Here is a 72089-nt window from a genome sequence, read left to right on the forward strand (position 1 = left end):
CTCAGCAAGCATTCTAACGCAATAATGGAACCCCTGTTGCCTTCTGCAATTGAAGAATGTGACCACATCTTGACCTCTAATGCACCCGTTTGAGAATCGACTCCTAAATTGTATGTGCCATCCTGGTCTCTGAGTTTCCTGAGTGATACAAAATACCCTCAATATAAATCATGAGCTAACTCTGCACTCTTTAATGGTCACATAAAACTTTGGAACCACATAGTGGATATGAGACCTCAAAACATTAGTAAGACAGCATCAATATTTTGAATTGCTGCTTATGATACCTTTCATGCTCCTTCTGCTGTTGAGGTTCCTTCTTCCATTCCTTCAACGTGGAGGCCTGTAAAGCATATGGCCCACCGGACCTAGATGTTATTTCTGCATAGTTTTCACTAACAAAAGTGCCATCAAAGAACGAAGCTGACACAAATATCACCACCACTGAAGAAAATTTGTTTTGATGTAATTTCTTCCCTGCCCAACCACCTGGAAGTGACCCCTTGAAATAATGATTGCAATTGGACACTCCTGGCACATTGTTCAACCAACCCCTTAAGTACATATTTCCTACAAAGCTACAAAATTAATACACCATTTCTATAAACTTGCTCATTCTTGAAGCAGAAACAATGTTGCAATATTTCCAGAGTCTCTGTATTAGTCTTTATCCTGTGTGAGCTAACTGTTCATTGTTCACATCAAAAACTAATATTTCTTGGATAAAATGAGGAGGGCAAGAACTTTATCAAATTTCAAGGGACATAACCAATGGCAGACTCTGTCATGTATGGTTGTCCACTGTATAGTAAATCAGGACCAATAAAAATCCTCTACAAGCTCCAAAGGAGATTATTGTTGATGACGAACATAGAATTCATCATTTAGAAACATCTTATTGATCTCTAATTTGGTTGCAGAAATTTGTAGTCTCAACTGCTCTCCTTCTATGGCTGAGATTTTCTATCAGAAAATAGCAATTAATACATCAACCTAGGACTTTAATCTACTTTAATGAATTTTTCTCTTTATGCTGGATATATGCTAGAGAAGTCAAGCTTTGGAAACATATTCTACATGTCTGAAGGTATGTGCAATCACAAAATTTCAAACTCTCCATCCCTTCAACTAAATTTACGAACATTTGGAATCCCTGGAAATAATCAATCATTCAGGGGCCCAAGGGCACTGCTTTATTTCATACTAAACACTTAGGTCAATACTAGAATAATCAAGTTCGATGAGAATTTGTTGCATAGTGAACACAGTGCCTTACATTCTCTGAGCCCTCAATGCTAGATGATGAGGGATACAAAGAGTTTGTTATACCCGTTATAGTGAGTTGCATTGCCTCTGGTGATCCAGTAGCAGATGAATGAGCACCAGCACACCGGACTGCTCGCACTGGAAGTAAAGAAAATATCATGGCTACTGTCATGATTGTTGCAGTAGAGCTCCAATCCACATCACACCTCAAAATATATAGATCACTTAAAGCTATACAATGCTCCATTTTCTTATGTAGCATCAAATTGATTGTAGGATACAAGGTTGGAGAGTCAAGGAAATACAATATTGTTGCATACAAACGCATGGATCACATATTGCAGTCTAGGTTAACCAATGTCCCACCGATGGTGGATGGCAGAATTATAGTGTCCTACCAGTGTCCTTAGTATTGCGAGGACCTCAAAATTCCGTTGTTAACAGACAAAAAGTTGATTTCATGAAATATTTCCATATGCCCTGACAGGGTGTTGGTAGATCAACCTCTAACCGATGCCTCTTTGTCGGCATCTGCTACACTCCAACAGTTGGTAGAAATGTCAGTAAGACTACTCATTACGGCCTTGTTTGGCAAACGAAGCAATCATTACAGTCCATAACATAATATTTCGTTCAGGTATTTGGTTAAACAATTCAAGTGCAATCTTTATCCTCCCACATTTTGTATACATTTCCAGGAGGGCATTCGCCACCACAACAAGAACTCACATCCACTCCTTGTTATTCGACCAAGGATTCCATGAACTTTGATTCATGTGGATGTGAATAAGTTTTCCCTCTGCTAATGCTCTCTTTTGAATGGAAGCCTGTCAGGAAGAAAAATACGTAGTGAAGACGTCACCAACACCACCATTACATTCTCCATCGTGTTCAATATTTATAACACCTACTTTAGATGGCCTTGTTTGCAGAGTGTTGCAACATGATAAGTAGAGGTACCTCATTCAGATGGTCCTCTTAGCAGAGTGTTACAATATGGTTCAAATCTTCGATGCAACCAGCCGGCCCTTTCTCTTATCTTAGATAGGTTACCCTCAGCATTGGATTTCCTGTGGATGGAAAGATAGGCACTGAATATACTCTCTTCCAGATTATGGTCCTTTCCCCGGGGGTTTTCTTCAAGGCTTATGTCAGAGTCATATTCATGTATGGGGATTTGTCGGTCAATGGTTGGTTGATTGTTTCGCCTGATTTTTTTTGTTAAAGAATTCGTAAACCATACCATTGGAGCTGTCATTCTAGTGGCTTCCGTGGACTTTAAATATTCAAGCATTCAATCTCTTTGTGGACAGTGCCCAAAATGGGCTTACATTGCTTATTGAATAGTTCTTTCATACCCTGCACCTATAAATACCTCTAAATTACTCTCTGTTTGCAGACCATGACATCGAAGCCCTTGATTCCATGGATTTTGAGCTTCCAAAACGGCAATTATAAATGAGCACATGGATGTTATTCATTCACCCTAGAGCCCAATAGCAATTTCACATTGAAATGAAAGAACAACATCACATACTAGAATCAGGTTGCCCGTAAAGGCTCCATAGCACGTCCAAGTGCCCTGTCATGCCTAGGCCTTCATCATTAGATTCCAAGATATTAGGTTTTGTTCATGCATATAGTCAAACACTTGTTGCGCTTTGCCAACTACCCAATATTCGTCATACATATCGACAAGAGCACTGCGTGCACAAATATTCTGCTCAAGTCCAACTCTGACAAGCTGAGCATGGAATTTCTTGCCTTGTTTAGGAGCTGTGATGCTAATGCAAGCCTTCAATACACTCTGCAAAAAGTGAACTGGTCTGGCATCATGCCTTCAACTTGTATTTTCATAGAAGAGCTCCAGAGCAGCCTCATCATAGCTATGCTGGGAATAACCTCCTATCATCAAAATCCAAGACACCATATTTCGCTCCGGCATTTTGTCAAACAATTCCTGACAAGATTTATGTTCCTGCACATAGCTTGAAATCATCACATACTGGCAACATTTTGTCAATGGCTTGGCCAGCTACACTATCTATGGGTATACACTTTGCATACAAGCACAATTAGCAATGGTTCTTAAGGTGCAAAGGTAATGAATAGAAGATTCGGGAAAATGATCATCTTATAAACAAAGCTCAAGGTTGAATGCATGTGCATAAGATCTGCGAAATTTTCCAGTAGGATTTTCACGAGCTCACGCGCGGAACAGCGTGGTTGAGATCTCATGTCCGTTAAAAAGCTTCTTGGCTTTTGTTGAGTACTTAAAGTCAGTTTAATGAAAAGAAGAACATACGAAGGTTGGAGGTGTAAGTTGTAAGATTTCCATAGGGTGGACAATGGAAGAGTTGGGTAAGATAAAGAAGTTGTGTTCGAAGCAAAGTTTTTGGTCCTACTTTTTGTAATTCAGGGCGATTAAGCGAAAGGAGGAGTAGACAAAGGTTAGAGTTGCAAGACCCTAAGATTTGCTTGAGCTTGGCATAGGAAGTGTTTTTGAAGAAAAGCATTGATTTCCAAGTCCTGCTTTTTGTAATCCAAATCTCGTAAACAAAAGTTTGAGATACAAGGCCATAAGATTTTCAAGAACTCGGTAGCAAAAGATCTTTTCAAAAAGAATTTGCATTTGAAGCAAAGTTCTTCATCTTAAGTTGTGTATTTTAAGTTGGTGAAGGGATAGCAACACAAACAAAGCTACAAGTCGCAAGGTTTCCACTCTTCAAAGTGCCATGGCGAGAACCCCAACATTAATGTCGATCTTAGTTTGCTGGCGCTTGAAGCCCCAGCGGAACCATGGGACTCCCACCAGCAGTGGAGCGATGATCCTTGTCCGAGGATTTGGGTTTAGTAATAGAAAGACGAGTTGTAGGGCATTGGAAGAAAACTAGGGCAAGTACTGTTTAGAGTGCCACATGTAAAAAAATGGTTGTGATGGAGGAACACGAAACTGGATGCATCTTATTATCTGAGATGATAGTGTCTATGCAACCCAACGCCACAGGAAAAAATCTTTGGTGCAATTACAATATAGAACAATCAAATATTGATCTATTAATTCCACTTTGATTTTTATTATTTGTCCAAATACATTCTTCATAGTTCAATCTAATTTTCATTCAATGATCCAGGTGGATATTGGTGGCCACCTGCCAAGTCCACTTGGACCCTCACTATTGTTTCTTTTAGCTTTTCAGTTTCCTTAATTGTAGCCCAGTTTACTATTTTTAGCAGTTTTTCGGGTCCTGAACTTTTGGAGTCGTTTTGAGGCCCTAAACGACGTTTTTTTGGGAAAACTGGGAGCAACATGGGTCCACGGACCAATGTTGCTCTTCCCAAAGTTGTAGTTCTCGGATAGATATTTCTAACGAGATACTGTGCGTGTCAAATGGAGATCGTATGCCAAAGTTACAACCCCGGGAAGTTGATGTACCAATTTACCCAAACGGGGCCCACAATTTGGCGTTTCATCTTCTAGGGTTAGGTTTTTGGATGTTTAAGGTTTCCCATTGTTTCTCAACAATAAATAGGCCTTCGAGCCTCATTGTAACACAGTTGAGAGGCATGTACCCCCCACATCTCTTCTCAAAGATGAGCTACCATCGCCCTAGCTGGTTTATTTCCATTGATGTTTGTAAGCATATTTCAGTATTTTACATTAATGAAATGAAGTATTATTTCCATTGCATCTCTGTGTTTATGGTTATCTCTGTAATTTGTTGTGTTCCTGTTTAAATCCGGATTAGTGGTATCAGAGCGGTCTGCTTTTTCTCTGTTTTTCTTTACATGTCCCCAATGAGGTCGGGATATAAGGAGTCAGGGCTTGAACTGGTCGAACTTTTGCAAGACTAGCCTCGCAAATCCCAATGGCCTCCCATGGCAGATGAAAAGAAAGACGAGGGGGCAGGAGATCCTATCAAAATCTTGCTCAAAGAAGCCCTCGAGCGACAAAGGAACGCGATGATGGACAACTTTTCCCAGATCCTTTAGCGGCTACCCAGGGGCGACGCATCGGCTTCCAACAGCTACTCTGGAAACGCCACACCGTTTAAGGTACAAGTTAATTTTGAAATCCCCATATTCGAGGGTCAGATAGACACAAATGCCATCGATAAATGGTTAAATCTGCTAGAGGGTTATTTTTCTGTTCATGATTTTTCCAGTTGGGAAAAGATTATTTTCGCTCTTCTCAAAGCAGCCCCCCACATCAAGGACTGGTGGGAAACCTACTGCGAATAGAAGGATGAAAGTACAGTCTCACTGTTTTTAGTCGCACCCACTTGGGATTCATTCCGAGATGCCATCAAGGAGCAGTACTACCCTGTCAGAAGCTATGAGGATCAATACATAAAGTGGACCACGCTACGGTAGGGAAGGGGCCAAGATGTGTTGGAGTTTACCAATACTTTCCATACCCTTCACACAAAGTTGGGTATCAAGGATTCGGAGCAGCATTTGGTACTCAAATACTGCGGCTGCTTGCACAAGTACATCCAGGAAGAAATAGAATTCCTGAACATCCCCTCGCTCAGCATGGCATACCGATATGCCGTCAAGGTCGAGCAAAAGTTTAAACAGAAGAAGTGAGACTTTGGATCTGCGAATCCGAGGCAAGGGAAAGGTGCCCCCAAACTGCAGAACAAAGGACAAAGGCAAGGCGAGGTGGCCCAAGACAACCCGCCAAAGCTAAAAGCAAAGAACATCTTCGTGAAGCTGAAAAGGGACACAGGAAAGTGGTGTGAGTTCCATAAGAGCTCCACTCACAACACAAGTGAGTGTTGGGCCAAGCAGTCATTGGTGGCTGAGCTAAAGGTTTCAGAATCAGATGCATGTTCTGACTCTGAGTTAGAACTCGATAAGGGGAATGACAAAGGGAAGCAGATTATCGATGTGGAGCCCAATGCCACCATTGCCACCACAAAGATCCAGAAGGAGAAACCTGAAGATCCAGAGGAGGAGGAGCGTCTCTTCCACTCCCGTATGTAGGTAAAGGGATCCCCGCTATAGTTCATTGTCGACAGCAGGAGCCAAAAGAACCTCATTTCGGTAGAGGTTGTGAAGCGGCTAGGCTTACTGACCACAGCATATCCACAACCGTACACCATCGGGTGGCTTCACCAAGGACGAGATCTTCGCTTGAGGCAGTAGTGTTGCTTTCCATACAACATCAAGCCCTTCACGGATGAGGTATTATGTGACATTGCTCCCCTTGAAGTTTTTGATGTATTATTAGGACAACCATACTTGTGGAAGCGACATGCTATGTATGAATCAAGGCCCCGTGCTGTTATTGTTACTTTTGGAAATAAGTTGTACAGGATACTGAAGGTAGCACCGCCTACCGCCATCTCTTTGATTACTGCAAAACAATGTAGTAAGCTTGTTTCCAAAACTGGGAAATTTGTTTTCCTGATGATACGCCCTCAAGGAAAGAAGAAGACGGTGGCCACGACCTCTAGACAGGGCTCCTCCGCACGACAACTACAAATGGACAAGGTCGTGGAGGAGTATGAGAACATCTTCACCTCCCCCGCAGGGGTTCCTCTACACTGTTAGGTCAAGCACTCCATCGATCTGACCCCAGGTGCGTTGCTGCCCAATGGACCAATCTATCGGCACTCTGTTCTAGAGAATGATGAAATCAAGAGGCAGATTCAGGAGCTGCTACAAAAAGGTCACATCCGTCCAAGTTCATCGCCCTGTGGGAGCCCGATCATGTTGGTACAAAAGAAGGATGGGACTTGGAGACTCTGTATTGACTATCGGGCACTGAACAAGATCATTGTCCGTAATAGGTACTTGATCCCACGGATTGATGACCTCTTGGACCAACTGAAGGGGGAAAAATATTTCAGCAAGATTGATTTGAAGTTAGGATGTCACCAGGTACCAATTGAACCCTCCGATGTGTGGAAGACTGCCTCCAAAGCCAAGGAGGGCCTTTCGAATGGTTGGTTATGCCTTTCGGATTGACGAATGCTCCTGCAACCTTCATGAGGCTAATGGATGACATCTTGCGGCCGTTCACCAACTCATTTGTAGTGGTATACTTGGATGACATCCTGATCTTCAGCCAGAGTTGGGAAGAGCACCTCCACCACATCCGACAGGTTCTCCAAACACTGTGGAAACACAAGTTATGTGCCAATTTGGAGAAATGCACTTTTGGCATGACCCAGGTTCAGTATCTGGGATACATTATTGATGAACAGGGGGTGCATGTGGATCCATCCAAGATCCAAGTCATTTGAGATTGGCCATCTTCAACCAATCTGACAAAGCTTCGCATCTTTCTAGGTCTTGCCAACTTCTACTGTAGGATCGTGTTGGGATTTTCTCATATCACTTGGCCCTTGAGTCAAGTCACCAAGGGAGGAGCGAAAGCAAACTTCTTTTGGTCTGAATCTCAACAGAAGGCATTCACAGAGTTGAAAGACCGCCTCTGCACGGTACCAATGCTCGCATTACCAGACTTGCAACAACCATTTGAGGTCGAGATAGATGCCTCTGACTATGCTATTGGGGCAGTCCTTACTCAACACAGGCATCTAGTGGCATATCACAGTGAGACACTTTTAGACACAGTCTGGAAGTATCCCACTTATGACAAAGAGATGTAGTCCATTATGCAGGCCTGCCGACAATGGAAGCATTACATTTTGGGGAAGGAAACGGTCATCCAGACAGACCACTGACCCCTGTAGTTCATACAAACCCAAGGGAAATTGTAGAATGATCGCCATCAGAAGTGGTCCACATACCTGCAAAAGTTCCATTTAAATATCAAGTATAAGAAGGGTAGCACCAATAATGTTGCAAATTTCCTCAGTCGACCACCAATCATGGCGTTAACCACTGTGCTCAACTCTTGTGGGCATGAGACTTCTGATTGGCCACTTCTCTATAAAAGCGACCCAGAATTCAACCACACATACCAGACACTCTTAGAGGGTCAGCATGTTCCAGATTTTCACCTCCAAGATGCCCTGTTATGCCACCTGGGTCACCTTTGTGTTCCTTCAAGCGAGCGTGCCAAGATGATTTGGGAATCACACTACAGTTGGGCTACGGGACATTTCGGGGTCGAGAAAACAGTGGCAATATTACAGAAGTATTTCTATTGGCCGAATCTTCGACAGGATGTCGGGAAGCACATCAGATCATGCACTGCCTGTGCCATTACCAAACCAACCATCAAGAAGCAAGGTCTCTATACCCCGCTGCCTACCCCTAGTTGACCTTGGGAATCCATCTCCATGGATTACATGTCAGGCCTTCCTTCCACTAAGCTTGGAAACGATTGTGTTTTTGTGGTTGTCGGCAGGTTCTCGAAGATGGCCATTATGGCTGCCTGCAAGAAGAATATCACAGCAGAAGCCACTGCTAAACTCTTCTTTGAACGAGTGTGGGTACACTTTTGGATCCCACAATCTATCATCTTAGATTGGGACAGTAGGTTCCTCAGCACATTTTGGTCCAGTCTTTGGTCGATGCTTGACACCAAACTCACTAAGTCCATAGCCTTCCATCCTCAAACTGATGGCCAGACGGAGGTTGTCAACAGGATGATCGTACACATTCTACGCATGTACAACTCAAAGCATCCACGCACATGGGACGAGAGCCTCCCATATGTTCAACACAGCTACAACCGGGCTCTCCACAGCTCGACTGGCCACACCCCTTTTCAGGTGGGCTTGGGATTCCAGCCACTATGTCCCATTGATGTGGCCATGTCATTCGCAGCTACTCATGCAAATTTGGCTCATGTCCAGTCCGAAACAGATAAGGAAAACAGCTTCATTGAGCACATCCAACATATTCGCCAGCAGGTCCATGACATTATGGAGAAATCAAATGCCAAGTACAAGTAGTGACATGATCAACATCGAGTGCCACACAAGTTTCAGGTGGGCAACAAAGTCTAGTTGCATTTGCAAAAGGAATGCCTTACCGGAGCCTATCGGAAACTCAAACCACTCCGATATGGTCCTTACACCATTACCAAGGCTGTGGGAGATAATGCATTTGAGCTCAGCATTCCCCCATTCCTTGGCCTGCACCCAGTGTTCAATGTGGACCACCTTCGGCCATACTTTCCACCATTACTAGACACATCCGACATTGCAGAACAACTCACACCCACAGAGTTAAATCCAGATTGCATGGAACAAGCTGCAACTGATCGGATCATGGACACACAGATCAAGCACACTTGCCAACAAAATATCCAATTGTATTGAGTTATCAAAGCAGGCCAACTCCTTCACCAGGGCAAGTGGCTCACCAGGGACCAAGTTCAGCAGAAGTTTCCTCATCTCATGGAGGAACTCAACGCAATGGGGACCATTGCTTCTTGAGGGGGGAGGAAGGATCCAGGTGGATATTGGTGGCCACTTGCCAAGTCCACTTGGACCCTCACCATTGTTTCTTTCAGCTTTTCAGTTTCCTTAATTGTAGCCTAGTTTACTATTTTTAGCAGTTTTTCAGGTCCTGAACTTCTGGAGCCATTTTGAGGCCCTAAACGATATTTTTTGGGAAAACTGGGAGCAACATGGGTCGATGGACTGATGTTTCTCTTCCCAAAGTTGTAGTTCTCGGATAGATATTTCTAATGAGATATTGTGCGCGTCAAACGGAGATCGTATGCCAAAGTTACGACCCCAGGAAGTTGATGTACCAATTTACCCAAACGGGGCCCACAATTTGACATTTCATCTTCTAGGGTTAGGTTTTTGGATGTTTAGGGTTTTCCATTGTTTCTCAACAATAAATAGGCCTTCGAGCCTCATTGTAACACAGTTGAGAGGCATGTAGCTGTCACATCTCTTCTCAGAGATAAGCTACCATCGCCCTAGCTGGTTTATTTCCATTGTTGTTTGTAAGCATATTTCAATATTTTACATTAATGAAATGATGTATTATTTCCGCTGCATCTCTATGTTTATGATTATCTTTGTAATTTGTTGCGTTCCTGTTTAAATCTGGATCATTCAATATACAAACACATTGTTTTTTCACACTACACTATACAATCTTTTTATTAAAAAGTATGACAAATAGTGATAATAATCACACTACAAGACATTCCTTTGATAGAAGTGGATGATTCCTAGTTCAAATTTTCCCACAATGATAAGATCCATTCAATTTCTATTATATTGTGTTGGTCATTCATTTTTTTCCAATAACATGTTGACACTTGTCCTTTTCTAATGCACTAAAAATGTCCATGACAAGTTGGCCAAGGCAAGATATATACATTAATTAAAAGAGGGTACAGAGGAGACATCAATGTCTAGTGTGATTTAGAGGAAGCTTGTGATGACTTGTATATGGACAATAGTCATTTTCACTTTCCCTTTGATGACTTTACTCCACACTATATATAGAATATCATTGAGGGATGTCAAAAGCAAGCTATGACTACCAATTTTCAACTTGAATAATTTCTAAAGGTAGTGCTCCTTCCAAATCCACAATCAACCTTTTGCAACTATGTGGATGATCTCTATGAGATGAATGGTTATATTTATTTGGATCCACATGATTGTGGTGTGCATTTGGAGCATACTACTCAACAATTTGTCACATTTAGGTGTCTTTAGTGGGGAGTCAACATGAGCACTTCAACATGGGACTTGGCTTTAAGGATGAGTTTCTTGCACTACTTAATTGTTGAGGTCAGGAATTGTACATGAGACCTTAGTTTTGTAGAATACTTCAATATTGTAGTTAGCACTCATAGATGGGGCCCTAGTTTGTTGTACATTCATAACACAAGCATTAAGGGAAAAGATTTTCAAATGGGGATGGAATGGTGAGATCCTCCCTAGAGATGTAATGTGGGGGTGAAGACCCACCAGAATAATAATAATTGTGGTCATTCAACGCAACATGGACTAGGTCCACTATGTTTTTTGTTGTTAAATAAGACTCACCAGGTAGTTCATGTAGAACAAATGTAATGCGGTCTCTTAAAAGAAAGCCCACAAAGTAGCTAATGTGTGGTTATAATTAGGATTTTCTAGCACTCTATAAGAAAAGATTGATTCTTCCCTATAGGACGTCATGTATTGGAGTTTAGTTCATTGGGAGGTTTCCACTCAAAAAGGCAAGTGGACATAAGTTGATCCTTCCATAAAAAAAAAACTTTGTATAGTGTTACCTATCTTAAAGCTTTTGGATTGAAAAAAGTGTTAAGTATTCCTAACATTTTGTTTCTGATTTGTTGTCACAATAGCATAGTTATATTATTTACATGATATCCATTCACATTTACATGCATTTAGGTAAAGCTTATTTTATTTTAATATTGATGAAAATCTACTCAAGGTATCAATTTTTATTTTTTATTTTTTTATTTATTAATTATGATGTAGTTTCATTTAGAATAAAACATTAACCTTTTCATTTAAATTTTTTGCATTTGATGGTGATCTGATGGTGCATCAATTGTAGATGCATTTTAACAATGTATATTTCCTTTTGTGATCAGGTGCTCAAAAAATAGCTCAAAATTCAAAGTTGTCAAATTGGTGTGGAACCTAGATGACCGCATAGTTCTCGTCATCTTGAATCCATCGCAACTCGTTTTGCATGAAACGGACTCCGTATGACTTCACAAACGAGTTTTGTTCACTTTCCCAAACATGCGAATTTTCAAAAAAATGGATAGTCCAGTTAGCGGTCCATACTGCTGACATGGCGCTGACTGGGCAGGGTATGTGATCGTTGACTTGGTCAATGGGCTCCTCGGCGAATCACAATGTGACAAGTGGCTTCTTTGTATTGGTTGAAATTCCACGTTTTTCATTGGTTGGAATGGTGGCCAACCACGGGCTGACACGTGGCCCAACCAGAGGCCGCCACGTGGTAGCCCAGGAGGCCACCAAAATTTTGATATAGTCTAGGCAAAGGCAAGGAGGGTCGAACCTGTGACCTCCCAACACACAACATATCCAATTACAAATACACCGTGATGATAGTTCTTAACATTTATGGATCGTGAGTTCTATTTGAAATTTAAGTCCGTGTTGTTTGGGGAAATGGGCCAGCCCATGGTTATACCACCTCACACGACCACCGGCGGAGGAGGAGTCGGGGGTCGGCCGGCGGCGGTGGGCCGTTGGCCTTAGCCCCGGGCACGTGGCCCCCAAATGTCTGTGATTTTCGGTACATAGGCATTAGCGGGCATTTAAACTGTCCGACAATTTCGCTTGGTTTTCAGAAAAATTGTCACTCTGTTAACGCATTTCTAGGGCGAAATTGTAGGATGATGCTGGATTTTGGGGAATTTGCGGTGCGATTATTAGAAGATTGGGAAAGGCCATAACTTCTTCAGTTTTTTACCAAATCGGGAGCAGAAAGAGGCTACACAAGCATTTTTGGGCATTCTGGAGCCATTGGAACAGGTTTCAGAGCATTCTAAGCATTGTAAACTGATGTATTCACACTTTTGAGCATAATAGAGAGGGCCAAGCCATTGGAAGTTGGACCAAGGAGACGTAGCCCAAGAGGGGTGAACTCCTTTATCATGTGTTGTTGTGATACTATTTATGGTGATGTTTATGTCTGTTATATGTTGTTGTTCAATCATTTGTTTATGTTAATTTGCACATAAAAATTACATAAAAACACTCAAAACTCATGTTTTATACTTGCAAAACAATATCATGAATCCTCAAGCATATTTAGTATAATCTGAAAAGGAATTTTAGCACAACAAAACTAATCTTCTTAATCAGATCAAGTTTGGTATGAGAGCTCTTGGTTTTATTTGTGCAAGAAGGATTTAACTGTTTTTCAAATTTATGGCATGCTTACAAAGTTAAAACTCAAAAGAGGAGAAGGGAAACTGGTTGAAAGCCCTAAAGTTGGTTCAAAGGGAAGAAGGGCAAGGTTGCCACAATCTCCACCACCAATTCTTCCTCAAGTTGCAGTTGAGGATCCAATGAGCATGTCTCAAGAAGGAGAGCCTACAAACATGACAGAGGATGAGAAGGTCTTCAGGAAGGCTTTCTTTGATATGACAGAGATGGTGAAGGTCCTCTATGAAGAGAGGAATACCATACTGCAGGGTGAAATCTCCAAACCTCCCAAAGGAGAAGGTTCTTCAAGAGGAGGAGGTAATGGAAATGGAGATAAACCTCCACCCTCTCCACCATATTCTTCATCTTCTTCTTCACAAACATCTTCACCCTCTTCCACTAACACAACCCTTACTCATACTCATCAACATACCTCAAAAGGAACTGGTAAATCACCCTTATTAAAACTTGATGTTAAATTTGAACTGCCCATGTATAATGGTGAAGTGAATGCAAAGAAGCTTGATAATTGGATTCGTCAGTTGGAGGTCTATTGCAGAATTCAAAACCTTCAAGAGGATGACATAAAGATTCAATTAGCTTCCTTGAGAATGGAGGGTGCAACACTAGTATGGTGGGAATCAAAGACACAAGAGGAGATAAAAAAACACAGTAAGATCTCAATTTCTTGGTCTGATTTCATTGTTGCAATTAAAAGACAATTCTACCCTCTAGATTATATGCAGAAAGTCATCATGAATTAGCAAAACTTTAGACAACTTAAAGGTCAAAATGTGCAAGATTACACCCAAGAATTTAGAAAAATATCTCTAATGTTAGGTGTAGATTTGCAATCACAAGACACATTGCTGAAGTACATAGGGGGTTTACACAGTTACCTTAGGCATATTATCCTTATGTTTAATCCCAATAATCTAGATGAGGTGTGTGTGCAAGCCACTCATCTTGAGGCAAGAGGGAAAAACACTCCAGAAGAGGGTAGTAAAAACCTATTTAAGGGTAAAGGAAAAGAAAAGGGTTTCAAAGGGAAGGGAAAGAAAAATGCATCTACTAAGAAGGAAGGAGAGAAATTAACATGCAAACATTGTTCCAAAGAGGTTCACGATGAAGCTCATTGTTAGAAGCTTCATCTCGAAATGAAACCAAAGAAATTCAACAACAAGGGAAAACAAAAGACAACTGCAACCACTCAACAGGATTTGGTATCCGATTCAGGCGATGAAACTAAAATTACATCCATGGGTATGAAGGGAAAAGAATCCATTGCTAGCACTAGTACATCAAATTCACACAATGAAACTCCAAATGGAAAGAAGAGGATAAAAAATTTTCACGTAAGGGTGATTTCAAAACATAGCAAAATTGATGCACTTTTCGATAGTGGCTCTCAAGCAAATCTTATCTCTGAAAATATTGTCAAAAGTTTAAAATTGGAAATCATTCCACATCATAAACCATATCCACTTTGATGGGTGTGTGACAATGCACAATTGCAGGTAACTAGAAAGTGTAAACTGAAATTTGGCATTACTGCAAATTTCACAGATGAAGTGGAGCTTGATGTTGTGACATTAGATATATGTGGTATAGTTTTAGGCAGCCCGTATCTCTATGACAGAAAAGCTATCTTCCATAGACATGAAAACAAATACCATTTGTTCAAAGATGGAGTAAAATATATTGTGAGAGCTCATAGCAAGAAACTAAATCTTTCACTTGTTAATGCGGGGCAGATGAAAAGAATAGTGAATTCAAGCAAGATTTCTGTTCTTCTAATGATTAAACCCAAGAATGATGTTGATAATGAAGCTTTTAAAGGTTGTGATTCAAGATTGAAATCTGAATTGGTTGATGTAGTTAACCAATATGATGAGATGTTTCAGGAACCAAAAGGATTGCCTACCAAGAGAGGAATCCAACATGAGATACAGTTGTAGCAAGATAGTCCTCTTCCTAGCATTGGCATGTACAGGATGTCAGTGATGGAAAGTGTAGAAATTAAAAAGAAAATTCAAGAGTTGTTGGATAAAGGGATCATCAGGCCATCTTCTTCGCCATGTGGTTTACCTATCTTTTTGGTGCCAAAGAAGGATGGAACATGGCGCATGTGTGTGGACTTCCATGCATGAAACAAGATTACGGTAAATAACAGTTAACCACTACCTAGAATAGGTGATTTACTTGATCAGTTGAAAGATGCCAAGTATTTTACTAAGTTGGCCTTAAGGAGTGGCTACCATCAAATTAGAATTGTTGAAGGAGACATTTGGAAGACAACATTCAAACCAAAACAAGGTTTGTTTGAATGGCTAGTTATGCCTTTTGGTTTATGTAATGCTCTTATTGCCTTCATGCATGTGATGAATGATGTGTTGAGGCCATTTCTTGATGAGTTTGTTATAGTCTACTTAGATGAAATCTTAATTTTCAGTAAATTTTGTGATGAACATGCCATGCATGTTAGAAATGTACTTGATGTCTTAAAGAAAGAACAATTGTATTTAAAGATGTCAAAGTGTGAGTTTGGAAAAACTTCTTTAGTTTACTTGGGTCATATTGTTGGAGGAGGTGAGTTAAAAATAGATCCCTCCAAGGTTGATGTCATTTTGAATTGGCCAAGGCCCAAGACAGTTACTGAGGTAAGAAGTTTTTGGGAGCAACCCAATATTGGAGGAAATTCATTGCTAATGTTTCTTCTATAGCAGCTCCTTTGCATGCATTGACAAGTGTGAAAAAGGTTTTTCAATGGGGAGGCAAATAGCAAAAGGTCTTTGATGCATTGAAGGAAAAGATCAGTTCAGCTCTAGTACTTTCACTTCCAGTCTTGAAACATTCATTTGAGATTCAAATTGATGCTAGTGACTACGCCATGGGTGCAACCCTCATGTAACATGGTAAGCCTATATGTTTTCATTCGGAAACTTTCAGTGGTGCAGTGATTAATTATCCTACATATGACAAGGAATTGTATGCATTGGTGCAAAGTGTGAAAAAGTGGAAACATTACTTGATGGGTAAGGAAACAATCATTCACATTGATCATCAACCATTGCAATACTTTCAATCTCAATCAAAGTTGCAGCAATCAAGGCACTTCTGATGGATGGGTTTTCTTCAACAATTCCACTTGGTAATAAGGTATAAGAAAGGTATCTACAATAAAGTTGTTGATATGCTTTCTAGGCCTATTATTAGTGCAACTACTTTACTCAAGCATAATTATGTTTTGCATGAAAGTTATATTGAGCAATATGCATTAGACAATGACTTTCAGGATGTTTATGCAAGCTTGAGTCAAGGTAACCAAGTAGAGGAATTGGATTATCATTTGCATGATAACTTGTTGTACCATCTTGGCAAGCTTTGTATTCCACGGGGAGAAAGAGTCAACATCATAAGAGAGGCACATACTTCTCTTATTGTTGGTCATTTCGGTGTAAGTAAGATGGTGGCACATCTACAAAGGTATTTTTATTGGCCTCATATGCTTGAAAGTGTGTCACGTTTTATTAAAGGATGTTCATTATGTGCAGTCAGTAAGCCTAGCAATAGGAAGTTAGGATTGTACACACCACTTCCGGTTCCTTCACGACTGTGGGAGAGTGTTTCTATGGATTTTGTAGGAGGTCTTCCATTATCAAAAAGAGGTCACGATTATTTGTATGTAGTTGTGGATATGTTCAAGAAAATGTGTATTTTGATGCCATGTAAAAATCAAGTTACAGTTGAACAAATTTCTCAATTATTCTTTCAGAATGTATGGGTGCATTTTGGATTATCCACATCCATTGTTAGTGATCGAGATTCTCGCTTTGTTGGGGATTTTTGGTCAAGCTTGTGGGGATTCATGGACATCAAATTGAAAAAGAGTACAACATTTCATCCGCAAACAGATGGTCAAACAGAGGTGGGTGAACAGGACAGTGATACATCTTCTTCTTGGGTATTGCAACAAGCATCCCAAGTTGTGTTATGAACATTTTCACTATATTCATCATGCTTACAATTGAGCCAAACACTCTTCAACTCAAACATCGCCATTTGAAGCATGTTTGGGATACTTGCTTAAATCTCCTTTGGATTTCATTTTTGGAAAAGATGTTGCTATTGATGGTCATAGTGATATAGACAAAGCAAGAAGGTTCATTGAACAAATCCAATTAGTACACCAAATAGTTCAAGAACAACTTCAAAAGAGCCAAGGAAAGTACAAAGCAAGGAATGACAAGAATCTTGTAGATCACAAGTTCCAAGTCGATGATGAAGTTTGGCTTCACATTAACAAAGAAAGGCTCCAAGGAGAAGGTAAAAGCTAAAACCAATTAGATATGGTCCATTCATAATTTTGGAAAAGATTGGTAACAATGCCTTTAGGTTGGATTTGCCTTCATATATGCAAATTTATGTTGTTGTTAATGTTGAGAACTTAAGGTTGTATGAGCCTCCGTTGATTGAAGATCAAGGAGAAAATGTCCAAATTCCTTCCATAGAGGATTTTTCTCCTGAATACCTTGATGAACTACAACAAGACACCATTCTTGATAGAAGAACAAGGTCTTCAAAACGAGGGAATGTGGATTACCTTCGAGTGGGGCTCAAGGGAACAAATCCTTCAAAGGCCAAATGGATCGAGATTGGAAAGGTGAGGGAATTGTACCCTCACCTGTTGGACAACTGAAAGTGATATTTTGGGGTCAAAAAGGCTTCCAATGGGGAGGAATGATTAGGTGCTCAAAAATAGCTCAAAATTCAAAATTGTCGGATTGGTGTGTAACCTAGATGACCGTGTAGTTCTCGTCATCCTGAATCCATCACAACTCGTTTTGCACAAAATGGACTCTATATGAATTCATAAACGAGTTTTATTCACTTTCCCAAACAGGCAAATTTTCAAAAAAATGGACAGCCCAGTCAGTAGTCCGTACTGCTGACATAGCGCTGACTGGGCAGGGTATGTGGTCGTTGACTTCGTCAATGAGATCCTTGGTGAATCACAATGTGACAAGTGGCTTCTTTGTATTGGTTGAAATTTCTTGTTTTTCATTGGTTGAAATGGTAGCCAACCACGAGCTGACACGTGGCCTTGCCGGAGGCCGCCATGTGGTAACCCGGGAGGCCACCAAAATTTTGGTCATAGTCCGGGCAGAGGCAGCTGGGGTCGAACACGCAACCTCCTAACACACAACATTGCCAATTACCAATACATCACGGTGGTAGTTCTTAACATGTATGGACCACGAGTTCTATTTGAAATTTAAGTTTGTGTTGTTTGGGGAAACGAACCAGCGCGCATGGGGCTAGCTCATAGTTATACCACCTCACACGATCATCGGTGGAGGAGGAGTGGGGGCCCGACCGACAGGGGTGGGTCGTTGGCCTTAGCCCCAAGCACATGGCCCCCCACGTGTCCATGATTTTTGGTACATAGGCGTTAGCAGGCATTTAAACTGTCTGACAATTTCGCCTAGTTTTTGGAGAAATCGTCACTCCGTTAGTGCATTTCTAGGGCGAAATTGTAGGATGAAGCCGAATTTTGGAGCATTTGTAGTGCAATTAGCAGAATATTGGGGAAGGCCATAACTTCTTCAATTTTTGACCAAATCAAGAGCAGAAAGAGGCTACATAGGCATTTTTCGGCATTCTAGATCCATTGGGATAGGTTTTAGAGCATTTTGAGCATTGTTAACTGATGTATTCACACTTTTGAGCATAATAGAGAGTGTCAAGCCATTGGAAGCTAGACCAAGGAGACGTCACCCAAGAGGGGTGAACTCCTTTATCATGTGTTGTTGTGATATTGTTTATGGTGATGTTTATGTCTGTTATATGTTATTGTTCAGTCATTTGTTTATCTTAATTTACAGATAAAAATTACATAAAAACACTCAAAATTCATGTTTTATACTTGCAAACAATCTCATGAATCCTAAAATATATTTAATATATTTTGAAAAGGAATTTTAGCACAACAAAACTAATATTCTTAATCAAATCATTTTGAAGGGAGAAGTAATCATTAGTTAGCATGGTTATCGAACTTTCAAAGATCTAATGGTGCTCATTTGGTGAGATTCATTGGGTGTAATTCATTTCGAAAAATAAATTGAATAGGTATTGCAGAGATCTTATGCTCCAATGGCGATTCATTAAAGAGAAAAAAAAAACATTCAACCTATATAAGATCATTTATGCTTACAAAATATCCAATAGTGGATATGTGCGACAATTGGACAATCAAAATGTTTTTAAAAAGGAAAAGAGCACAGTGAATAAGGAAAAGGATTTCCTCCATAATCATCCATAGGTTGACATGTGTACATAAAAAACCTTTTAGAGTATTTGAAAACAGTTTTGGATACTACTTTGTGAACTCTGAAATCACTTTAGATTAAACTCTCCACTTGATTTTGGCATTTATTCCTTAATGATTTTTACATTAAAGTTTGACAGATTTCATTGTAATTACTGATTAATGCAGTATTTACTATGTGGTAAATGGAAAATGGTGATGTTTACATAAGAAAAATCGTTGAAAAAGGTGATTTCACCATCTTTCGGCCCCCATTTTTGTTGGAACTTTAAAATTTCTCATATCTTCTCCCCGATTCCAATGATTTTAAATTTTGACACCCAAAACTATCCCTTATCCCATGTCGATGACATCAAATTCCAGTGGAAAAATTGTATGGTGCAAAAGCCAATGGATGGAAGCCAAGGACACAAGTGACGCACCAATTGTTGTCATTACCCATTTAAAACAAAGACATGTCAAGCGTGCATATATCATGACAGACTGCACAATGGAAAATGTCATGGGGATGCAATGACACGATCAACATGTGTCATTACCGAGTGGACAAGTGTATTAAGTAGTCTAGCTTTGCATGTTAAATGAGTCGTTGGGATTTGTATATTTTAGACTAAATAATTTAGTGGCCCAAAGTAACAGAGAATGGAGGACTTGAAGCATTGCGTTGTGAATCACCCTCTTTTATGCCCAATTAGCTTCATTGAGAGAGATGTTATTGTCAGTGAATTCTCAGGAAGCAACAAAGGGAAAGGGTTTGAGCTTGGTCGGGTGATTTTCCTCCACAAAAATTTCTTGTTTGTGGAACTTGAGAGCATTTATATATAGATTTTTGTAATAGAAAACGAAATTTGAAGCTTGTAATCTACAATTTTTTTCCACCTTTTTTTTGCACAATAGCAGGAGATTTTTACTGTGGCAAGTCTATTTTCACTCTAGTTCCTTCAACGTTGATCTCCTCCCAATCGACATCAAATTTAAGGTTATTCTTGTTGATAAAAGTTGTGGCGCAAATTTTCTTATGAGGTTTTCACCTTCAGTAGGCTTGAATGGATGAGCACGGAGATTCGACACACAGGAGATCTACCAGCTTGTCAAGACAAATGGAAAGCGAGCAACAGACTTCGTAATAGTATTTGTCTCCTCGGAAGTACTAGTGAAGTACGTGTTGGAGAAGCAGGAGACCGTGTTGCTTCTCAGCGTCGCAGACAACGGGAAAGACGACGAACATATATTGTGGATCATTTGGTTCGCAATTGTGCAAGGAGAGGAGATCATAGGCTCATGTTGGATAGCTTGGGCACTAATTGAAGAAATCGTGGGTTCTATACTGTGTGATCATGCAAAGGTTTGATTAGATTGGACGAGCAACATCTTAGGTGATACCAGATCAATTTTCAAAGTTAGTATTTTAGATTTGTTTGCAATCGTGTAATATTACCAGAGGAGGAGATTTATATTTGAGTTGGCTTGAGTTTCTTTTGCAATGGTTGGAAAAGCTATGATTTCCTCCTAATTCTGCAATCATTGCTATGATTGTTGATGAGGATATTGTGACAAGGTTTTTGCTTGCTTGGAAATGTAGATCTCCGTAGGAAGATTAATTACATCATTGTAGATTCAAAGACCACATTAAAAGTTATTGAAGATGTTGTTGGGTGCAGGTTTTGTGCATATTTTGGACACCTTTTCCCCCCCATCCTTGGCCATTTCACCTCTAAACCCGTGGACTTTATATCATAATTACCTTTTTCCTGGTTATAAGAATCCATTTTTGTTCTGACATATTATTTTGGCATTTTTGTTAAATATGAATGAGGTGATATATTTTTTATGACTAACCGAGGCAATTATGGAAAAAGTTATCTGGCTCTATTTCTTTCAGGTGATGCTCTAAAGTCTACAACCAAAGGATGAACATCGATGTGATAATTTACAAAGGGGTTTTTGAGTACTTGTTGTTTCAAACCATTGTTGTTACACCCTGAGTTGTTGTTACACCTCAAGCATTGTTGTTACACCTCAAGCATTGTTGTTACACCTCGAATTGTTGTTACACCATGGGACGTTGACTACACCGCAACTATCTAGGACCATGGGTACTATTCCACAAGATAGATGTCGTAAAGATTGTATTATCTATGTGCGTCTAAGGATTCAAGGCAGTTGTGATTTTGAGAAATGATGTAACAATAATAGGCCTTGTATTTAGAACCTGCTGTAATGATTTCTATTTCCTCTCGATATTGATTAGCATGAGAATTGTGAGATTCTCATGACTGATCTGTTTCTTATTTTTTACATTTAATCTTATAAAGAGGACTCAATTCCATGTAAACGGGACAGAAAGTATCATTATTTTTCTCCTGTAACTCATAATCATTTTAATACAAAGAACAACGTTGCTGATGTTTTTACAGACGCGGTGTTGATACTTTACTAATTCGCATCTCACCCCTGCACCCTGCTAAGAAGGAAGGGCCCTCCTCTTTAGCAGGGACTGTAGTAGCAACAATAGCATAGTGGTAGATTAATTATTGTTCCTTTCAGTAAGTGTGAAATTATTTTTGTCGCCATGTAATTTGATGAATGGGTTTACTTCTGTTTCCAAATTTCTGATATGTTGTCACATAGGATTGATTTGAACATAAAGTTCGGCTAGTCGGCTTAGTTAGTGGTGTGGTGTGTGGCGTGCCTTTTCCTTGGTAACATGAATTGTGGTTTCATTTATGTAGAATGTTTTTTCTTTCTGCATGATTGTTACTTTCTGCAATTAAATTCAGCGACATTTATTTTGTCTTTTAATTTTACTCTTGGTTAAAGTGTATCGGCACATATAGTGCATACTCCTTTGAAATAAACATGCCTACCCTAGGTTTACAATTAATGTTTGTGATTCAGTCATATTAACAGTGATTAAATCAACTCAACATTTTGGCGTCGTTTCCAGGGAAGGTAGTCGACGATGCAATCAACCAAGTGTGTTTTGTTAATAGAGTGTTTCTAGTGCACAGGTGTTGGGCGGTAAGATGAGAGGTAAGAACCTGCACATCGCTCTAATATACCTGGGCGGGCTCACCCCTATGGTCACTAGGACACTTAGGTTGTGTGAATTCCTTGATTCTTTAAATGTGTTCTTAGCTTTACAAGTGTTGGGTGGTAAGATGAGAGGTAAGAACATGCACATCGCTCTAATATACTTGAGTGGGCTCACCACTGTATAAGATGAGACACTTAGGGCTTGAATAAATATGCATAGGGTCCATGTGTAAAATGTAGGAATAATAGAAATCTCAAAATACAACCACTCTAATAAATCACAGGAAAAATGGGTCATAAAAGAAATAAGAAGAGCACAGATTTGGGGAGGAAAACATTTATTCATGAGTTGATCTCAAAAGCAGAAAAAGAACAATCAAATTCTTATAGGGACGCAAGGAAAATAGGGCCACAAAAAATTGTTACTCCCATAATAAGAACATAAGCATCCGGTTCCTCTGTCTTTGGACCGTATCATCATAAAACTAATGTAACCACTCCCAAAAATAAGCATCCAAATCAAAAGCAACAGTGGAAGGCTAGTGATCAGGACCTTATGACTGAGGGTCAAGGGGAAATCGGTGGGAAACACTAGGAGCCTAAGAGGGAAAATCATTCATTGACTTATCAATATCTTGATTTAGGTAGCATAGTGAAACAGCTAGCCCCGAAGCAGCCTGAGCTATCGATTAACAAATCTTCACCCACAAGACAGTAACCAAAATGGTCTGAAGAATACCTATCACAACAAGGATTAGGAGGATTAACAATGGGGGACAACAATGACAATAACACTAAAACAAATGCCACCATTACCACCTTTGAGTTTCCAATAGGGGATATCAGAGGCGAGGCTCCCATGTAAAATATTCATTTGCCATCTCTCCCATCTTTTCAAGGGATGACTGTAGAAGACCCTTACACCTTCTTGTTTGAAATTGATGTCTTGTGTAGGAGCTATGAATATGTTTCAGATGCTCAGAAGTTGAAATTAGTCCCTACTACTCTAAAAGGAGCAGCATTGAGATGGTTCATGGGATTAGACTCTGCCACCATTCGGATGTTGAGCGACATGAAAGAGACATTTCTATCTAAGTATCAGGATTATTTCATAACCAGGGATTTGAGGGAAGAAATATTTAGGATGGCACAAAAGGAGGAAGAAAGCTTGGAGGAATATGTGGAGCGATCCCATTACAATTTACAGAGGTTTAAACATAGTGACTTAAATCAAGAAATCTTGAAGACCATATTCATAAGGGGAATGAGAGATGATTTCCTGGATACCCTGAATCTACTAGGGAAGGGCGACATATCTCAGGAACCATTTCCCGAGATAGTAAAGCTTTGTTTGAGATGCTCTAGAGGATCATCGAAGGGGAGAAGCATGGTACGAGATGCCTCTGCTTGGATACAGAAATCTGTAAATGGTGGTGTGACTAGGGCAGAAATTAGAAACTTGTTAGAGAATCTTAAAACCGATATTCTCAATACCATGTCTGCCCAAATAACGACAACACAAGTAAAGAACGCATAGGACGAGGTTGATGCAGCTTTAGCTGTGTTCTGCCCGATATGTAAAGATAAGCATTCCCGAAAGGAATGTAGGGTAAAGAACATTGGCCTATGCAAATTTTTTTATCTAGAGCACTCCACAGGTCATTGCCCGGAGCTTCCCAGATTGAAATTCATGGTTAAGGAATCAAGCGAGGAGGTTCAGTCTTCCTACTTCATTGGATCTAGGAAACCATGGAAATCATGACCCCCGGGTATGCCTCAAGACTTCTCTTCTTTCAATTTATGGAATAATACACATAATGTTCGACAATTTCCATGGCAGTACTCTTCCCCTCCTCAAGCACAATATCCTTCACCTTGGAATCAGTGGTCTCCCTCATCACCTTTCCAATGCCCTCCATCGCAACCATATCCTTGGACTCAAAATTGGAGAGGAAATTCCCTAGGACCAGTTCCTCTTGTAATACTAGTACAACAACAGTTGCAGCTACCACCTCTTCAAACACCTGTTGCTACACCTTCTATACGACCCTAATTACCTGTGCAACCTAACCCTAACCCAAACAATAAGGCAACCTAGAACATTGAACCCTCGACTACCTTTCAGACTTATTGTATCACTCCTGTTGGGTATAATGAAATCCATCTTCGTTCAGGGAATGTTGTTAACTCAAAACTCTATAATGTTATAACCGAAGAAGAATGTGAGTCACCCAGGGGGGGTTCTACAGATTTTGAAGTTGTTGTCACACCTGTAACAGTTGATTCGAAAGGGACTATTGTACCTGTAACAACCAGTTCAAGTAAATTTGATACACCTGTAACAACCGATTTGACTATAACAACTAAATACCCTCCATATCCTCGAAGGCTAGCAGAACTGGTATGACTTCACACCTGGAATCAGATTTTCTCAAGGAGTTGAAAAACTTACACATACGGATTCCTCTACTACAGGCTATCAGAGATGTGTCTGTTTATGCAAAAACAATAAGGGATCTGTGTGTTAAAAAACCTGGAAGGAAGCCTAAGGACCCTGCTACTATTCATGTGATGGGAAAGTTGTCCGAGTTGATGATTGATTAGCCCCTTTTAACCAAATACAATGATCCAGGGAATCCTATTGTCACTGTTTACATCGATGGAAAGCCCATTACCAATACATTGATTGATTTAGGGGCAACCATTAATGTAATGACGAAAGAACTCTTCATCACCTTAGGATTACATGGACTAAGACACACACCTACAATGTTGGAATTAGCAGATAGGTCTCGTGTCAAACCCAAGGGGATGATAGAAGACATAGTGATTACAGTAGATTCTTGGTGATATCCTGCTGACTTCCTTATTTTACAAACTAAATCAAACCTGGGGGGGCATCCTTTAATCTTAGGAAGGTCGTGGCTAGCCATTGCAGATGCATTCATAGGATGCAGGTCTAGGTCTATGATGATTTATGATGGCCAAGCCACCAAGAATCTTAGCCTTTATCCCCCAAAAAAACCAGATATGGATTCAGGAAATCCCTTGTGGGATGAATTTGAACCCGAGTCAGATCACTCACAACCACTTCTCACCCTCGGGAAGGCACAGTACTTTAAGAATGAAACAGAAGATGATATCATAAGTGGTTTTATTAGTAATTCACTTTTTGTTACTTCCATTGAAGACTCGGGGAGGAGGATGTTGTAGAAGATTTGAGCCTTGAGCAGATGAAGACCACTCCAAGTATTAACAACAGTCCTCTTGAAATAGAACCAGGAAAATATCTTAATGTCAATCCAAACTTGACTGCTGAGCAAAACAGATTGTTGTTACAACTGTTACAGAAATACAAAAAGGCGTTTGCATGGGATTATACATATATTAAGAATATCCATCCCAGCCTATGCACTCATGCATCTATTTGAAGGACAGTTGCAATCCAGTGAGACAACCGTAGTGATGCATGAACCCTACATTAAAGGAGGTAGTAAAAGAAAAATTGCAGAAACTCTTGAATGCCAATTTCATTTATCCCATTTTTGATAGTGAGTGGGTGTCTCCGCTTGTCATTGTCCCCAAAAAGAATGGAAAGTGGAGGGTCTGTGTGGATTATAGAGAACTTAACAAAGCCACTCAAAAGGACCATTTCCCCTTGCCATTTATAGACCAAGTCCTTGATACCCTGTCCAGAAAGAATTTTTTCTCATTTTTAGACAGGTTTAGTGGGTACAACCAAATACAGATTGCCCTAGAAGACCAAGATAAGACGACCTTTACCTACCCTTGGGGAACTTTCGCATACAAGATTCTTCCTTTTGGACTTTGTAACGCACCAGCAACTTTCCAAAGGGAAATACTGGGAATTTTCTCGGATCTGTTGAATGATTGTCTAGAAATTTTCATGGATGACTTCACACCCTACGGGGACACCTTCGAAACAACATTAGTTAATTTGGAAAAAGTATTAGAACGATGTGTACAGACTAATGTTGCTTTGAGTACAAAGAAATGTCACATGATGATGAATGAAGGGATCGTGTTGGGACATCTTATTTCAGCTGACGAGATTAAAGTGGACCCTGCTAAGATAGAGGTAATCTTGAAAATCCCAATCCCCAAGACACAAAAAGAGGTATGTAGTTTCTTGGGTCATGTAGGGTACTATAGGAGGTTTATAGAAAAAATTTCAAAGATTGCATCTCCTTTATTTTCTTTACTTATGAAAGATGCAAAGTTTGTATGGACAGGAAAATGCGAGTAGGCCTTTGCGAAATTAAAAGACTGTGTATCAGCAGCTCCTATTTTGCGGGGTCCAAACTGGAATCTGTCGTTCCATATAGCTACGGACGCATCTGATACTGTTGTGGGAGATGTTTTGGGCCAGTTGGAGGACAAGAAACCATATGCCATTTATTATATAAGTAAAAAATTGACTCCAGCTGAACTCAATTACACAGTGACCGAGAAGGAATTCCTTGCAGTAGTGCATGCCATCAATAAATTTTGGCACTACATCACAGGATATCAAGTGTTTGTACACACTGACCACTCTACAATTCATTTTTTTATAAGCAAACCAGTCACTAATGGTAGGATTACATGATGGTTATTGTTGTTACAGGAATTTCATATAACTATCCTAAATAAACTTGGGAAATATAATGTGGTAGCTGATTTTCTTTCTAGGCTTAATGCTGGTAGTGAAAGCATGCCTATTGAAGATTCTTTTTCGGATGAATATATTTTTGCTATTTCGCTTCACTCACCATGGTATGCAGACATAGCTAATTATCTTTCTGCAGGAAAAATCCCCAGACATCTATCCTATAGGGGAAAAGAAAAGGATTGTTCAACAAAGTGCTAGATACTCATGGATAGAAGGAAATCTCTATCACACTGGGCCAAACCATTAGATTCGACGATGTGTAAGGGAGGATGAAATTTTTGATATCCTTCGAGCTTTTCATGAGGAACTTTGCGGAGGACGCTTTGCAGATAAGATAACACGATACATGGTGCTCTCAACAGGATACTATTGGCCCACAATATTCCAAGATGCTAAGAAATTCGTGAAGGGATGTGATAGCTTCTAGAGAATGGGTCAACCACTCCAATCAAACAAGATGTCATTGTAACCTCAAATAGTTTTATAACCATTTGAGAAATGGGCCCTAGATTTTGTAGGACCAATTAACCTGTCATCTCAACAAAAATCCTACATTCTGGTCTGCACAGACTATGTCACAAAATGGGTTGAGGCGAAAGCATTAATCAGAGCTACAAAGCAGGTTGTTTTAGACTTCTTGTTTGAAGATATTTTTGTCCGCTTTGGAGTACCCAGAGAAATAGTGACAGATGGAGGACCCCAGTTTACATCTCATTTGATTCAGAACCTGGTTGAAAAATACAAAATCTACCATAGAATCACTTCGCCTTATCATCTGCAAGCAAATGGCCAAGTGGAAAGCACCAACAAGGTTATTGAGGGAATTCTTACCAAGATCGTAGCTAGCCATCGAAGAAATTGGGTTGATAAACTTCCAAAAGCGTTGTGGGCATACCAGACTACATGGAGGAATACTACAGGGTTCTCACCATACGAATTAGTGTATGGTAAAAATCCTTTGTTTCCTATAGAATTTGAAATTAAGACATTAAGAAAAATGCTACAAGTAAATTTGGATCTGGCAACAACACAGAAACAATGGTTGAATCAACTTAATGAACTAGATGAGAAATAGTTAGTTTCCATTCAGCAAATAGACATTGTCCAACAACAAAGAGCTAGGTGGCATGATAAATTCATTAAAAAGAAGAAATTTCAAAAAGGAGATTGGGCTCTATTATATGATTCAAGATTTAAGGATTTTAAAGGGAAGCTCTGCACCAGGTGGCTAGGTCCTTATGAAGTTGACACAGTCTTCGACAATGGGACTATAAATTTAGTAACCATTGATAATGCTAGGACACCATTGTTCACTAATGGGCACTGTCTTCGGCTATATCACAAACCTACTTCAAGGGAATCATTCATCAACATTGTCAAGGATTTTGAACTTCAGATTATGAAGGAAGGGGATAATTCCCCTGTGCTTCCAATTTCGTAATTCTCTAATAAGTGTAACAGTCGAAAACCAGGTTTTGTTGGCAGTTGTTACACCCAACAATAAATAAATAAATAAATAAATCCATGAAAACATATAAATAAAAATATGACTGTGAAAACATCTTCTGGGGTGCAGAAAGACCGATTGTGACAGCTGAAAACCACCATGTGGCATTTGTTACACATTTCTTTTTCCTCTATAACAACATTATGTAACTCATGCATATTCTATTTTTATGTTGTTACAAGTTCTATTAGAATATGTTTTTAAATTCTTTTTGTGAGTATTTTAAAGAATCATGTAAATAAAAAACGGTTGTAGAAAGAACGTGGAAATTGGGTCTATTATTACATGTGTAACAATTGTCAACCTGTAAGTAGTCACATCAACAAAATTGTCAGTCACAATATATAAAAGAGATAGTATTCATCAACACTATGTCACGAGAGCCATTCATACAACTAGCACATCATCGTTGGAATTAATTATATCACTAATCTCTGTCACCAATCCTTTATTGCCACATCACATCAGGTACGTCATAAAAAGGTATATCACTTCTGCCCTCTATTTAACAATCATGGAAATTAATATGGTATCTCTTTGATGATCGAGGATGAAAGTCACATTAAACTCGAGGGAGAGGACGAGTCATTTCGTAATCTATGATCTCAAATTTAAGAAGTCGGTAATCATTATGAAAACTTTGTCATCATTATCCCTTTATTTTGATAATGCCAAGAATTAAAACACATTTAACACCAGATCTCCATGATCTAGACCAATAATGAAACCATACCGTGTGCAATACGATCCTCCCTAACCCAAAATCCTCATTTTATTGCCTATTTCACTGCCCTAACATCAACCTCAATGAAGCATTGCACCTTCATTCCAAATTTCTTAGAGCACAAAGTGTTGGGGTAGAGATGGGAGGAGCAACAGTCCGACAAGAGCCCAACTCGACTGAAGCATTGGAGAATTTCCCTAAGGCATGCCAGGTCTTTAAGGAAGCAGGCTGGTTCAAATTTTTCGAACGGCTCAAGGGATCAGAGGAGTCGGTGGCCATGGAATTTTCTCGGAACATGCATAGAAACCAGATGATAGTTCAGGGGTTAAATCTAGAAGTGACAGAAGAAGTGATTTCTCGTGTGACATCACTATAGACTGTGGGGAAATGGTGGTTCGGTAGAAAAATCAATGACCCCTCTCTTAAGGCAGAATTCCTTCAAGGAGAGGAACAATTGGAGAAGAAGGGTAGGGGAATTGACAGATCGTCACTCCCTCAGCCATGGGGAGATGTTTCCTTGTACATTATCAAGTACATTACCTGCAAAGGAAGGGCAACGATTGTGTTTAACTACCATTTTGCACTGCTAAACCACCTGCAGCACATGCAGCTGATTAACCTTCCGTATTTCTTATTAGAAAACATCAGGCACATGTCAGCGACTGTAAAAATTGTTGCACACCTAGAAACTTGTGTCACCAATCACGGTCTTATTAAATTGATCGTACTGGACGCACTGGAATGATAAGGCAGAAGCTGGGAAGAATTCATGAGTAGAAAGACAAGGACCTCCCGCAAGAGGCGAACTAAAATCCCTGATGCCCCAAAGGAAGCAAGGGAGACTAGAGAACGAGGCAAATCTTCGGAGGGTAGGATCGAGAAAAGATCATTAAAGAAGCCAACAAGCAGCAGGATACTGAAGAAAAGGGTAAAAATCATTTCAAAACCAGAACCTTCACCTTCATCCACCAAAGAACCGAGAAAGGACATGGGGAAGTAGAAAGAAGGGGAACAACCCCATCTGGAAGAAGACCCTCTGCCAGGTAATGATGAGACTTAGTTTTCACTGCTTAAAGTAAAAAAATTAGAAGAAGAAAATGAAAAATTAAGGTAGCAATTAGAAAGAAGTGGAGCAGAAACCGGATACAAAGTCTGTGTTGTGAGCACCATCTCAATGGAAACTCAGACCAAACCCTAGGAAGCTGTTACAGAAGAACCCGTTTATTGTTACTAGAACTAATACACAAGAACCTGCTGACGATATTGTTACTACACAAGAACCAGCAGTAGAGGCAGAAGCTACCCAGGGACAAAAAGAAGAGCTTGCTACACAAGAACCCATTAATGACGTTGTTTTTACACAAGAACCAGCAGCCGAAACAGAGAAGCTCAATCCTCGGGATGTTGTTACACCCCCAAGTGATATTGCATGTGAAGGAACATAAGGTCCTGAATCAAGATGGTGTTCAGAGAAAATTTTATTGATATCAGAGTTGCAGAAGTGGAAACAACATGCACTCTTGTTGTAGGAAGGAGTGATCTCGCTGGTGGCACACCAGAAAGTAGTAAACTCACTCAAGGAGAAATGGGCTGAGAAGGAATTAGCAGAAAAATGGGAAAGATGGGAAAAATAAATAGCTATGAAGAAGAACGAAGAGAAGTTGCAGTTGTTGCAGCAACAGGTTCGAGATTTAACGAATGATAAACACAAGCTGCATGAACTCACCCTAAATTTGTTAGGGTGTAGAAGACCCTCTCCATCCTACCCAGTTTTTCTGTGGGAACGATTTTTCTTATTTCAATTAAAGGTGGTCTATGAAAATAAACCATATTTGGGTAATTCTACCCAAACCTTTTTGGACATTTTTCGTGCGATTTCCATGATCAAAGCTTTCTTTGTGAGATTTTCCTTCATAATATAATTTGTGAGCATGTTAGTACGCACATGGTTGCATGTGTTCTTTCTTACATGGGCGATTTGCAGTTGCGCACCTTTATTTCTTTTATGAAAAATTAGATAGAATGACACATGGCCATGAAGACAGTGGACACGAATGAAGAGAAGGCAACATTAATGATCCGGGCTGAACCAAGTATGGACACAGAATTAAGATGACTTTTCAGGAAATTTTTGAGTGTTCTGGATGTCAAGGAATAGGCAGGCATCTATAGGTGAAGAATTGTGAAGCTCTGCCTTAACCTTTTTTTTGCAGATGAAGAGTTGTGCACTAACAAGGTGCCATAAGCACACAGAGGTTAGTAGTGCAAGACTACAGGAAAGTGACTCGTTTGGTTTTCAAAATTTTGTAGTTGTTGTTGTACGGGTCCCAGAGTATGCCCAAACTATGGATCGATTCAGTGCCTTTTGGATAGGACTTAGGTTTAAGTATCCTTTGATTTGGCTTCCAGTGGAAGAGTACCTGCCTCAATATCAACTGTGTGATTATGAGGAGGAATCTTGGCCACATCAGCTGATGGCCACTCAAGGCTACAGGTCTGCTGAGGAGGACACCGCTAACGCCTATAATTTTACAGAATTGCATATGAATTATAGTAGCAGGCTTTGAATTATTTTTGCATGAGGACATGCAATTGCTTCAGCTTGGGGGAGATGTTGGGTACAGGTTTTGTGCATATTTTGGACACCTTTTCCCCCCATCCTTGGCCATTTCACCTATGAACCTGTGGACTTTATATCATAATTACCTTTTTCTCGGTTATAAGAATCCATTTTTGTTCTGACATATTATTTTTCCATTTTTGTTAAATATGAATGAGGTGATATCTTTTTGATGACTAACCGAGGCAATTATGGAAAAATTTCTCTGGCTCTATTTCTTTCAGGTGATGTAGAAAATTTGTGATAGGTTAACCCGATAATGCAATATAAATCAAAGCAGAATACTGTAGACTACTTCTACTATCAATTTGCAGAAGCTTAAAGATCGAGCTAAACAATATAACCAGAAGAAGAAGAATCAATGACACAATACACATGAAAATACTTTGGGGAAAGTCTCAGATAAAAACCCCACACTATTGTATTATCATACATGGTGGAAATACATAGGAATTATACAAAGCCTTAGCTCTCATAGCTAGCCAACGCTCAGTACAATCCTCATAGATGCTCATAGGCAATCTTGGCTTCTCTCCAGCCTTCCTCTCTGCCCTCCAAGCTCCTATTTCCTTGTGTTGTTCCTTGTGGATTATTAGCCTATTACCAAGTGGAAAAACAAGTCTTCAAAATTGTGCAATCCTCAAGGATGAATCCTTGACTACATGCATGAGTTTTCCCCATGAGAAAACACATGCAACTAATAGTACACTGTCCTTGAACATTAATCTCAACTGGGTCTTTCTTAGAATAGACATGCATGAGTTTCTGATGAGGGAATCTTCAGTTAACTGGAGTAGCACTAGTTGAGTGCATTAATGCATCAACTAATTGTTAACTCACTATTAGTTCCTCAAACAGTTTGGAACTAATTTAGCTGGACTTAACTCAGTAAACTGAGTTAATTAATTATAACTCAAATATAACTCAATCTTATCTCCTTAATTTAAGGGATAACTCTTGCATGACTTCAGAAAGACTTCTAACTTGAATTTCTCCAACTAATTAATTTAAAATAAATAAATTAATTATTTCCAAGTAGCTGTTAAGACTAAATTCAATTTAAATTCACAATTTAATTCAAGGACAAATTAAATTGGAATATTCTTGTTGCCATATTTCAACACTCCCTCTCAACAAGAAAGAGATTATCTGCCACCCCGATCCCGTCTCTATGGAACTCGAATTTACATTTTGACAATGCCTTTGTCAAAATGTTAGCATCTTGCTACTCTGTCGAAATATGCGGTAGCAACATGATCCTCCTCGCTACATAGTCTTTGAGATGATGATACCAGATGTCGATGTGCTTGGACCTATCATGAAATACTGGATTCTCAGAGAGTTTGATACAACTCTAATTATCACAATAGATCACAGTTGGATCCATCCTCTGATCAAACAAACCAACTAGGATTTTCTACATCCAGATGGCCTCACATGCTGCCTGACTTGCAGCCATGTATTCTGCCTCTACCGAGCTGAGTGTAACCAACCTCTGTTTCCTGCTGTACCAAGAAATTGTCGCTGACCCAAGGTTGAAAATCCCTCCTGATGTGCTCTTCTGATCTGATGGAATCCCTGCCCAATCTGCATCAGTGAAGCCCTGTAGCTTCACTCCCTCTTTCCGTCTGTACCATAATCCATACTGAGTTGTGCCTCTGAGGTATCTCAATGCATGCGTTTCTGCCTTCCAAAACATCTTGATAGGTTGAACCATCGCTTGACTCAGCTGGTTCACCGCATAGCACAAATCTGGTTGTGTGTTCATTAAGTACATCAGTGAACCCACAAGTTGCCTGTACACAGTATCCTCTACCACTTCTCTTGAAGTAACAACCTCCTTCCTCCAGTTACCTGCAAAAGGAGTCTGCATGGGCTTGCACTTCTCCATGTGGAATCTCCTGAGTATCTCGTTGGCATACTTGCCCTAAGACACAAACAACTCCCCATCCTTCTGCCAGACTTCCATGCCAAGGAAGTAATGCATGAGACCCATGTATTTCATCTCGAATTGTCTTGTAAGGTCCTCCTTGCAAGACACAATCAACTGATCATCACTAGTCAAAATGAGATCATCAACATAAAGTATGATGATCAACAGCTTACCTTTCACCATGATGTGGTACAGGTTCGCATCCGCTTCACTCTTTGTGAAGCTCAACCTGGTGAAGTAGTTGTCTATCTTGGTGTACCAAGCACGAGGTGCTTGCTTTAGCCCGTAGAACGCTCTCTTGAGTTGGCACACATGTGACTCACGATCGAAGGTCTCAAAACCTTCTGGCTGCTCTATGTACACCTCTTCCTCAATCTAGCCATTGAGGAATGCAGTCTTCACATCCATTTGATGGATCTTCCAACCCATCTGTGTTGATAGTGCCAACATAGATATGATAGATGAGTACCTTGCGACAGGAGAAAAAGTCTCATCATAGTCAATCCCCTCAACCTATGAAAAGCCATGGGCAACAAATCTTGCCTTATGCTTCTCCACACTACCATCAGCAGCTTTCTTTACCTTGTAAAGCCAACGGGAACTCACAATTGACTTGTTCTCTGGTCTCGGAACCACGTCCCAAACACTGTTACAAAATATGGAGTCATACTGCTCCACCATAGCATCAATCCAAATCGGTTGTTGCACTGCTTCCTCAAAGGAGGATGGCTCAGTCTCAACACATTCCTTAGCAAGGGCCATGTATCCATTGTACCTCTCAGGTGACCTCCTCTGTCTGCACTAAGAAGATGGTTCTCCCACATTCTCTCTCGCATCCTCCAACCATCTGTTAGCTTCTCTTGTGCGCTTCTGTCCATCTCTGGAAGACTATGTAAGTGGATGTCTCCACTCCTGGAACCTCTGCATGCAGCTGCTCCGCATAAGTCTCAGGCTCCTCCTCCTTAGAAACCAACAGTTCTTCCATAGCCTATAGTTGGAGCTCCCTCTCAAGGGAAACTTGCATGGCCTTCTGCTCATCAAACTTGAGATCTCTGCGAACCACTGTCCTCCGACTGGTAAGCAAGTACACCTGATAGTTGTGAGGTGTATCAGTGTACCCCACAAATATCCCCAACTCTTTTGTCGGCTCAAGCTTCTTCCGTGCATCCTTTGTCACATGGCAATATACTGATGAGCCAAAGATTTTGAAGTGACCCACATCTGGTCTCATATCGGAGAAAGCTTCCTCTGGTGTCTTCATCCCAAGTATGCGATGCGGGCTTCTATTCTGCAAATAGACCATTGTGTTGCATGCCTCAACCCACAAGTGAAGTGGTAGGCCTTGGTCATGCAACATTTCCCGTGCTGCCCCTACAATAGTTTTATTCTTCCTCTCGGCCACCTCATTTTGTTGTGGGTTATGAGGTGTCGTCATCTCTCATTTAATTCCTTCCACTACATAGAAGTGCTTAAACTCTTGAGAGACATATTCTCCACCATTGTCACTTCTCAAGGTTTTGATCTTCTTCCCTAACTCTTTCTCGACCAAATCTTTGAACTCACAAAACTTTGTGAAAGTGTGGTCCTTCTCCTGCATGAAATAAATCCAACATTTACGAGAATAGTCATCAATGAAAATCACATAATACCTTTGCTTCGCTATGGATGCTGTCAAGAATGGTCCACACGAATCAGTATGAACTCTCTCTAAGATAGCCTCTGATCAATTGTCTCGATCATGAAAGGAAGACTTGGTGTACTTTCCCAAGGTACAACCTTTGCATGTGTAAACTTGCTCAAGTTTACCCTTGGGAAGTCCTGTAGATATCTGTTGCATTATCTTCAAAGCCCCATGATGCAAATGGCCCAATTACTTGTGCCAGAACTCACCAATGTATTGGCTTTGCACCAATTCTGATTTTGTACTCAATGTTGCACAATCATCTACCTCTAGTTTATAAAGATTCTTCACCCGAATCCCTATCCTCTTGGTCTGACCCATGCCTATGTGTCTTAGGAACTCCTTTCCTTTACTGAAGACAACATCGTAGCCTTTGTCCTCCAACATTGCGACCGATACCAAGTTCTTCTTCAGTCTAGGCACATACATCACATCTGTCAAGGTGAGAGGAGCTCCATGCTCCCTCTGAAAAGTAACCGTTCCCACTCCTGAAACACTAAACCTTCCATCATCACCCATCTCTATGTACATCTTGAAGTCTTTCTCCTCCAAGGCACTGAATAAATTTTTATCACCGGTCATGTGTGTTGAGGGAAATGTTCCCCTAAGGCTTTTGGGTTGAAACCCTAGCAGACTGAAAGTTGTCTATACAGAGAAACACACATTCACACAGCCATTATGCTATCATAAGAAAATTCTATGATAATGGAACGTACCTTAGATCCTACGTTTGAGAAGGTCCTCAAGGGTCCAAACCCTTCTTCAAGTTCCTCTTGCTCCTTTGTCCTGCAAAACCACAAATTCCAAAGAACACAACAGTATATCGACAAAACCTTATAAAGAAACCATCTTCATGTTATAAAGAAAGGTAGTTAGTTATGAAATATAAACAACCATTCACATATGTATTCTAACATGAATATCATAAACATAAAGAAGATTCATATCAGGAACCAAGACATGTGTTTCTTTTATTATAGACAAATAAAGTACATAAAAGGAATAATTTCACCTGAGTCACCTTTAGTAGGCTCCAAGCAAAGCTTCCTTCCGGATCCGTTCTAGCCTCAAGCCTTTAACAAACTCCTTCCATGACTTACTCCATGATGTCATAAGTAGTGGATGAACATCAACACACAAGGAAACAAGGGTTTCCTGTACAAATGGGGGAAGTGCAGAAGGCACAAGGGACTTCAGACCTGGTCAGGGGAAAAATCTCAGCATAATAACCTTTCTCTCTCTTCTCTCCTCCCTTAGGCCTTCCCATTGAGGTCTTTTTATACCTCTCCCAAAGTAGTTTTTTAGTTGGGAGTTGGTTGGGAATAGTTGGGCCACAGGCACTAACAGGTGATCAGCAGATAAAACCCGCAATCTCCGCCCAAAATTAAGGAGTTTTATATTTTTTTAAGTGTTTTAATACATATACGCGGGTTGGATATACACAGACCCGTGTATACACGCGTTTAACTCAGGGCAATGTCACGTATAAGGGATAAACACTGTTTTTTAAATTTTAGGACCAGGTTTGGAAGGAGGGGTTGCCCTAGGCCATGAGTGCAGCATCACAAACCATAAGAGTGAGATTTGGAGCTATAACATATGCCCCCTAATATATGAGGTCAGAAGGGGTACATGATGGCCGAAATGTATTATGCAAGTACATGGAAAGGAAGTCTGTCAAAAACCGAGGAGGACTTCACCAGAATTCATCCTTTAACAAACTCCTTCCATGACTTACTCCATGATGTCATAAGTAGTGGATGAACATCAACACACAAGGAAACAAGGGTTTCCTGTACAAATGGGGGAAGTGCAGAAGGCACAAGGGACTTCAGACCTGGTCAGGGGAAAAATCTCAGCATAATAACCTTTCTCTCTCTTCTCTCCTCCCTTAGGCCTTCCCATTGAGGTCTTTTTATACCTCTCCCAAAGTAGTTTTTTAGTTGGGAGTTGGTTGGGAACAGTTGGGCCACGGGCACTAACAGGTGATCAGCAGGTAAAACTCGCGATCTCTGCCCGAAATTAAGGAGTTTTATATTTTTTTAAGTGTTTTAATACATATACGCGGGTTGGGTATACACAGACCCGCGTATACACGTGTTTAACTCAGGGCAATGTCGCGTATAAGGGATAAAACACTGTTTTTTAAATTTTAGGACCAGGTCTGGAAGGAGGGGTTGCCCTAGGCAATGAGTACAGCATCACAAACCATAAGAGTGAGATTTGGAGCTATAACAATGTGGAATGAGGCTCCACTGTCAAGATACCAGACACAACCCATCATCGATGACACCATGCATGCGATGAGGGTAAAGCCCATTTCGAACTGAGAGGCTAATGCCTCACCTTCTGATCCTTCCAAGGATCCCTTCTTGGACTTCTTCGATGGGCAATTAGTTGCATAATGTCCCATCTTATGATAATTAAAGCATCTTACTTTAGACATGTCACCATTCTTCCCTCCTTGAGAAGAATTTGATTTGAAATGGGAAGCCTTCCCCTTCCCTTTCCTTGCCTTACTTGCTAAGGCCAAATTTTCTTCATCATCATTCTTGGATGAAGAACCATCTCATGTGCTCCTCCTGATATCCTCCTACATAAGATCCGACCACAATCGTTCCCGATCCAGCAGTTTCTCCCTTCCATTCACAGAGTCCTGGTAGCTATTCCAACTCTTTGGAAGGCCAAGGAGAGCGAGGCTCACCATATCATCATTGGCAGTGGTTATTCCCACACTACCAAGCTCACCTCTGCAGGTGGTGAGCTTGTTCAGATATGTGGAAATAGTATCACCCTTCTCCATCTTGATTCTTCGAAGCTTATCCTTGAGCGCCAATTTCCTCTAGTCGCTATTGTTCTGGTAGAGGTCCTTCAATGTTTTCCACATTTAAAATGGAGTATCCTTCCCATGGAGACTAGAGACAATATGGTCTTGAATTCCCTCAAGGATGATCTGTCTCGCCTTCGCCACACACTTCTTCCACTCAGTGAACTCTTGTGCATTAGTTGAAGCTGGCTTTGGGATTTCTTGATCAATGAATTCCTTCAAGCCATTGTCTTCTAATACAACCTCCATTCTATCTTTCCATGCTATGTAATTCGAGCTACCTCCAAGACATACTCAAGTCTCAAGCCATAGAATGCCATTGGCCAACCTTGAAGTATGATATGAATTCGATTTGCACCTGCAACCCCGAACTTCAAACTTCAAATTCTCTTCTCAGTATACTGTTCACAGCTTCGATACCATGTAGAAAATCTGTGATAGGTTAACCCGATAATGCAATTTAAATCAAAGTAGATTACTATAAAGTACTTCTACTATCAATTTGTGGAAGCTTAAAGATCGAGCTGAACAATATAACCAGAAGAAGAAGAATCAATGGCACAATATACATGAAAATACTTTGGGAAAAGTCTCAAATAAAAACCCCACACTATTGTATTATCATACATGGTGGAAACACATAGGAATTATACAAAGCCTTAGCTCTCATAGCTAGCCAGCTCTCAGTACAATCCTCATAGAGTCTCACAGGAAATCTTGGCTTCTCTCCAGCCTTCCTCTCTACCCTCCAAGCTCCTATTTCCTTGTGTTGTTCCTTGTGGATGATTAGCCTATTACCAAGTGGAATATAAAGCCTTCAAAACTGCGCAATCCTCAAGGATGAATCCTTGACTGCATGCATGATTTTTCTCCATGAGAAAACACATGAAACTAATAGTACACTGTCCTTGAACATTAATCTCAACTGGGTCTTTCTCAAAATAGATATGCATGTGTTTCTGATGAGGGAATCTTCAGTTAACTGGAGTAGCACTAGTTGAGTGCATTAATGCATCAATTGACTGTTAACTCACTATTAGTTCCTCAAACAGTTTGGAACTAATTTAACTGGACTTAACTCAGTAAATTGAGTTAACTAATTACAACTCAAATATAACTCAATCTTATCTCAATTAAGGGATAACTCTTGCATGACTTCAGAAAGACTTCTAACTTGAATTTCTCCAACTAATTAATTTAAAATAAATTAATTAATTATTTCCAAGTAGCTGTTAAGACTAAATTCGATTTTAATTCACAATTTAATTCAAGGACAAGTTAAGTTGGAATATTCTTGTTGCCATATTTCAACAGGTGATGCTCCAAAGTCTACGGCCAAAGGATGAACAACAGTGTGATAATTTACAAAGGGGTTTTTGAGTAATTGATGTTTGAGACCATTGTTGTTACACTTCGAATTGTTGTTACACCATGGGACGTTGACTACGTCGCAACTGTCTAGGACCGTGGGTACTATTCCAAAGGACAACTATCATAAAGATTGTATTATATATGTGTGGCTAAGGAGTCAAGGCAGTTGTGATTTTGGGAAATGATGTAACAACAATAGTCCTTGTATTTAGAACTTGTTGTTAGGATTTCTATTTTCTCTCGATATTGATCAGCATGAGAATCATGAGATTCTCATGACTGATCTGTTTCTTACTTTGGACATGTAAATATTATGAAAGGGACTCAGTTCCATGTAAACAGGATGAACATTATCATTATTTTTCTCATGTAACTCATAATCATTTTAATTTAAAGAACAATGTTATGATGTTTTTATAAGCGTGGTGTTGAGACTTTACTAGTTTGCATCTCATCCCTGCGCCCTGCTAGGGAGGAAGGGCCCTCCTCTTTAGCAGGGATTGTAGTAGCAATAGTAACATAGAGGTAGATTAATATTGTTCCTTTCAGTAAGTGTGAAATTATTTTTTTCGCCATGTAATTTGCAGAATGGGTTTATTTATGTTTCCAAATTTCTGATATGTTATCACACAGGATTGATTTGAACATAAAATTTGGCTAGCCGGCTTAGTTAGTGGTGTGGTGTGTGGCGCGCCTTTTCCTTGGTAACATGAAGTGTGGTTTCATTTCTGTAGAATGTTTTTTATTTCTGCATGAGTGTTACTTTCTGCAATTAAATTCAGCGACATTTGTTTTGTCTTTTAATTTTACTCTTGGTTGAAGTGTATCGACACAGACAGTGCATACTCCTTTGAAATAAATAGACCTACCCAGGATTGACAAATAATGGTTGTGATTCAGTGATATTAATAGTGATTAAATCGAATCAATAGATGCCTTTAAGGAATTTACGGCATTGTCGATGTGGAGAAGGGACGAATGCGGCTTCGAATTAAGGTAGCGCTTGGTGGGTGTGTACGGGCATGGTGCGACGTGTGTTGGCTGATAAAAGGTGTCTTTTAAAACTCCTAATTACCCCACATTAATCATCAACCTGGGCAAGTCCTTTTATTCCAAGAGCGCACACAATATGTGCATGCTATAAATCCAGAGAGTAATGTTTCTTAAAATGAAGTATATACCTTTGATACAAGAGTAAACGAATGCATCTAATAAACTCAAATTGCAATCATTAAAGGAAATATGACATCTAAGCTTCAAGACTCAATCCTCTACTAAAATCGTAATCAAATCTCACACAAGCAATTTAATTAACAATAGAATCAGCCGAGAGCACAGTAGTAATAACTCATCTCTTCTTAGCTAATTCAATCTAAATCATACTCAATCTCTACGAAGCAATCCAAATGGAAATGATATCAATATGAGAGTTCAATAGCAATAACCAAACTCTTGCAGTTGATTAAATCAATACGATTCACTATCTAAATAATTTAATCTGAAATAAGCATAAATTGAATCAAATGACAGTGCTGTAAAACATGTAAAGAAAATGCACTACCTCAATACAGGAAAGCAGTAAATATTGAATAAGATAAACTCATAGAAAACAGGAAAATTATCAAACCAATCAAACTTGCGAGAATCAGAAATATATAACACAAGGAAGCAATTTAATCCACCAGAGGTCGGGCCCTTAGCCACCAGCGAACACTACTGAGCTACTTCAGAGAATATGAATGAACAACAACTTCAATTATATATTAATCATCGAACTTAAGTAGCATTACAATATGGTCGCGTTCTCCAATAGCACGAGTCTGTAACTTAAAATTACAATTTGAAATAATAGAGATCGATCCCCTTTCTTCCTACAATCGTTTGCTTTTATAGTCAGAAAGAGGTAAAAGATAAATGCGATCCCTCAGGATCTCCCGATCCTGAGGGATTTGCAATTGATTGCTATCTTTAGACACCTTTCCTATTTTGCGCTGATCCTCCTGATTTGTCCTCTGCCCTGTCCGCAACCAACGTGTTCCATCCTTCATTTGTTGGTTTATGTTGTTCCATTGTTAGGGAACAACAACTGTTCCTTTCGTCGTTTTTCTACATAAAGAGGAGTAAAAGTTAGTTATGATAGCTAAATCTTAACTGCAAATAGTTCATTCGTTTCTTATCATAATCCATCAATATGTTAGCGTATTAAGATATGAAAAAGATAAGAAAAGAGGAAAAAGGTGATGAAATTAGGAGTAAATACATACCCATTTCGTAACTCAACATACTCCCCTGCTTACCATGTTTCATGTCCTCATGAAAAGTAAGTAGTTCTTATGCAATGCAGTTAAAGAGTAGGCTGGAGAGGGAGCGTCAAAAATTGGTCTAAAACCATGATGTTGAGCCAGGAGCGCAAAGGCGGGCCCTTCCTTTCCTTCAGGCAATTCGTAGATAGCCCGATAACCTTCAGGAGGATACCAAATGATGGGGCTACGAAATCGACATCCTAACCAATAAGGTCCTTCTCTCAAAATAAGATTTCTATAGGTGACAAAATGGGCCGCAGCTGCTTTAAAATTTATGTAATTAAATGGCTCCCTATCCTGCACACTACTAGTGGAGACCGTCCACCTGAGCTTGGATGTAGCCAGAGAGCTTTCTTGAATGGAGAGGAAATATGATACTCCATTCTATACAATCTCCTTATGAATGGGCCCCAAAATTTTAATCACCCCTTCCCTTGTCATCAGACTCTTATGGTTGGCAAGCATTTGTAAAGGGTGCTTGGGTTCACTTCTTACCCAAAGATCCAATCCATGTTCCTATCTTTGGAATGCATTATGAGCTTTAAACCATTTAAGTTGGTTAACTGCAAACGAGATAAAGGCCTAGAATTGAACATCTCCCACGAGAGGGTTAGGGTTCTTTTCCACCTCGTTCTCTAATACAAAATTTTGCAGGTAAAACTCACAAAGAAGCCTTTGAACCTTTACACCATGTTGTTTGCAGCAATTTATAAAATCTTCAATTGTTCTTAATTCAATTGGCTTTCCAGCTCTCATGGCTTTAATTTTCAATAACAGGTATCATTCTAACAAAAACAAGGCATAATTGGTGGTGGGAGACCTGCATGCCAAGACATCTATATATAGTGAGCAGATGGTGTCTGTCTGACCTATGACCCTGTCTAGTTTGAGCTTGATTTTCTCTATTTTCTCTTCTGCCTTTCTGCATCTGTCGAAAGTCTCGCTCTCAATTGCATTCATTTCCCGAAGCTGTCTCTGCAACTCTTGATATTTCTACTAGGAAATGGTTTCTTGTTCAAGCCATTCTAACGCGAGCTGAGCTTGTGCCAATTCTTCCTGAAGATTCAGTATAATGGGGTCATTGTGTGTCATGATGTCCTTGGCTTGTATGCCTATCTGAGTGCTTATGCTATGAGAAAGGATGTTTTCTATTTGTATCTCTTTATTATGGGAGGTCCAAACCTCCGTCTGAGTAGCCATGCTATAAGAGGGTACATCCTCTGTCTGAGTAGCTACGTCTACCAAAATTACATGTTGTTCCTCTTGGGTGATGACTGTTTGAGTAGGTATGGGCTCAGTTTGAGTTCTTGTAGCCTTACCTTCATATAAATCTGTTTGTACGGCCACATTTACTATCTCTGAGGTATTGTCCAGAACCTTTCCCGTTGTGATTTCTTTTATTTTTCTTTTGAGCCTCTTGACCGTTTTGCGAAGCTTCTGTTGTTCTTTTCTTAGCTTCTTCAATTTGGCTCTATACCTTTTCGGAGGAGTAACTGGTCTACTGGTAGTTTCGTTAATAGCTTCTGTTTGTAAAGAGCCTAGTTGTTCATCCTGGCTCTGTTCCAATAAGACCATGTCTCCAGATTGATTATCGGCTTCCCGAATAATCCCTGTCTCTGCTTCTTCTTCTTGGCCTATGTTTTCTGTGTTTAGGCCTACCTGGCTGTTTTCCACTGGGAGCGTGTCACCAAATTGGTTCTCTACTTCCTAAATGGCCTCTGCATTTGCTTTCGCTTCACGACTTGCATCTTTTAAGGTAGATAAAATTCGGGTATAGCCAGAATTCCAAGGAGATTGGGTTTCTCCTAAGTTAAGATTGAGCAGTCCTTTAGGTTGCATGTACACATTCATGTTGGCCAGGACCTGGGCCATCTCGAAATCGTGCAACAAATCACCTTGGGGACTCATATTTGGTGTTGAGGGAAGTCCCAATTCGTTTCTTTTTTCACCTCAAGAATGCCCTGTTCCTTCCTCGAGTTCTGATTCAGGGTTATCTTGTCCTTCTAACACTAGCTGCAAGTATTGTTCACCTACTGGGCTGGATAATTCTATGGGTTGACTAGTGTTGCCTTGAGGATTTTCAGACACTCTGTGTATTGACCTCAACCTTGTGGATCATCTGCGTTTGTGAGGTATGCTTCCTGAAAGGGCTGTCCTCTTTATTTTTGGAACAGGGTTAGGTGTTGGCAGGGCTACACCTCTGTCGAGGGCTAATATTAGATCATCCCAGGTTGATTGTTGCTAGGCAAGGTTATAGCTAACTATTAACCTGATCAGACAATGGTGGCTAACTATTGTTTCTATGTGTTGGGACCGTCTCAGCCTCTCGGCAGTGTCATGCAGTAATGAATTCAACAGTGCAGGCAAATTAACAGAGCATTTTTGTTTTAAAACTGCTAAAAGTTTGAGTTGTCATGGCCTTACCACGTCTTTACGCCCATCGCAGGTAATATAGTTCTGGACAATTCATGCCAATTCTCCCCATGGCTCTCCAAGAGAAGATGGTTGAATGCCTTTGCCCTTCTTGATTAGCTCCTGTCCTTCGTCCCTAAAAGCCTCGATAGCATCATGCAGCTTTAATCGCTTGCCAGCCCATACTGGTCCTTCTGCCAGCAACCCAGACACTTCTGCTATCACAGCATCTGTTACAGTGATTTGTCTGCCTCTTACCACAGATTTTCCATTCTGTAGATTCCGTAAAAATTTGATGGCAATCTCCTCATTGGGGGGTTGAAATCTCATAAAATATGCTATCCATCCTGCATGCGCTAGAATTTCCCTGGCTTCATCAGAGACATCTAGTGTTAAAGTTTCTCGGTGCATTGTTCTTCCTCCCATGGTGCTTGAATTTTGCAAACAATTAGTGTAGTGGAGAAAGCATAGCAACAAACAGAGTCGAGTGATGGAACATCAAATGGTTGTAATGGCTCTATTAGGTGATACTTTATAAACATAAATACCATTATCAAGGATAACGTGCTGGCAGTGAAGTACAGGGGTGATGGATTGGGTAATGAAAGTGGCAAGGTACGCATATTAATGAAAGGATCATAAAGGATATTGGAGTGATGAAAACAAGGTGTGTAACGAGAATTATCAATAAGTGATAAGATGTCGTGAGGTGATGCAATAAAGAAAAAGGACAGCATACGCAGGAAATAATACTTTACCGCCGTTATTCCACTTAAAACTGTTGTGATTGATTTAAAAAGATTAACTCATGCATAAAGGTTCACAGTAAATTAGGGACATAGTCTCTCCATAGAAAGATGAAAACATAAGAAGAGGGCATTATAATAATTATTGATGTAAAATAAAACTTCAATACCATCAACAGAGCTTCTGTTGCCTGCAGGCGTCTATAGCCTCGACAGAGTTGCTTTCTAACCCTTGGGAACCATGGTCCTCTATGTATAATTGGGGAAGTGCATTATGATATCCATAGTAGAGACCAATGTGCTGGCATGGTAACCAGATGAACACATTGCCATTCACTGGGAAGTAGCGAAAAGTGGTCAGGCCGACTCGTGATGAGACCTCCTGTTCCAAGGACTTTATTTCTTGATGCATCCATTGGATCATATCCCTGGTGTGGTGGCCATAGTGGGAATGCCACTTCGCTCCTTCCTTATGATCATGGTAGGCTGGCTCATGATGAGACCCCCTATCCTCCATCTGTGGAAAAAAAAATCATACAATTGTTAGTGAATATATATATATATATATATATATTGAACACTTCCCATTTATATATAGAGGGTGGCTCAGCACTCCTTAAGAGTAGGGATGGTGGAAGAAGTTTGAACATATCAATAGAAAAAAATATGCCCATAATCTTATTGATAATAAATAGAGAGAGTTATACGGGACAGGGGAGAACCAACATGGTATAGATAATCAATCAGTTTGATTTATAGTGGAAATGAGGACAGTGAAGTGATATAGATAATTGTGTCCTTTATTTTTCGATCAATACAAAGCAATCTTGTTAAAGATGATAATATTCAAGACATTTTCCTGTTCCAGTAAACTCCATACTTGTTGTCCTTAAATATGTATTTGTACTTTTATGCCATAAAGAGGATCATAAAGAGTGAACTGGGATGGTCTAGGGATGATCATGCAAGGAAGAGAAAAAGGGTGTTCTCAAAAATACTCACAAGATGTTGTTCCCTGAAGGGAACAGCAAAAGAAAACCCACACAAAAAGTGTTGTTTCTTATAGGGAACAACAGTTGTTCCCTGCAGGGAATAGGAGTTGTTCCCTGTAGGGAATAACAAAGAAAAACACGCAAAATAAGTGTTGTTCTTTGTAGGGAACAACAGTTGTTCCCTGTAGGAAACAACAAAGGAAAAATATATGCAAAAGGTGTTGTTCCTTATAGGGAATAGCAGTTGTTCCTTGTAGGGAACAGAAAAGAGAATACACGCAAAAAGGTGTTGTTCCCGAGAATACACACGAAAATTCTTATTCCCTATAGGGAAAAACAAAGAAAAATACACATGAAAAGTGTTATTCCCTGTAGGGAACAACAGTTAGGGAACAATAGTTGTTCCCTATAGGGAACAACAAAGGAAAATGCTTACGAAAAATGTTATTCCCTATAGGGAACAACAAAGAAAAATGTACACAAAAAAGTGTTGTTCCCTAGAGGGAACAACAACTGTTCCCTGTAGGGAACAACAGCTGTTCCCTATAGGGAACAGCAAAGGAAAATACACACGAAAAAGTGTTGTTCCCTATAGGGAATAGCAGTTGTTCCCTATAGGGAACAACAAAGGAAAATAGGAAAAAAAACTAATAAACAATCTACTGTTCTAAGAAAATCCAATCAAATAGAAAGAAAATAGAAAAGCAATTTTATGTACAGGTTTCAAAAAATAAATTCTTCACTGGACTGGTGTTGTCGAAGAGTTTCCCTCTTCAGTGAGAATTTGTATCGTAGAATCTTCACGTATCTATTGGCAAAAGGATTCCCTTGTAAGCGGTTTGTGGTAGAGGCGTACTCGATGTCCATTTGCTTTAAAAGAGTAACCAAACCCATCAATGGTGGCTAATGTAAGGGTGCCATTATCGTGCACCTCTTGTATCTTGTAGGGACCTAACCATCTAGTCTGGAGTTTGCCCGGGAAATCCTGGAACCTAGAATCGTACAGAAGTGCCCAGTCACCTTCATGGAATATTTTTTTCTTAATGAGGGCATCATGCAATTTTGCTCTTTGTTGTTGGATCATTGCAGTATGCTGAAAAGCTGATAGCCGGATTTCATCCAATTCATTGATTTGATGTAGTCTATTAACCTGTGCTTTATTTAGATCCAACCCTACTTCTTAGGCTATCCTCAATGTCTGAATTTCAAATTCTATGGGGAAGATAGGTTCTTTGCCAAACACTAATTGATATGGGGAGTATCTTGTGGTATTCCTCCAAGTCATGCGATATGCCCACAGGGCTTCTGGCAGTCGAGTAGCCCAGTCATATCTATGCGAGGCGGATGTCTTTGTTAGAATGGCCTTGATTACTTTGTTGGTACTTTCTACCTGGCCATTTGCCTGCGGGTGGTATGGAGATGTGATTCTGTGCAAAATGTGATGATTTTTTAGTGTAGCAGCAATCTTATGGCCTACAAATTGTGGCCCTCCATCCGTAATTATTTCTTTGGGCAAGCCATACCGCACGAAAATTTGGAAAAGAAAATGGATTATTGTGTCCTTTGTTGCCCTTGATAATGCTTTTGCCTCTACCCATTTAGTCACATTATTCGTTGCAACTAGTATATATGTCTTTTAATTAGATGATGGGTTTATTGGGCCAATGAAATCTAACGCCCAACGTTCAAAAGGTTTGATGACTAATTGTGGATGTAGGGGCATCTCGTCAGACTGGCCAGGGCGACCCATTCTTTGGCAGCTATCGCATGCCTGGACAAATTTCTTGGCGTCCTTAAAAATGGTGGGCCAATAATAGCCCATCTGTAAGACTTTATGTCCAGTCCTATGATCTGCAAAGTGTCCACCGCAAGGTCCATCATGGCAGGCTTTTAGGATATCATAGATTTCGTCTTCCCTGACACATCTGCGGATATGCATATCGGCTCCTGTGTGAAAGAGGTATCCTCCGATCTAGGAGAACCGAGTGTTGTGTTGCACTATTAATTTTCTTTCTTTGGGCATCAGGTGCTTGGGTAATTTTCCCACTGCTAGGTAATTCGTGACATCCGCATACCATAGTGTTTTCACAGTTACAGCAAATAGGTGCTCATCGGGGAACTAGTCTTCTACTGCCACTGCATCGTCTGTCTTTGGCGCACGTGAGAGGAATTTTGCCACCAGATTTTCCTTTCCTGGTCGATCCTTGATTGTTATGTCAAATTATTGCAAAAGGATTAACCATCATGTCACTTTTCCATTCGTAATAGGTTTATTAGCTAAATATTTGATAGCAGAGTGATCAATATACAAAACCACAGGGTATCCTGTTATATAATGTTTGAATTTGTTAATAGCATAGATTACAGCTAGAAACTCTTTCTCAGTCATGGTGTAATTCAACTCAGCAGGAGTTAAATTTTTGCTGATGTAGTATATCGCATAAGGTTTCTTATCTTCCTCTTAACTGAGAACTGCTCCCATGGTTGTATCTGATGCATCAGATGAAATCTAGAATGGTAAATCCCAGTTCGGGCCCCGTAATACTGGGGCTGTTGATACTAGCCATTTTAATTCTTCAAAGGCAATGTCACATTTGTCAGTCCATATAAAATCGATATTTCCTATCAAAGCATATAATGGTGCAGCAATTTGGGAGAATTTATTTATAAATCTTCGATAATATCCAAAAAATCCCAAAAAACTACGTACCTCAATTTGAGTGCAGGGGGTAGGTATTAAGAGGATTATCTGAATTTTTGTTGGATCTACCTGAATTCCAGCTGCTAAGATGTAATGACCCAGGATGAGGCCTTCAGTCATCATCATGTGGCATTTCTCGTGGCTTAAGCAGAGCCTAGTAGCAATGCATCTTTGCAGGACTTTCTCCAGCGTCTGTAATGTCGGCTCGAAGTCATCTCCATAGGGTGTAAAATCGTCCATGTACACCTCGAGTCCCTCGTTTATCAAGTCTAAAAAAATGCTGAGTATGGCTCTCTGGAATGTGGTAGGTGCATTGCACAATCCAAAAGGTAATACCCTGTAAGAAAACGTCCCCCAGGGGCAAGTGAAGGTAGTCTTATCTTGGTCTTCAGGGGAAATTTGGATTTGGTTGTAGCTACTGAAGCCATCTAGGAAAGAGAAGAATTTTTTACCTGCCAATGTGTCCAGAACTTGGTCGATGAACGGGAGGGAAAATGATCCTTTTGTGTTGCTTTATTAATCTCTCTGTAATCGACACATATACGCCACTTCCCATTCTTTTTAGGAACCACAACTAATGGAGAAACCTATTTTCTATCAGATATAGGATAGATGAAATTTACATCTAACAGTTTTTGTAGTTCGTCTTTAACAACATCCTTTAGGTGAGGGTTTAATCTTCGTTGAGGTTGTCGAATGGGTCTCGCATCTTTCTCAGTGTAGATGTGGTGCATACATAATTTGGGGTCAATCCCTTTCATATTCGGGTAATCCCAAGCGAAAGCTTCTTTATATTTTCTAAGGAGTTGAATGAGCCTCTGGTGCTGGTCATCAGTCAGGTTTTTGTTAATGTTTAGGACTTTCCCTAGCTCAATTTCAATGGGTTTGCTGTTATAAACAGTGGTTGTTGGTATTGTTTGGTCATTGATATCTTTTAAAGGATATTCTTCAATTTCGTTATCCAAGGCTGCTTCAATCATGTGACATTTTAGATTAGATACGGCAGCTAGGTGGTTAATGTAAGTGTTAATAATGTCATCTTCTGTTTGATTCTTAAATTCAAGAGCATCTGCTACAGTTAGTGGTGATTGAATATTTTCAGTTAAATATGTTACAGGTTGTTTCCTAGTTTTTATTATAGTTAGGCTTGGCTGAGCTGGAGGATATAAAGCTAGGTTCTTCACATTACTTCCTCTTGCTATAGTCATACTGCCTATTCGACAGCTTATATAAGCATCTGCGGTCACTAGCCAAGGTCTTCCTAATATTAGAGGATGTCCATCTAGCCAGTTTCTAGGATTAATAATCAAGAAATCTACTGGGTATTCCCAAGAATCTACAGACACCATTACATCCTGTAATGTCCCTTCTGGTTTGACAACTGATCGGTCAGCAAGTTCCAGCAAGGTCGTAGTTGGATCTAAGGCTGTGATGCCAAGTCTTTGACAGGTTGTTATTGTGAGAATATTAATGGCTGCCCCTAGATTGACCAATGCATTGGGAAAGGAACATCCATTTATTTGTACTGTGACTACAGGGTTTCCTGGGTCCTCATATTTCACTGATGTTTCTCTGCCTGATAATAAATCAGACAAAGTTCTAATTACGTGGATAGTTGGTGTTGCTTTTATTTTCCTCGTAGGCTTTTTGGTACATAATTCCTTAATGGATTTTTCATAGATTGGAATGTCTTGAATAGCCTGGAGGAGGGGTTTTTACACAAAGATTTTTTAATTCTCTCAGGAGATTGAAATCAGGATATTCGATTGGGCGAGGTATAATCAATCTTTCTCGGAATGGTGGAGAAGAGGTAATAGTTTGACCGTGGCTTCTTTGTTTAACTGTATTCTCTGTTTGAGGTGTTTGTTCTACAAGCAGTGGTTCTTCTAATTGTATATTTTTATCCTCCTCTAACTCAATTATTCATCCAGACCTCAATTTGAGTTCATTGCACTCTCTCAACTCAATTTCCGAATCCAGCCCTTCAATAATTTGTACCGACTGGACTAGTCTATTGTTGGGATTCGGAATGGGTTGGGCTAGGATTTGTGGTCGTAAATTGGGTTGAGGATTCTGTTGCAATGTGTAAGGTGCTGGTAGTGTAGGTTGAGGCAGGGGGATTGTTCCTGCTGGCTGGTTTGTAGGTCTTTGCTAGTTTGACTACCAGTTTTGGTTTTGTGAAGTGGAGGGGGGACCATTGAGATGGATATGGATTGTTCTGCCAAAATGGTGGAAAGTAAGAGGAATTTGGCCAACTATTGTTTGGATTTGATTGATTGGACCAAGGTGGCATAGAAAATGCTTGTGGTGACGAATTAGGAAAAGGTGGCTGGTTCTGCCGTGTAGCTCCTGTGTATTGCTAAGAACTATATTGTGAGGGCTGAAATAATGAAGATGGGTCAGTAGGCATACCTGTTTGTTGTGCATGCCATTGGTGATGCTGATTTAACAGATAGACTTGTTCCATTTCTTCCTCTGCCTCTTTGAAGACCGCTTTTAATCCTGGGAGCGATGGGAAATTTTCTGTGGCATGTTCTTTAGTGCATATGACACAGGTTTGTACCATATCCAGTGGAAATTCTTTATGACTATGTTTCTTCCTGCATCAGGGGAAAAAAATCACCAGGTTCTATTCTGCTTCGGCCTACTTCTACTTGGATTGCATGATGTCTAATTGAGTTGTCAAGGTTCCCAGGATATTCATTTTGAAATCTTCCAACAAGTTGTCGATTTCCGTACGCGTAATGCTTCCGCTAGAGATTTTGTTGTCCTTGGTGATCATATCGCGTTCAATTGGTTTTAGTCTTGTACTACCCCTCGAGCACCTGATACACAAATTAATAATGTTAGCATATTCTTCTTGATAGATATCACCTTTACCCATAATATTTAATGTCTCTATCCACTAGTCTTTCATCCCCTTAATCAGCGTGGTTTTTAGCACATTATCAAGAAAAGGTAGATTTGTGTAGGGAGACCTTTGGAGGTTATATTGGAAACACTCCACATACTCTTCCAAAGATTCACTAGGTCTTGCTACCATTTGGAATATCTCATCTTTTAGTTCTATAGATCTGCAATAATCCTGATATTTTTTAAGGAAAACAGTTTTCATTTGGCCCCAATCATTTATGGTGCCCCCACCCAGTCCCATAAACCAACGCAGGGCTGCTCCCTTTAAAACGGAGGGAAACAACTTCAGTTTCTGAGGATCAGTGGTGTAATCATAACCCTGACATAGGACATCAAATTCAAACATAAACGCATCCGGATCTTCTGACGTGAGTCCATGAAAGGTGGGAATATTTTGTAGAGGGATAGCTTTCATGGGTGCGTTGACAGCGGTGTCAACAATAGGATACTGTAATGTAGAGTTCTAGGGTGTTTGTGGATTATTAGCCATTTGATCAAAGATATGCCAGTACCCTTCCGGGATCTCTGGAGCTAGAGAGTTATCTCTGGGTTGTCTAGAAGAGGTGGGAATGATCCTAACAGCACTCCCTTGATCTGGGACATTGGATGTCCTCTGCTAAATTACTACCTGAGGGGATCTTGGTTCCTTTGTTTCCCCTATTTCTCCTCCTCCTTCACAAATTTTGCAAGAATTCCCTTCTTGTGAGGGAATTGGTCGTGAATTTTCAATGTCTTGAAAACTTTGTTCAGTCCCTTCAGTTTTACTATGGACCTTAGCGTAGGCTACAGATGGTACGCCTGTGGCCCGAAGGGAGACAGTATGTTGTCTGGAAGCAACGGTTCGGGGACCTACTGATTACTAAGATTCAGCTTTTCTTAAGATGTCGTTGATAAAAATTGATCGTCCAAGGGTCACCGGTCCCTTAGATTTTTCAAGTTTGGGATGTGGAATTGCATTGTTTTTGGGTGTTTTCTTCTTAGTCATTCATGCAAAAATTCAAATGTTTATTTCTACCTTAAGTTCCTAGCAATTCTGCTGGAAAGCAGGCGAGGGAGCAGGCATTTTACTTGCTCCGTACGCAGGTTCTTACCTTCCGTTTTTAATACCCAGTTCTCTCTCAACAGACAAACATCAAACACCTACTTCACTTTTCTATAATTGTGCTGAAAAGCGGGTGGAGGAGCAAGCACTTTACTTTCTCATTACGTAGGTTCTTACCTTCTGTTTTCAATACCCAATTCTTTCCCAATAGCAATTATCAGATATACATCACTCTTTGTAAAATGGCGACACTCTCCCCGGCAACAGTGCCAAAATGTTGGCTGATAAAAGGTGTCTTTTAAAACTCCTAATTACCCCACATTAATCATCAACTCAGGCAAGTCCTTTTATTCCAAGAGTGTACACAATATGTGCATGCTATAAATCTAGAGAGTAATGTTTCTTAAAATGAAGTATAGACCTTTGATACAAGAGTAAACGGATGCATCTAATAAACTCAAATTGCAATCATTAAAGGAAATATGACATCTAAGCTTCAAGACTCAATCCTCTACTGAAATCGTAATCAAATCTCACACAAGCAATTCAATTAACAATAGCATCAGCCGAGAGCACAGTAGTAATAACTCATCTCTTCTTAGCTGATTCAATCTAAATCATACTCAATCTCTACGAAGCAATCCAAATGGAAATGATATCAATTTGAGAGTTCAATAGCAATAACCAAACTCTTGCAGTTGATTAAATCAATACGATTCACTATCTAAATAATTTAATTTGAAATAAGCGTAAATCGAATCAAATGACAATGTTGTAAAACATGTAAAGAAAATGCACTACCTCAATACAGGAAAGTAGTAAATAGTGAATAAGATAAACTCACAGAAAATAGGAAAATTATCAAACCAATCAAACTTGCGAGAATCAGAAATATATAACACAAGGAAGCAGTTTAATCCACCAGAGGCCGGGCCCTTAGCCACTAGCGAACACTGCTGAGCTACTTCAGAGAATACGAATGAACAACAACTTCAATTATATATTAATCATCGAACTTAAGTAGCATTATAATATGGTCGTGTTCTCCAACAGCACCAGTCTGTAACTTAAAATTACAATCTTCAAACACCTGATTCGCAGCTAATTGCTATCTTCAGACACCTTTCCTATTTCTCGCTGATCCTCCTGATTCATCATCTGTCCTGTCCGCAACCAATGCATTCCATCCTTTGTTTGTTGGTTTATGTTGTTCCATCATTAGGGAACAACAACTATTCCTTTCGTCGTTTTTCTACATAAATAGGAGTAAAAGTTAGTTATGATAGCTAAATCTTAACTGCGAATAGTTCATCCATTTCTTATCATAATCCATCAATATGTTAGCGTATTAATATATGAAAAAGATAAGAAAAGAGGAAAAATGTGATGAAATTAGGAGTAAATACATACCCATTTCGTAACTCAACAACATGGTAAAAAACAATTTGTTGGAGGACGATGAAAATGCAGCGCTGGGATTGGCTGGGATGAGCAGTGTTTTCCCAAACCAATCCCGCATAGAAAACACCTTTGGTGTAATTAAAAACCAACCTAGATCAATCTTAACTCCAATTTTGTCAAGTCCTTGGAGGGATCAAATTTCTTTTCACTCTAAAAGAAGTTTGAACCTCAAGAGATTTGATCCATCTCAACACTTAGTAGATCCAAAGTTAAGATGGATCTAGGTTGGTTTAGTTATTAATAATTGATAATTATAATTGTTTATTTTATTTTTATTTTTTTGTAATTTTACCTACTCAAAATGTTTTAATTAATACTTTAATTTTTATATTTTATTTATTTTTTAATTGTATTTTATTTTTATTTTTATTGTTATGTAATTTGACTAAGTCAAAATGTTTACATAACATAACATAACCTTACAACATCTCTTTTGTATTGGGCTGGAGAGCACCTCTCGGCACAAAAAAAGAAATTAATACTATGCCCATAAATCTACTTCCCCTTTATTATGTCTCTATTCTATGTATTCATAGTGCTACAAACATGGGCTTTGATACCAACCAACCTAGATCCATCTTAACTCTGAATCTACCAAGCGATGAGAGGGATCAAATCTCTTTTCACTCTAAAAGATGTTTGCACCTCAAGAGATTTGATCCCTCCCAACGCTTGGTAGATCCAGAGTTAAGATGGATCAAGTAGGTTTAATTATTAATATTTGATAATTATAATTATTTATTTTATTTTATTTTATTTGACGCAACCAAAATGTTTTAATTAATAATTTTATTTTTATATATGTTTTCTTAATTGTATTTTATTTTTATTTTTATTGTTCTTTAATTTGATCGAGTCAAAATGTTTACATAACATAACATAACCTTACGACAAATCTTCCATACCGGGCATGAGAGAGCCTCTCGGTGAAATTATAACATCCCCCATTTCCCAACTTAGGTGATGCCACCGCCTTTGGCACTGATATCGTGAACGTAACACATATAAGTAACATGAAAAAACAGTAAAGTATTATGCTAGAAAATATGTAAAACATGCATAAACTAGGCTTCAAGCATTGATTTGTGAAAATTGGCCGACTAGCTACAAGACTCAAACCTACCACCTAATCATAAACTACGCTACTCTAGCTCTCTCAGTAGTTAGCCACCCCCGATTTGGGGTAGTAACTCCACTTTGGAAACAAATTCTTGAGCCAAGTACCTATACAGGACCAAGGTACCAAACCCAGTTATCCTCCAACCAAGAGGCTTACATGCCCCATCAACCCAACACCCAAGTTTTGCACCTCCACACTCACAGCCCCTTAAGTTGTGCCACTACCTCTAGGGTGATCAACTCGGTCAGTCGGGGATGTCCAAAGCACTATGTCTCTAGGATTCCTTATTTCCCTCAATGGTCTCCAAGTAACCTCTAATCCTTTACACAAGGACCTATCCCTATTGATCCATAATCAATTGAATAGGGGAACCACCTTTTTATAGGGATGGTACCCCTTACTTTTATATTTTTTAATGATATATTATAATATTATAATGTATCAAAACACTTTTCCAGCTGTGGAGTCCTAATCCCCCATATTCTTTTCATCCCTCATTCTACAACCATGGTGTTATTGTGTTAATCCCAGTACATTTACATAATATGTTTGTTAGGCTCACCAGACTTTTCACGTAGGCACTCTAGCCTTTAAAACTCATAATTACTTTGGTCCGCCAACCTAACACATTTTACACATATAGCCATGCATGCCTTAATGGAGCCTAGCTCACCATCCTATTTTGCATGCACTGGCTCATCAACCTAAGTATTGCATGTACAGTTAAAAGACCATTCGAGTTTCTAGTCGGGGATATTACAAAGAAGACCTTAACTAAAGAACATATTCCTATACATATTGAAGACCTCAATGAAGAAGTTTTGAGTCAAGAATCAAAACTAGTTCAATCTCCTGATTCCTCAGGAATAAACGAAGTTGGCATGGAACCATAGATTCTTTCTTACCCAAAGAGATTAGACCAAGAGAAACCAACTACCCAACCTAGATTTGAATTTGATTTGCATACAATTGTTCCAAGCAAACAAGGATTTTCCTATTTACTTGAAAAAGGTAAGGGATTTGTGTTTAAGGAGACCTGTTAGAAGAACAAAGTATCCTAAATTATTCATATTATGGGAAAACTATCAAACCCTATGATAAGGGGAGTTCTCACAGCTAAATGTTTAGACCCTAACAGACCGATAGTTAATGTGCAGATTAACCATACACTCATTCCCAACACATTGATCGAACTTGGTGTTGCCATCAATGTCATGACTCATGAGACAATGTAATCCCTAGGATTTTCCAATCTTAGGCATAACCCCATGTTAGCACTCTATAATTTGCTTTAGGCTGAAAAAAAGATTACAAATGTAACCACATACCACTTTTAGGCTAGAATCTAGCCCTTCTAACCTTGGAGAGGGCTCTGTCACTAAGATTTTATCAGTCAATTAGATGACTGAATGATTTCTTATCTTAAGCTAGTTATGACGATCAAAAGAGCAGGTTGATTTCAATGTTTTGTAGTCAGGGGGGAGAAGACACATCCATTGGGCATGGAGTCACCCTCTGCTAATGGTTTCAAGAGAATAAGGGATAATGAGGTGATTTAGGTAAGGGAAAGATAAGCAGTTTGATGGCATTTTAAACTAATTCATTGTAGATAGGATGAATGAAGATTTGTGAGGATGACACTAGACCAGCAGATTACAAGATGAATTTTAAATGTCATCAGAAGAAAACATAAACTGTTCAACTAACATGAAACACAACAAAAATTGAATTCTGAGATATTTTCTTGTTAAGCAAAACATGAAGATATGTATTAAAGCATGAAACTTACAAGAAATGATTCACGATATAGGAAAAAACATTACCAACAAGATCTGACACATGAATCCCTATTAAACCACTTTGACCTTCCTCTATTCACTTGAAAAATTGATTGAGAGTACAAAATAGCAGTCTTCTTTCCACACACTGACTCCTTCCTTCTCTATCAAATTTACACAATATATACATCAAAAAACATGAGTGTCACCTACTAGAACCAAATTTTCCAAAGAGAAATTGGTTTTCCACCTATGAGTGGGAATGTAGAATTGTTTACATAATTGTAGGAACTACCTACCTACTAGTATCTCCAACCAAATCCACAATAAAATTATTAATGACTACATCAAAATAAGTTTTTCAAACCCTCAAGAACCAAAATACATCTATTACAATCATTAAAATTGGTTTTAGAAGGCTGGAAGTCGAATTTGTTGGTCAAAATGTTTGACTGTCCAAAAACGGAGTGCAAATGCGCAACGAACCCTGTGACTGATATTTTTTTAATATCTCCTAAACGGTTAATCAGATTGAGCTTATTTTTTGTGAGAAGGTTAATATCATCATAATTCTTCTCCACAAAAACTTTGAGCTAAATCTGACACACGGATTTCAAGAAAATATGAAAATGGTTGTAGATGACAGTGGCCAGTTTCTCAAAAATCGTGAAGCATTTAGACCTAAAATTAAGTGGGTTTATTCATCTCACCTCCAAACATTTCCTATAAAAAAATTATGGAAAACGGGTACAGTTTTTAAGAGATAAGGTGAAAATATGTTGACTGTCTAAACACGCAGCGACAGGTGTTGTGTTTCTTCGAATGCACAACATACTTGTGCAACACTTGAATCTTGAACTATCTCTGGTCATCCTCTAAAATGTTGAATGCCATGGGATGGTGTGGAATGATCCATGCAATGTTGCAAATCCATCAAACAATTTATAAACCTAGTGCAGACCTCCAAGCTTCAAAAACTCTCCTTGTAGCAAAAACGCAGCACAGTTGCGCAACATACCTTCATCTGTTTGATTTGGTTTGATGCTGACCTTATGCATTAGGGGAATTTTGAGGTCTAAAATGGGCCTCCTAAGAAAAATGTAAAACCAATTTTTTTTTATAAGAACAAATAAGATTGAAGATGATGATGTCAACCATGGGGGTGATTCACCATTTTTGGAGTAAAAAAGTAAAAAGATTAAAAAACAATAAAATGATAAAACTAGTTTTTCAACTCGTATTTTCAGCTTATCTCCCTAAGGTTTTACTCAAATTTCGAGCAGGACTACTCGTTCGATGAAAAATTTAATTCCTTATCCAAGGAGTACCCATGTTGCATACTTTCGATGGACCCTGCTACACGAAAAATGAGGAATACATGAAAAAACGTGTTTGCAATCACGCTTTTCATGTATTTCTCATTTTTCATGTAGCAGGGTCCATCAAAAGTATGCAACATGGGTACTCATTGGATGAGGAATCAAATTATGCATCCAACGAATGTTTCCACTCGAAATTTGAGTAAACCCAAACGGAGATAAGTTGAAAATACGAGTTGAATTTTTTTTCTTTTTCTTTTTCTTTTTTCCCTCTAAATTTTGATGATGTAATCTAATCTTATTTTATTATTTCCACTATTATTTTATAATTTCCTTAGGAAGCCCATTTTAGACTTCAAAATTACCCTAATGATTGAGAAAATCATTGAGATATGATGTTGACATTCTCAAAAAACTCCTTATACCTTCGTGCATAGGAAGTAGTGCCAAAAACCATGCTCTATCGCAAAAAAAATGATGCCTTGGTAGAAGCGTAGCACCCTATACAAACAACATGCGGCAAGCTTCTTGTGGATTCCATGAGCATCCAAGGAATAGATGCATGCCTTTATTGAGTAATTTTGAAAACCAAGATGCATATTTATTCATACAAAAAAATCTAAGCCATTCCTTGTTGTGATGATGAAGATATGATTCCTGCAACTGGCCTCTATGACTCATCATAATTGACCCATAATAATTGACACCACTCATGATATGACATATTTCATTACTTTTCTCATGATAACAAATGAACCCCCACTTTCTCTCTTTTCATGGCATCACATGACACCAAACCTTTACTTTTCTAAATAGGCCCCTTTGATATTTTTTGGACCTTAAAACATTTATATGCTACTTAAAACCTAGACCTTAGACTTTTATTGCCAAATGATCCTTTTTAGACCGTGATATTCATGAGATCAAGACTAATAATTAACAAATTGACATCAAGTGCATAGAAATACTGAAATGGCTAAGATCCCTATAATATATGACCCTAACATTGGCTCTAATGGGATGGCATCCTCCCTCTGAGGTGACAAGAACACCATAGACCATGTCCCTGACCATCATCATTCCTGCAACCTATTCCCGCTCTGAAACCACTGCAATTGAAACCAAACTGGAAACATGTTCCAATCCTCAAATTGGCAACCTGTTCCAATGCTCAAACTGGAAACCTATTCCAATCCTCAAACTAAACCAAATCCATTGAAACTAGAATCACTATACAAACTCAAAATCACAAATGCACATTGCAAACTGAAAATGAATGCTGAAAAGTACCAATCTTCCAAAACAAATTGTTGGAAATTGTTACACTGTTGAAAAAGATGCTCAGATTGTTGAGCTTATTCATCACACCTACCTACTCAAAACTACTAGAAACATCTTCTAGATCGGGTAATAGAAAAATGCCAGTATAACCATAAAAGAAAATGGTTATTTGATTGTGTTATGCTCATATTTTCCTCAAGTGGAAAGAAAAATTGGAGAATGGCAACTCAAACTCCATCCCGAATCCAATTCATGTATAGGTGAGCAACATAAATTGCCTTGACAATTTCATTAAGAAGGAAAAAGAATCTTTAAGAATAGGAATGTTCATTATGTTCATTTCTTGTTGATGGGCAAAATGAAGAAGACAAGCTTCATGCTTTCGTTTCACATCTTCAATTTCACTGCAATCCTCGTGATCATTTTCAAATGATTAAACAGAAGCCTGCTTAACATATTTTTCATCTACAAGAAAAAACTTTGAATGTTCTTGAAAGGCATATAATGAAACTGTCACATCATGGACAACAAGAATGTCAAAAATTAACCCTTAACATGATTCAAGAAGCATGAAATCTAGAATTGTTTCTTTATTTTCCAAAGGGTCTAAAACAACTTGCTCTTCATATCCTCTTGTAACTATGGAGTATAGATGTCATTGTTTAGGTCACTTGTTTTATGAATAACACCATCTTCATTTAAAGTGAGCTCACTGCTTTGAGTTTCCATACATACAATTTCAGAACTCAAAAATTGATAAGATTATTCTTGAAATAAAGACCTAGGAAATAAAAGGGCTGATGAAAAAATGATTGTCTATCCTATTCTTTCTCTCGGTGACTTAACATCTGACAAGATTGTTGTAAATCGTCATCATCTTTAGAGGATGAAACATGGTTGTTTGCATCAGGATGTTGATCTACTTCATTTTCAGGCAAGAGAGAAGTTCTCGTTTCTTCTTGGTGATGAAAAGGGTTCTCGTACAAAGCTTCCAGGATTTCTTCATCCATGAACTCTTCATCACCATAAGAATTTTCTAGATTTTAAATGAAATTCTCAAAATGGTCACAACAATTCTCAACCAATGACAAAGAAGGATGATATTCTTTGTATTTCTCAAAAAATACTAAATGAAAAATCTTTAAGGGAATACAAACTACTAGGTGGCAAACCTTCATACCAATATCTTGCTTTCCCCTCCAAGGTAGCCATGAACATCTTCATGAGACAATCTTCATGAAAAACAACCTTTAGCTTATGCACATGCATGTGAAACTTCACAAAATGAAGAGAAACATCATCTCCTACCCGATCTCTGAATTTTGGCAAATAAGTTTGTCAATATACATTAGGCATGTGATTGAGAAAACCTAGAATGTGATCTCGTTTTTAAGGAGCATACTTGCAGATATAGAACTCATCTTGAGCTAGTAGAGTTGTCTGTAAAACCCTAATTTTTGGATCCTACTACCAATGGAGTCTTTGGATTAGGTTGAAACTTGATTGGATTCGCCAGGTGAATGGTACAACCTTCATCTGTCTGACCAATGCCCACCATCAACAATCAGATCTGAAACTTTGATGATCTTTCCCGAGGAAGATGGAACCTTTTTCTCCCCAACAATGGTGCCATAATGTTAGAACTCTGTTATTTCCTTTAGGCTAAAAAAAGGATTGCAAAGGTAACCACATACCACTTTTAGGCTAGAATCTAGCCCTTCTAGCCTTGGAGAGGGCTCTCTCCCTAAGGTTTTCTCAGTCAATTAGATGATTGAATGATTTCTAATCTTAGGCTAATTATGAGGATCATAAAAGCAAGTTGATTTCAATGTTTTGTAGGCATGGGAGAGAAGACACATCCATTGGGCATGGAGTCACCCTCTGCTAATGGTTTCAAGTGAATAAGGGATAATGAGGTGATTTAGGCAGGGGAAAGATAGGCAATTTGTTGGCATTTTAACCTAAGTCATTGTAGATAGGGCGAATGAATTGTTGTGAGGATGACAATAGAGCGTCAGATTACAAGATGAATTCTAAATGTCATAAGAAGTAAACATAGACTCTTCAGCTAACATAAAATAGAGCACATGTAGTGAATTTTGAGATATTTTCTTGTTAAGTCAAATATGAAGACATGTATTAAAGCATGAAACTAACATGAAATTATTCACAATACAGGAAAAAACATTACCAACAAGGTCTGGCACATGAATCCCTAGTAAACCACTTTGACCTTCTTCTATTCACTTGAAAAATTGATCGAGAGTACAAAATAGCAGTCTTCTTTCCACACATTGACTCCCTCCTTTTCTATTGCATTTACAAAATATATACATCAAAAATCATGAGTGCCACCTAATGGAACCGAATTTCCCAAAGGGAAATCAGTTTTCCACCTGTGAGAGGGAATATAGAATTGTTTACATAATTGTAGGAATTGCCTACCTACTAGTATCTCCAACCAAATGCATAATAAAATTATCAATGACTACATCAAAATAAGTTTTTCGAACCATCAAGAACCAAAAGAAATCTATTACAATCATTAAAATTGCTTTCAGAAGGTTGGAAGTTGAATTTGCTGGTCAAAATGTTTGACTGTCCAAAAACACAATGCAAACACATAGCATACTTGTGCAGCGAACCCTGTGAATGATATTTTTTTAATATCTCCTAAACAATTAGTCATGTTGAGATTATTTTTTGTGAGCGGGTTAATATCATCATAATTCTTCTCCAAAAAAATGAGCTAAATCCAACTCACGGATTTCGAGAAAATCTGAAAATGGTTGTATATGACGATGGCTTGTTTCTTGAAAACTATGAAGCGTTTAGACCTGAAATTAAGTGGGTTTATTCATCTCACCTCCATACATTTCCTATAAAAATTTCATGGCAAATGAGTACATGGTTTAAGAGATAAGGTGAAAATATGTTGATTGTCTAAACGCGCAGTGACAAGTGTTGTGTTTCTTCAAATGCGCAGCGTACTTGCACAACACTCCAATATTGAACTATCTTTGGTCATCCTCTAAACTGTTGAAGGCTATGGGCTGGTGTGGAATGATCCATGCAATGTTGCAAATCCATCAGACAAGTTGTAAACCAAGTGCAGACCTCCAAGCTTCAAAAACTCTCCTTGTAGCAAAAACACAACACAGTTGCGCAATAGACCTTCATCTATTTGATTTGATCTGATGTTGACCTTTTGATTGAGAAAATGACTGAGAGATGATGTTAACATTCAAAAAAACCTCCTTATACCTTCGTGCATAGGAAGTAGTGCCAAAAACCATGCTCTATCACCAAAAATTTGATGCCTTGGTAGAAGCGCAACACCCCCTGCAGACAACGTGCAACGAGCTTCTTGTGGATTCTAGGAGCATCCAAGGAATAGATGCATGCCTTTAGTGAGTGATTTTGAAAACCAAGATGCATATTTATTCCTACAAAAACTTCTAGAGCATTCCTTGTTGTGATGATGAAGATATGATTCCTACAACTGACCTCTATGACTCATCATAACTGACCCATAATAACTGACACCACTCATGATATGACATCTTTCATTACTTTTCTCATGATGACAAATGAACCCCCACTTTCTCTCTTTTCATGGCATCACATGACACCAAACCTTTACTTTGCTAAATAGGCCCCTTTGAGATTTTTTTGACCTTAGAACCTTTATATGCTACTTAAAACCTAGACCTTAGACTTTTATTGACAAATGACCCTTTTTAGACCATGATATTCATGAGATCAAGACTAATACTTTACAAATTGACTTCAAGTGCATAGAAAGACTGAAATGACTAAGATCCCTATAATATAGGACCCTAACACCCAAGAGTGCTAGAACTTGCTGACAAATCAACCATCAAACTAGAAGGAATCTTGGAATTTGTAGTGATCTTTGTAGATTCATAGGAATATCATGCTGACTTCATGATCCTACAACCCAAGTCGTCTTTAGCATACTATCCTTTAATCTTGGGAAGGCCATGCCTAGCCATTATAAACAGTGACATCAGTTTCAGGTTCAGTAATATGACCATCTCCCATGGGACCTCCATAAAACAACTTACCCTATATCCTATAGCCAAGCCCAATATAGATCTTGACAAGCCATTTTGGGTTGATGGAGAAGAAAGTGATGAGGAGGAAGTTTCCCATCAAGTCCTCATCATAGACCAATATTTAGAAATTAGAGATAAAACTAAGGACAAAGAAATTAGTGATTTCATAGCCTCCTCCTCCTCTTCATCTAACTGACATGATCTCACCCACATCATGAACCCTGAAGTCCAAGCTTCCATTGTCACAACAAATGAACCACTAGTAGAACATGAATCCTCCTCCTCTAAAGAGTCGGGACCAATTTTTTGAAACTATATATATCATCTTTGAAAATCCTTAAAAGTCAATCAATGGTTGACCAAACAAAAAAAGGAACGATTGGTCCAAGTTATACCAAAACATAGTGACACTTTTGCCTGGGACTACAATGACATGAATGAAATCCAACATTTCCTTTGCACTCACCATATCTATATCAAGGAAGGGTCTAGACCAATTCGTCAACCCTAGCAGTAAATTAATCTGGCAATGAGAGATGCAGTTAAAGAAGAGCTGCAGAAATTATTTTTAGCCAACTTCATCTATCCCATTTCTAATAGGCAATAGGTCTACCCTCTTCTCATTGTACCTAAAAAGAATGGAAAATGGAGAATTTGTGTCGATTACATGGAACTTAACAAAGCTACACACAAAGAACACTTTCCATTTCCATTTATTGATCGGGTCCTAGATACGTTGATAGGAAAGAAGCACTTTTCTTTCCTCAATGGGTTCAGGGGATACAACCAAATCCAAATCGCTCTGTAATATCCGGACAAAACCATATTCACATCCTTTGGGAACATTTTCCTACCACAAGGCTACTGTTTTAACTATGTAATACTCCAACAACTTTCGAGTGAGCAGTGATTAGACTAGTCTTAGATTTAATTCACAACTATGTGGAAATTTACATGGATGATTTCATGACATATGGTGATGTATTTGACTTTTCCCTAGCCAATCTAGAAAGAGTGCTAAAAAGATGTAAGGAGAGCCATGTAACCCTCAATAATGAGAAATGTTTCATGATGTTAATTGAAGGTATAGTACTAAGGCAACATATCTCATCAAAATAAATCCAAGTGGACTTGGAAAAAATAAAGGTAATACTAAACTTGCCTACACCATAGACAAAAAAGGAGGTATGAAGTTTTCTGGAACATGCTAGTTATTATTGTTGTTTTATTGAACAATTTTCACAAATGGCTCGTCCTTCGTTTTCTTTGCTTAAGAAAAATGTTGAATTTGTGTGGATAGAGAGTTGCCATCATGCTTTAGAAGAATTGAAATCTGGAGTATCCAAGGCTCCTATTCTGAGAGGGTCCAATTGGTCCCTTCCATTTCACATATCTATAAATGTGGCAGACATTTCCATTGGAGCTATCTTAGGGCAACAAGAAGGAAATAATTCAGACACAATATACTTTTTTAGTAAAATTATCTCTCCCGTAGAACTTAACTATACAGTAACAGAGAAAGAGTTTATTATGTTGAGAATGCAACAAGATGATGGAGCTTAGTGGAAAGGATTCGCCTTCACTAAGTGGGCCCGCAGGCAAATTATGGCGCAAAGTCTATTTTTAGACATATGGATCATGGTCTATGAGTTGCAGGATGCTGTTTATGGATGATTGGTCATGTTGGGAAAAATAGATGGACTTCTATTTTTGGATCACAGCAGGAGTGATCAGAGTTTATTTTTAGACTGCTAGTCAAAAATAGAAAAGTCAAATATTATTGTCTCATAATAATATTTAGACTATAAACTTTATCTTATCCTCTTGGAGCACTTCAGTTTGAGCTATAGATGTGGCACATGCAGCTGTCAGAAGGAAATATGCTTTTCTTATGAGTCAGTTGAGCTATTGCATGCAGGACATCAGTTAGAACTCATGCATGTGAGTTTTGTGGAGTTGGATGTGGAGTTGATGGAGTTGTGTTCAATTTGACTTTGTTAAACTAGTTGTAATTAGTCTAACTGCAAATAGACTAGTGATGAGTGATGTGAATTAATTGATTAAATTAATTCATTAATTATTAACTCATAATGTAACTGAAGAATACATCAGTTAACTCAGTGCATGTACAGTTCAGTGGAGACAGGTGTTAGAGGTTGAGATTGCTATCAGTTGTGACTATAATTGTGCATGAGGTCTTGCACAAGCAATGTATTGAGTACGCCAATGAGTATTGCCCAGCATATGCCCGGTAGAATAACCTATGCTCACGTGATTTCTAGTGTGAGTGATTCTCAGCAGGTATTGTGCAATAGAGGCAGGCAAAGCAGCGGAGAAGATTTTAACTTGTGACTTGTTCGGATCTGAGCTAGTTTTGTGTGTAACAGGTGGAGATAGTGCTGGATACTTGAGAGGAGTATTGTACTATGTAATGTTACATGTTCTCAATCATTAATATATAGATAGTGTGGGTTTTTCAGCTGTAAGCTTTCCCGGGGATACATACTGTGTTAATGTGTGCATGCGATTGATGTTTCATTGTTTTTGATGCTGCTAAATTGATGATCAATGTAGAGGAGCTTATGTATTATGCATGTATTCCGCGATAGTGTATAATCGGGAAAATCTCTGTTGAATATGTGTTTATTATTCAAAATTTCTACATGGTATCAGAGCTGTTGATCATCAGATCTACTATTCAGGAAGTGTTTACATTCTATTTCTTCAGGCAGAGTCTGTAATCGGCCCAGGTAGCCTCTGGATTCATCCTTCCTTTGGAAGGTGAGATATCCGGTAAAATCCCATATAGTCAATCTTTGTACAAGAAATACCTTATTCTCACAAATCTTAGATCCGAGGCGGTTGAGTTTGGAGCTGGTGGAATTCGAATTTGCAGCAGTGTTTTCTTGGTATCAACATGGCAATGTCTTTCAACGGATTGTGATTGGAGTATGCTCTTGAGGGCAGCTCAAACTATATTGCATGGAAGGACAGGATGGAGGCAGTGTTAGATGATAATGGGCTGAAGGATTTCATAGAGGCTGATGTCCCAAAGCCTACTGATGCTGCGCAGGTTGATGCTTGGCAAAAGAAGACAACGAAGTATCGAAGGATTCTGTTGGAGGGCGTGAAGGATCACATTGTGTCCAGCCTACATGGAAAGGCTTCTCCATACTTTATGTGGAAAGCGTTGACAGATCTATTCCAAAGCAAGAGCCATCAGAGGAAGCTGACGCTAAAGGATAAACTCAGAAACATCAAATGTGAGAAGGGAGACAGTATGCCCAAATATCTCACGAAGTTCACTCAGTGCAGAGATGAGCTGGGAAGTGTGGGGGTGACTGTCGATGATGAGGAATTGGTGAGCTTGGCTCTCGTTGGTCTTCCGAAGAGTTGGAATTCCTATCAGGACTCTGTCAATGGTCGGGAGAAATTGCCAAGATGGGAGAGACTTTGGTCAGATCTTGTGCAGGAGGAGATCAGGCGGAATACTAGGGACGGATCTTCATCAAAGGGAACTGATGAAGAAAATTGTGCTTTGGCTGCCAAAGCAAAGAAGGGGAAGAGCAAGAAAGCTTCTCAGTCGGGTGCGAAAGGCAAGAAGCAGGACATATCCAAGGTGAAGTGCTTTCACTCTCACCAGCACGGACACTATGCCACTAATTGTCCGCAAAAGAAGAAGAACAAGCAAGCTGCTGGATCTGCAGCAGGAGAGGCTCTAGCCTCGTAGTTTGAGCTTGATTTTTCATTGATCGCATGCTTGGTTTCAAGTGTGATGGGATCGGTGTGGTTCTTGGACAGTGGTGCGCCTTTTCACATGAAAGGAGATCGAGATTTGTTTTCTGATCTGGAGGACAAAGATCTTGGAGTGCACATCGAGATGGGCGATGATGGTAGATACAATGCGACCGGTATCAGTACCATTTCCTTTGAGAGGGATTCTGGTAAACCCTTCGTATCGAAGGAAGTGATGCATGTTCCAGGATTGAAGAAGAATCTTATCTCTGTGGCGATGTTAGAAGACAAGGGATATGATGTTGTTTTCAGCGAGGGAAAGGCTTTCCTGCGCAGCAAGACAATTTGAGAAACCTGGAAGATAGGGGTTTGAGTGAGGAACCTTTATCAGTTGCATGTAGATGGATGCGCAGCAATGGCATGCAAGCCAAAAGGATTGGTGAGCTGGGATGATGGCGAGTTGTGGCACATGAGATTGGGTCACCTTCACCATGGAGCCTTGAAGATACTGCAGCAGATCACTACAGGGCTTCCTAAAGGCACTCTTGCGCAGTTAGATCAGTGCAAGGGGTGTACTTTGGGAAATTTTGTGAAAGCCACCTTTCACGAGAAGGATAGTCACACCACGACGATCCTTCAGAGAATTCACATAGACGTGTGTGGACCTTTCTCAGTAGCTTTGACAACAAAACACAGATATTATGTGATTTTTGTTGATGATTTCTCTCGTAAGTGTTGGATCTTCTTCATGCAGAAGAAGAGCGAGACATACTCAAAGTTCTGTGAGTTCAAAGCACTGGTCGAGAAGGAGTCGGGGAAGAAGGTGAAGGCTCTTAGGAGCGATAATGGTGGTGAATACATCTCTGGCGAGTTCAAGGATTTCTGCAGTGTAGAAGGGATTCGAAGAGAGCTCATAGCTCCCCATAACCCACAACAGAACGGGGTTGCTGAGCGGAAGAACAGAACGATCGTGGGTGCTACACGGGTGATGTTGCATGATCAAGTCTACCCCTTCACTTGTGGTCAGAAGCATGCAATACAGTAGTTTATGTGCAGAACCATTGTCCTCACAGGATACTTGGCATGAGTACACCCGAGGAGGCTTATTCTGCTAAGAACACTGATCTTTCTCATTTGAGGATTTTTGGTGCTAACGTTTACATGCATGTGATGAAGGATGTCAGGAAGAAGTTGGAGCCGACTGCAGAGGTTGGGATATTTGTGGGGTACACTGATACGCCTCACAACTATCGTGTGTATTTGCCAGATAGTGGTAAGACTGTTGTGCGACAAGATATAAAATTTCAGGAGGAGAAAGCCATGAAGTGTTCGCTTGAGAGGGAGCTACACTTGCATGCAGATGAGGAGCTATTAGTTCCTAAGGATGAGCTTCAGGACGTGGATCAGCCACAGGATGAGGTTCATGGAGTGGAAGAGACCACTCATGCAGCGCCAACCATCAGAGGGCGAAAGCGCTTGACAAAAGCTGAGCGACTGGCTCAAGATGTAGAGAAAGTTGTAGGACCACCTACAGCCCAACGTAGGCAGAGATAGTCACCTGATCGGTACACTGGATACATGGCTCTTATGAGAAAATGTGTTGTGACTGAGCCATCCTCTTTCGAGGAAGCTATGGAGGATCCCGCATGGGTAGACGCCATGGTGGAAGAGTATGATTCGATTGTAAGAAACAATGCATGGGATATTGTTCCTAGACCGGAAGGGAAATCAATGGTGGGTTCGAGATGGATCTACAAAGTTAAGTAGGTAGCTGACAGGAGTGTGGAGAAGTACAAGGCAAGATTTGTTGCTCGAGGCTTTTCACAGATAGAGGGGATCGATTATGAGGAGACCTTTGCACCTGTGGCAAGGTATTCTTCCATACGGACGATTCTTGCTCTCTTAGCGTAGATGGGATGGCACATTCATTAGATGGATGTGAAGACTGCGTTCCTCAACAGAGTCATTGAGGAGGAGGTGTACATTGAGCACCCCGAAGGTTTTGAGATCTTTAGCAGCAAGTCGCATGTGTGCAGGCTCAAGAGAGCGTTGTATGGGTTGAAACAAGCACCACGTGCTTGGTACACATGGATAGACAGCTATTTCATTGGACTTGGATTCTCCAAGAGTGAGGCGGGTCCTAACCTATACCAGATTGTGGTGGAGGGTAAGTTGCTTATCATTGTACTGTATGTAGATGATTTGATTCTAACGGGTGATGAGCTGTTGATACTTTCATGCAAGGATGATCTTGCTAAGGAGTTTGAGATGAAGGATTTGGGCCTCCTTCATTATTTCCTAGGATTGGAAATTTGGCAGCGCAGTGATGGACTATTTGTTTCTCAGGGTAAGTATTCTCGGGAGATACTGGAGAAGTTCAACATGCATGGCTGCAAGCCTGTTGATACTCCTCTTCCTGGAGGTTGGAGGAAGGAGGATGCCACTTCGGTAGAAGAAGTGGATGCCACTGTTTATCGACAGTTGGTGGGGTCGCTTATGTATCTGGTCAATACACGACCTGATATATGCTACATTGTTAACCAGCTTTCACAAGCTATGGTTAAGCCAACCAAGCTCTTCTGGAAGGCAGGCAAGCATGTATTGCGTTATTTGAGAGGCACATCGGGATATGGTTTGTGGTACAGATAGGAGGATGAGGTGAAGCTATGTGGCTTCACGGATGCAGATTGGGCAGGGATCCCAACGGACAGAAAGAACACATTGAGAGGGGTCTTCAGTATTGGGTCGACAGCAGTTTCTTGGTACAACAGGAAGCAGAGATCCATGGCACTCAGTTCAGCAGAGGCCGAGTATATGGCAACAAGTTTGGCTGCATGCGAGGCTATATGGATGAGGAAGATCCTGGTTGGTTTGTTCGGTTCTCACTTGGAGCCTATTTTGATTTACTGTGATAACCAAAGTTGCATTAAACTCTCGACTAATCCTATATTTCATGATAGATCTAAGCATATTGACATCAGGTACCATCATATCAAAGATTGTGTGCAGCAGAGAATCATGTTACTTTCATACATTCCAACGGAGGATTAGGATGCTGATATCTTGATGAAGGCGCTCACCAGGAGCAAATTCGAATACCACCGAGGTAGGATAGGGGTTGCTGATAATCCATATCTTATTCAGAGGGAGTGTTGAGAATGCAACAAGATGATGGAGCTTAGTGGAAAGGAGTCGCCTTCACTAAGTGGGCCCGCATGCAAATTATGGCGCAAAGTCTATTTTTAGACATATGGATCATGGTCTATGAGTTGCAGGATGCTCTTTATGGATGATTGGTCATGTTGGGAAAAATAGATGGACTTCTATTTTTGGATCACAGCAGGAGTGATCAGAGTCTATTTTTAGACTACTAGTCAAAAATAGAAAAGTCAAATATTATTGTCTCATAATAATATTTAGACTATAAACTTTATCTTATCCTCTTGGAGCACTTCAGTTTGAGCTACAGATGTGGCACATGCAGTTGTTAGAAGGAAATACGCTTTTCTTATGAGTCAGTTGAGCTATTGCATGCAGGACATCAGTTAGAACTCATGCATGTGAGTTCTGTGGAGTTGGATGTGGAGTTGATGGAGTTGTGTTCAGTTTGACTTTGTTAAACTAGTTGTAATTAGTCTAACTGCAAATAGACTAGTGATGAGTGATGTGAATTAATTGATTAAATTAATTCACTAATTATTAACTCATAATGTAACTGAAGAATACATCAGTTAACTCAGTGCATGTACAGTTCAGTGGAGACAGGTGTTAGAGGTTGAGATTGCTATCAGTTGTGACTATAGTTGTGCATGAGGTCTTGCACAAGCAATGTATTGAGTATGCCAATGAGTATTGCCCAACATATGCCCAGTAGAATAGCCTGTGCTCACGTGATTTCCAGTGTGAGTGATTCTCAGCAGGTATTGTGCAATAGAGGCAGGCAAAGCAACGGAGAAGATTTGAACTTGTGACTTGTTCGGATCTGAGCTAGTTTTGTGTGTAACAGGTGGAGATAGTGCTGGATACTATTGTACTACGTAATGTTACATGTTCTCAATCATTAATATACAAATAGTGTGGGGTTTTCAGCTGTAATCTTTCCCTAGGATACATACTATGTTAATGTGCATGTGATTGATGTTTCATTGTTTTTGATGCTGCTAAATTGATGATCAACATAGAGGAGATTAGGTATTATGCATGTATTCCACAATAGTGTATAATCGGGATAATCTTTGTTGAATATGTGTTTATTATTCAAAATTTCTACATATTATGATTATACATGCTATTAATAAATTTTGGATTACATAATGGGTTATCCTGTGATTTTAAACACATAACATGCTTCCACTAAATACTTAATGAATAAACCAATCACAGATAGTAGGGTAACTAGATGGTTGTTATTATTAGAAGAATTTGA

The sequence above is a fragment of the Pinus tabuliformis genome, chromosome 7 (genome assembly GCF_031772625.1).
Source record: "Pinus tabuliformis cultivar Carrire ecotype Pingquan chromosome 7, CPIR1, whole genome shotgun sequence".
Lineage (NCBI taxonomy): Eukaryota > Viridiplantae > Streptophyta > Pinopsida > Pinales > Pinaceae > Pinus > Pinus tabuliformis.